Below are 59,345 nucleotides of genomic sequence, written 5' to 3' on the forward strand. Positions count from 1 at the left end.
AAATACAATTAAGATCTAAGTTTGGGGATATGGTTCTCCCAATTTCATATGTGAGAATATAGGTACAGCAAAGTACCACATACAAAGGGAGAGAGTTAGGTGAGCAGGATCCAACTAGTGTGTAACTCCAAAATATCTAGGCTTTTCTGCATATCTTAGCTATGGAGCCCCAATCTGAAAGGGGAAAAAAAAGGTTTTATATTTGCTTTTTTTCTTTTTTTTGTTGTTGTTGTGGGGCTTGAACTCAAGGCCTGGGTACTGTTCCTGAGCTCTTTTGCTCAAGGATAGCACTCTACCACTTTGAGCCATGGTGCCACTTACGTTTTTCTGGTGGTTACTGGCTTCAACCCAAAATCCTTAAGATCTCAGCCTGCTGAGTAGCTAGGATTATAGGTGTGAGCCACCAACATCCTACTCTTCCTTCTTCCTTGAGGGAGAATCCATTCCTTTACTGAGCAAGGAAGAGGTAACTGAGCAAGTGGGAATGAGGTACCTGGATAAAGGTCAGTGCAAGCTTTAGAGACTCTATGGGAATCTGAGCAGGTTAGTGAGAACAGGGAGATGGTGACCAGGGCAAATGAGGAAAGGAGAGACAGTCAGGAGAACTGTGGTTAAGAGGAATCCACGATGCTTCTTTACACCCAAAGAACAGAGAGCAGATTCCATGACAGCATGGAGGACTACGGCCTAAAAGCAACCAGATGGGAGCATTTCTCAAGGGAAGCATCCTTTCACCAACTGTACACAGGGTTTTCACATGTGTTCAGGCCATTACTCTGATTTTATGTGAAGAAAAAGGTGTAACTTTCTTCTGAATCCCCTCTCTGAAAACCCTGGAGTCTCACTGAAGAGGAAAAAGAAATCCCTGGTGAAATGCCTTCGTACATATGCAGCAAACCTTCTCTACTCATCCTTAGAACTATTAAGAGCCTCTAACACCCCGGAGCTTCTCAATCCTGCTTACTAAATGGCCAGTCTGGAAGACTCGTAACTGAAGTGCCCGCTCAGGGGTGGCCAGCTGTCTTCCATTTGGTGACTCTGGTTCTAGTCGAGCTGCCAGTTACAGCATTTCATATCACACTGGCTATAGGCACCTGTGACCTGAGTTTTGGTGTCCAGCCCTCAGGCTAATGCTAATTCCATGTAGGCTATGACTCAAGACAGACCTATCAGAAGCTTCTCTGGGATGGAGACACATATAATTCTTAAGAGGCTTCTTTCTCCTAGGACATTTAAATGTGCTGATATAAGTCCAGAACCATGTCTGGCCTTCCCTAGGGCATGTAGAAACACAAATGCAATAACATCTAATTGTATACATCAATAAGAGCCCTGTAGACATTTGAGTTTCTCCACTGTTTGACCCGTTTTGTCCCTAGCCATTAGGTACAAGAAGTTTCCCTCAGTTGCAATTCCTTTTTGAATTAAGCTGTTAGACTTGTCTTTTGCAACCTGCCATGAAATGTCAACACACTGACAGCAAGCCAACACTTGTTCTATTTCTCATCCCTGAAGACCTACCCCTCACCCTGGTTTTCCCTCTCCCCAGCTCATCTGATGAGGGCATCAACACTGGTAGTATCAAGTATTGGATCTTTGTGTCTACCCTTCATCTGTATACATTAACCTTCTGAGTTCCCCCCTTCACTGAGGACCTGCGATGAGTACAGCACCCAGAATAGCTAGCACTTCACAAATGATTAGCATCGGGACAATGGGTGAAAGCTGCTTACCGTACCCAGTGAATCTGAACTAGGGAAGACATCTTCCTACTATAGGGACAATGTAACCTCTCCTACTGTCTCTAAAGACACCAGTGAAAAGGAATTTTCAGCAGAGCTCTACCACTTCCCCACATCTAGAGTTAATAGTTGGCTAGCTGGTTCCAGACAGGTCACCAAATGAAAGCACCACACATCCAAACGTCCTCCAAGTCCACCTTAGAGTCGGTCTTCTTTTAAGCAGCCCCAACAGCCTTCTAGCACTGTATGAACTCTTTCAGTAGTTTCATGCAACTAAGCTGGCTGATTTTGAACTACACTGCCTCTACCACCTCAGATTCCACTCTTTTTGCCAAAACCTATTTTTCCATTTTCGATGTTTCCATACTAAATAACAGCAAGGATAGCCAGGGGCCAGTGGCTCATGCCTATAATCCTAGCTACTCAGGAGGCCAAGATCTGAGGATCACAGTTGAAAGGCAGCCCTGGCAAGAGAAAGCCCAGGAGATTCATCTTCAATTAACCTCAAAAAGCCAGAAATGGAGTTGCAGTTCGAGTGATAACGTGCAAACCTTGAGCAAAAAAAGCTCAGGGATAGCACCCAGATCATGAGTTCAGGCCCCCAGACCAACACACACCTACACACCAGCAAGGATAGAAGGGTAGCAACATAGACCAATGAAACCTTTGAAATTGTGTTAGGAAGGGGGAGTGGGATAAGGAAGTGTGATGGGGGATCGACTGGACTCCATCATCTATGTCACTATGAAATCCTTCCTTGTAGAACTAATATGTGCTGATAAAAACAACAGAAAAACCCATAGGTGACATGGTATTGTGATCTTTATTTCATTTACATGATGTTACAATTAGGACTGGTAGAGAAACATGCTTTTAATATACTAATAGCATAGTATCATCCTATTGCACTTTTAAAAAATCTATTAAATTTTAAAGCCATTCAAAGGCAAGAGTCTAGCAGAAAGTTATTTTAACAAATCATTTTTTAAGAAAAGAAAATGACAGATTTTACTCCTGTAAGGCTCCATCCATGACAGCCTTTAGTCACCTGTATTAGAAAGGTTTAGGAATTCACCCTTCTCTTACTCATAGAAGCACTAAATTTCAGCTTTACTTCTGTTACATGAAATCCTTTGAAAATAATTTTTCAAAACCCTTGTCTCTAGAGCTATCTTGAAAAGTTCCTGCTAGGAGATAATCCTATCCTTCCTTTTAAAAAATCATTACTGGTATTTATGATTTAAGGCTTTTTGTGTGTGAAAGACTTAGGGATTCAAGTCACAGTGCTAAATTTGCCTTTTCAAAAGAAAATTACCTATCAAAGTTGTTTTTTTTTAAAAAAATCTAATTATACACCTGTTATTAGGACACTTTTTATATTCTTTCTTTTAGAGAAGGCACTATAACAATTTGGAAAACCCTCTGGATTAAAGAGGCCCTTTCGACTCTGAATGTAGTAAAGTTGGTGACTGTACCTGGTAAAAGATCACCTACTCTGAACCTCAGGCAAAGCACTCCCTGTCTGCAGACAATGCTTACTGGTAGTCCCATTTCATAGGGTGGTCTCTCTCCCTCTCCTCTGAATCACCTACAACATGAATTACAAAAGTGATGATTCCACAGTCACTGTCCAGATCAACTGAGGCAATCCCTGGGAATCTGACCACTTTCTAAACAACCTCCTTAGGTTGTTTCATGTACTGAAAGGTAGCTAAGGCCACTGCCCCAATTATAGCAACAATACAATGGACAATAAGGCAAACTATTTCATTGCAAATGTTCACTATTATAAACTTAATATCATTTAAAAAATAAATCACAAATACTCTGTACACTCATAACTGATATTTTTGTTCATTTTGCCCCTTCTCCACTAACTAAAAATGTGTTGCATCCAAATGCAAACTAGTATAACGCAGCCCATATTGACTAGCTTTGATGAAAACATCAAATCTTCCTGAATTACATTCCAAAGTTCTACAGGGGAAAAAAAAGTTCTATGAATACTTTCATGTAAGTTACACACCATTTTTTTAAATGTTCAGAACAAAATAAAATTCTGTATTCTATTGCTTTCACCTGGACCAAAATCAACCTTTCTCAAGGACTCATCCATCCTTACACACTCATCCAAACTCATTCTATCCAAGGCACCATTTATATAAATAGAACACTGTATGGAACATGCTAACCAAACTGACAAGTACAAAGCAGTGTTTCCGTTCCTGTTTGTCCAAAGTGAGTAAATGGGGGGGAAAAAAGAGAATAAAGCATAAACAATATTTACAGGCAATTTTATAAAATATGTTTGTGTTAAAACACAAACTCTGGGCTGAGGGTGTAGCTCAGTGGAAGACCACACTGCCTAGCACATGCAGAGCCCCAGTTCTATTCCTACCACAAACAACAAGAAACCCCAAACTTCCATGGACAGATTTTTCTTTTGTATACTAAAAAAGAGGATGACTCTAAAGATGCCTTATCCACATACACCACAGATTACTCTCACGGTGTACCAACAATCTAGAAAGGTTTTTCAGGGGAAAAAACCTCAAAAGTTTGATTCCATTACTTTGACTGTAAGAAGCGAATTTGGAAGTATTTTCAAAGTTGGCATCATTTAACTTCTTGTAAAATGAGTTATTTAATAGAATGTTGTGGAAAGTATTCAACAGGAATGTGCTCAGCATAGCGTCTGGAATGTGCAAATTAGGAGGACGGGGAGGGGAGAGGCTGTGCAGAAAGTTAACTCCCACAAGTGTCCCTGATCCAGAGAAGGCTGGAGAAGGTAACAAGTAAAAGATATTCTTTGAAACCTGGTCACAAATCTCCCCAGGACTATTTATAGCCAGCACTAAAAGGCATCTTTTGTCGAAAAGAAAAGCTAACATAAAATCACCAGTTTACTGTTGAGAAAGGCCAGATAAAACTAAGAACCCTCCCCCACCAAAAAAAATTTGGGGGTTTCCTCAGAGTAATTAAACCAAAGTGATTCCTTTATAAAATATAATAGCAAATGCATTTAAATAGTAACCCTAACACTAAATCATAGAAGAGAGAGATAAGATAGACAGGCAGATACAGAGAAAGAAAGACAGATTCACCACAAGTCACTTTGGACAATGATACTGGAATCTATGTAACCACTTGTAGAATGCATTGAAAGCTAAGCATCTTTTTGTCAGTTAGGAATGATAAGGGATGAACCCATAAAGAGCAAAGAGGCCACCTGAAAATACACCAAAATTTTGGAAACCAGCCTCCAATTTATTAGTCAAAGCCTGGCATCAATCATAAGCAAGTGAATTGTTTATGAAGCAAGTTAGAATTTTTCTAAAATGTAACAAAAGGAAACAAAATAGCAAGGACTTACAAGACAAGATGGTGCAAAAATAGGTAAAATGCTTGGAATTAATTTGAGACTTAAGCAAAATACTTTAGTAAAGTAATTCTCTGATAAAGAGATTAAATGCAAGAAAATACTTCCTTTCTTTCCACCTTCCCTTCATACTTCTCATGTAAAAAATTAGACTTTGCCTAAACTCTACTTCCCTCCAAAATCAAATTATCTCAAATATTAAGGCTTATATACCTGAATGTATATACAAATACTTGTAGGCACATTTTAAGTCCAAAATTCATGGTAACTCACCATTATGAATCAAAGGAAAAAGCAACTATCAGATAAAACTTTCCATCATATAATCAAAGTAAAGTTAAAAAAAAATAAAAAGGATTCTTAGGTAATTCTAGATATAGTCTATATTTGGGTAAGCCCAAGTTATTTAAAGCAACCCAACTAGACAAAAGGAAAGTGAAATAAAGAGAAAATAAAATAAGCAATTTTAGCTTCAATATTATAAACGTTAAACAATGCATAGAATAAAAATAGTTGGCTTAAAGGCCCTAAATCAGCTACTTAATTATTCATTACTGATAGGCCATACAAAATACAAATGAATTAAAAACCACAATATTCAGCAATGTCATTAATCCTTTATGAAGTTGTACAAAGGCAAACTCGCGAAAACAGAACTTTTCAAAGAACAATCTACGAGAGGGTGAAAGCAGTGTTACATTAGTATATAAACCTACAGTAAATCTGACCATGACACAAATTCCAGTGACATCCCAAAGGTCACATGGTTCATTTAAACTCAGATTTTTCCTTAAAGTATCTAGTGCAAATCTTTTCCTGTGAGCCACCCTGGCTTTTCAAGGCATATCGCCTCTTTTCTAGAAAGAAGCTGTAAGAACTAAAAACAAAACAAAATAAAGCCAGGCACTGGTGGTTCATGCCTATAATCCTAGCTACTAGCTATTCTGAAGGCTGAGATCTGAGGACATGATTCAAAAGCTAGCCGGGGCAGAAAGTCAATGAGACTCTTATCTCCAATTAATCACCAGAAAACCTGAAGTGGCATTGTAGGTCAAGTGGTAGAGCACTAGCCTTGAGCAAGAACTCAGGGATAGCGCCCAGGCCCTGAGTTCAAACCCCACGACCAACCAAAGGGGGAAAAAAAGGAGGAAGAAGGGCTTCAACAAAACCACTGGCCTGTCAGGTAAAAACACCTTACATTCCAGAGTATGGTATATTAAATTACATAGTGCTGTACAGCAAACAATTCAAATAGTACAAAATTTCAATAGCATGATAGCATAATTTTCCATTGTTCTTTAGTTTTGAAGCTTCTCCAAATTTTGTAAACCTTAAAATGAGTATTTCTGAGGAGTATAGACTGAACATTGGTGGCTCACACCTGTAATCTAGCTACTCAAGAGGCTGAGATCTGAAGATCACAGTTTGAAGACAGCCTGTAAAGGAAAGTCCATGAAACTGTTACCTCCAAATAACTACCAAAAAGCCAGAAGTGGAGCTGTGGCTAAACTGATAACAGCACTAGCCCAGGCAAAAAGGCCCAGGGACAGCACTTAAGCCCTTCATTCAAGCCCCAGGGTCAGCTTTTTTTTTTTTTTTTTAAGTAAGATATACAGTTACCCCAGAAGAGCCTCTATCACACTTCTTCCCCTTTGTGTCTATGAAAGCATAGATTCAATTTTAAAAGGCACTAAGTGGCAAGTAGAAGCCTTACAAGCTACATTTCCACTTATTCCTGTAGCTTTTCCCCATAAAGTGCAACAAAGCAGAAAGTTGTAAGCAATAGACATAGATGTGGAAGTGCTTCCAAAAGGAATGGAAGTGTGCTTAAGAATTTGAAAACACAGGAGAGGTCACGTCATTTATTACAGCGCCCTGTTTCAGCTCCTCCCAGACAGCCCCAGAGCGGCCATTCCTCTGGATCTGGACGCATGGTGGCAGTGGCAGAAACCAAAGATCCAGGGGCCAGCTGGGCTCTTGAATCTTCTAGTTAAGATGCTATTGCGATTTTTTATCCACAGGTGGTCGCCCAACAACTGCATCCCTCACAGCAGCCTGGGTAGAATTACCAATATGAACAGAAGCCTGCAAAAGTCCATTTATTCAACATATCAGTTGATAATATAACAGAGTACCAAGAAAGCAAGTGCCTGGCAACAAACACTCTAATATCCTCTCCATCATCATCAGCCCACTGCAGTAGGAGGGAAGTGAGATGGAGAGCTGTAGGGGTGCTGTGGTTGCAGCTGACTTCTAGAAGTCAGTGGAACATCTGATCCATAACTGGGGGGGAGCTGGCTTTGCACACAGACCTGATTTTTTTCACAGGAAAAGAAATAAGTCGGTCTCAAAACTACAACAAGGGCTGGGAATGTGGCCTAGTGGCAAGAGTGCTTGCCTCATAAACATGAAGCCCTGGGTTCGATTCCTCAGCACCACATATACAGAAAAAGCCAAAAGTGGTGCTGTGACTTACAGGCTAGAGTGCTAGCCTTGAGCAAAAAGAAGCCAGGGACAGTGCTCAGGCCCTGAGTCCAAGGCCCAGGATTGGCAAAAAAAAAAAAAAAACCTGTAAAACAGAGGATAAAACAGAAAACTTCATTAAGTTTACCATTTTTCTTTCAAGCCCTTGTCGTTCAGGGAAGCAAATAATCAAGAGGATGGAGATGGGGAGACTCATATCAATATTAAATGTAACAGCATTTAATCAGAAATTTCTCATGAGGAAAATATCTAAGCTGGAACCTCTCTTGCATTAAAAGGGTCATTTTTAAGGATGTTAACAAGATATTAGGAACAAACATTAATAGTCCAAATAAAATGTAAAGCTCATCAGGATAAAAATAAACAATGTGGGGCTGGGAATATGGCCTAGTGGCAAGAGAGCTTGCCTCGTATACATGAAGCCCTGGGTTCGATTCTCCAGCACCACATATATAGAAAACAGCCAGAAGTGGCGCTGTGGCTCAAGTGGCAGAGTGCTAGCCTTGAGCAAAAAGAAGCCAGGGACAGTGCTCAGGCCCTGAGTCCAAGCTCCAGGACTGGCCAAATAAATAAACAAACAAACAAACAAACAAACAATGTGAGTTGCTCCTGTCTTCTTACTTTAAAATTCTTCCAAACTGATGGGTCTTTTAAAAAAAATTTTCTGCTGTTGCTCATGTTTATTTTCGAGTAAATTAAAAACAGGAAAAACAGGACTTCATGCAAGCTAAGCATGTGGTCTACCACTAAGCTACACTCCCTGCCCCCAATCTAAGATCTTTTACAATAGAAGCACAAATGTGTCCCAGCCTCCTCAACAAGCACCACTTACCTGCTCTAACACATACTCTGCACCAGAGTCAATAGCTCCGCCCAGCTCACGATATTGACCCGAATATCGGATGTACCCCCAGGTGAGGAGGGCAATTAACAGCAGTCCAACCATAAAGTTGAACAGCTGGGCCACAATCTCCAGACCAATGAAACCAGTGAGGCCTGAGGCTATATACAAAGCCACAATGCCAGTGAACAGCACTGCTGGGGTTCGGAAGGTACTGAAGACGTTCTTGCTACTGTTGTGCTTGCAGAAGTTCTCATAGAGCTCCTTGATTTCCTCCTCCAGCTCCTGCTGATAACGAAAGCTGAAATCCTTCCCGCCCATCTTTTTGGTCTTCTTGAATTGGTCCAAAGCAAGTTGCCTCAATTCACAGTGCTTCTGATCTAAAATGTCTGGAGACAAATAAGGTTTTTCTCCCCCACAAACCTAAAAATAACAAAGACAGGCTATGTTGAGCAATGCCTTCAAGTGTCAAATGAAATAAGTAAAAAGATACAGAAAGGGTTAGAATATTTTAAGATATTAGATGTTAACTAGAGGCAAGCCTGGACTATCACAGCAAGATGATTTCAGACACAGACACACGTGTGTGTGCGCACGCGCACACACACACACACAATTCAAAAATTGCCAAGTCCAATGAAGTCTGAGTTCACTTCCTCTGATAACCATACTTAAAAAACCAGGATAGCATTAATCAAAAAGTCAGGAACATTCTAAGAAAGCCTACTTAGAAATGGTAATCATTAGGAGACTGCAATCATAAGATAAGTTAAAGAGAAGTTCAGGCTTTTGATGCCAGCAGCAATGTTCACATCTACAGACAAATCAGAGAAAAGGCAGATGCCTCATACCTCTTCCATCTTGTTATAATAAATGTCCTTTGCAGAGGCTGCAGCTGCTAAATTGTTAGCTTCAGCCGTAGCCTTAAAAAAAAAAAAAAAGGAAAGTATCAACATTTTTCCACAAATACTCAAGTAAAAACCTTTCCTCAATCTACTTTCCATGCATCCTTTCTTATTAACTTTTTGACATTTATTTTAAAGTTTCAACTGATTACACACCATTTTTCTACCAAAATATTTGTTCTTAAACCTCAGAATCTTTAGCATAAATTAAGCTTCCACACTTAAGGAAAATATAATTTGCTTGCTTTAATTTTAAATGCAGGAAATATATGCAAAGTTTTGGCTGGGGATGTAGCTCAGTGGTAGAGTGCTTATCTAAGATGTGCCAAGCCTTGGGTTCAATACCAAGCATCACAAAAAACAAACAAACAAACAAAACATGACCACCAGTGGCTCATACCTGTAATCCTAGCTACTCAGGGGGCTGAGATCTGAGGATTTCATTTTGAAGTCAGCTTGGGCAGAAAAGCCTGTGGGACTCTTATCTCCAATAAACTACTCAAAAAAGTCAGAAGTGGCACTGTAGCTCAAGTGGTAGAGCACTAGCTTTGAGCACGCAAACATTCAGGGAAAGCAATCAGGCCCCAAGTTCACACCCCAGGACTGGCAAAAAAATTTTTTAATAAGTAAATAAAAGCAGGGACTGAGAATGTGGCTTAGTGGTAGAGTGCTTGCCTAGCATGCATGAGGCCCTGGGTTCAATTCCTCAGTATCACATAAATTAAATAAATTTTAAAAAATAAAAGCAGAGGTGGGAATTATCTCTATTATCTTAATTCCAGGCTCTACTACTTTTGTGAAAATGTTTTGCTACTAAAGAAATCAATATTTTGGCAATAGATACCCTCATGTTCACCAAGTCAGAAAGTATATTTTCATCCAATGAGAAAATAAACAGTTGAAATAAAAAAATAGTTGAGGCTGGGAATATGGCCTAGTGGTAGAGTGCTTGCTTCCCATGCAGGAAACCCTGCATGATTTGAGTCCTTACCACTACATATTCAGAAAAAGCCAGAAGTGGCGCTGTGGCTCAAGTGGTAGACTTGAGCAAAAAGAAGCCAGGGACAGTGCTCAGGCCCTGAGTCCAAGGCCCAGGACTGGCCAAAAAAAAAAAAGACTAGTGACATGTTCTACTAAAGTGAAGTACAGATGACTGGAAGCTACTTGGGTAAATTTCACCTAGGTATAATGAAAGTAGTGTTTTCGAAAGTGTAACTGGAGGGAAGAACAGGCCCAAGAAGAGGCTGCTCTTCTTAAACAGCCCCACTATGAAAGAGTGCTCCACTGCCACAAAATGTGCTAAAATGCAACAGATCTTTGCATAATGGGCAAGGAGAGCAATCTTACTGTCTTCTAAGAGTACTTGGCTTTATCATATCTGGGGTCAACTCAATTAAAAAGATATCAAAGAACTGATTACCTGAAGCATGGATTTAGGGTGAGGCAGATCTTCTCCTTGGTAAATTTTAATATATGCCTTAAAATATAAACATAAAAATCATCATGAGAAATGCCATTCTAAAATACCTTATTCGTACTTGAATTTTTGGAAACAGAGATCATACAACTACATTTTCCAAAGGACCTAGAACAATCGAGAATTAGCAGAAACACAACACACCTTTGAAAAGTGCATGTTAGCGTTTTTAGTTATCTAAAATATTCTCAAGCAGCACAAGTCCCCTAAGGCTAGGACACCCAGCAGATTCCCCATGCACACTGGCCTCACCAAGACCCGTGAGCAAAGGCTGTCCACCTGGGGGTAGGTGTGTCACATCTAGGTGCCATCTCTTACTCACAGCAACTTCCTAACCAACTCCTGTCCACACCATCTTCCTTGAGGACCAATCTTCCTTTAGCCACAGTAATCACTCCTCTAAGAGAGTGCAAAAAAAAACAAAACAGCCATTTGCTTCTTAGGCACATACTGCCACCCAGTGGTCCATGCTTGGAAAGACACTAAGATCTCAAAATGCCTCAAAATATCCCCCAGGAGACTTTGAATATTGACATTCATTTACCCCCTAAATTTTACCAAAAACCAAACAATTGAAAATTAAAACTTATATTTACCTTAAAATACTCCAGCAGTCCCCGGCAGGTGACTTTTGAGCCACTGATCTCCTTTTCCGTTAACTTAGATGGGTTTAATACGTATGGTATAAATACCTGTAACTGCTCTTTGAATTCACCAGCAATATCTGTTTACAGGATGAAGAAGGAAACAAGAAGCCAAACAGCCTTACTCAACCAAGCCAGCATAAAAATCAATCCTCACAGTCTACCCAATTATAACATTTGCTAGTTGAAAGTAGGTGCAGGGAAGATGGTAGTGCTAGACTATGTTTGGTGCTTTCTAGCTCTGACCAGGTTTGCTGACAGATCTCGGTACTGATGTGCCTTTGTCTCCTTCCCTCTTGTCATACAAAGTCATCTCTAGTTAAGAAAAGAATGTGTAGAATATCTTATTCTGGTTTTCATTCTGAAATATTCTATCTATTCCTTCGTCTTTAAAGAATTTTCAATTTTGTTAACTGGGCACTGGTGGCTCATCCCTGTAATTCTAATTATTCAGGAGGCTGAGATCTGGAGGTTGCTGTTAGCCTCAGCAGAAAAGTCTACTAGATTCCATCTCCAAAATAACCAGCAAAAAGTAGGGTTGGAGGTATGGCTCAAGTGGTAAGCAAGAAAAGTGAATGCAAAGCCCTAAGTTCAAACCTCAGGAGCACCACCAAGAAAAAAGAAATTTCAATATTGTGTTTTGAGGGATAGAGTTGGTTTTGTTGGGGAGGGGCTATAGTTTTGACTTGTTTCTTTGTTGTTTTGTGACCAAGTCTCACTATGTAGCCCAGACTGCCCTTGAACTTGTAAGTCTCCTGCCTGTGTACTTTTTAAAGAATGTCATAGGACTTGACAAGACCCTCATATCACAACTAGAAAACATCATTCATTTGCTGCTTTTGGGGGGGGGGAGGGGTGGCGATCCTAGGGCTTGAACTCAGGACATGATCTCTGTCCCCGGAGCCTCTCTGTGCTCAAGGCTAGCACTCTACCACTCAAGCCACAGTGTCACTTCCAGTTTTTTCTGAGTAGTTTATTGGGAATAAGATTCTCATGGACTTTCTTTCCTGGCTGGCTTTGAACTATGATCCTCAGATTTCAGCCTCCTGAGTAGCTAGGATAACAGGCTTGAGCCACTGGGAACTGGCTCACTTTATTTTTATTAATAGTTTAAAGCTAAAAGAAGTAGAGGAGCCTGTTCCCTCATGGTACTTATTTCTTGATGAAGATGAGAAGATGAAGACGATGATGGCGGGTTCCACAAAAGCTTGAGGGAAACACCGCGTAAGAGCTCTTTCCTCAAAGTAAGAAGAAATAGGTCCAACACAGGAGAATTAAAATACCTGGAAGCGGATTTCTGCATCATCTAACATCTTCCTGGAAAAGTTCTTACTCCTGTCCAAGTAAAACTTCATATACTCCCAACAAGCCTACGTGAATGTGAAAAAACTCATAAAATCTTTTTTTTTTTTTTGGGGGGGGGTGCATTTCCAGGACTTGAACTCTGGGCCTGGGCACTGTTCCTAAGCTTTTATGCTCAAGGCTAGTGCTCTACCACTTGAGCCACAGCTCCACTTCTGGCTTTGTTTTGTTTTTTTGTAGTGGAGATAAGAATCTCATGGGGGCTGGGAATGTGGCTTAATGTTAAAAGAGTGTTTGCTTAGCATGCATGAAGCCCTGGTACCACATAAGCTTCAAAAATACTTCATATAGAGAACTAGCAGGACGCAAATACTATATACAGACTGCTATATTAAAGACATTTAGCCTATCTTCTAAAAAAGCTCTATCACAATAATAGCTTTTAAATCTGAATAGACAAAGAAATATCTCATGAGAAGTTCAGTCTCTCATGATATCAAAGAAGACTGTACTCTACAAAACCTTCTGCTTAATTTCTAGCCAACATAAGTAGTCTTGGTCTCCCTGCTGCAGTAAATGGAAAGAGGACAGTAGTCTTTATGTTGATGACATAGTCCTCCTATGTCTTAATAAACTGCTGTCTCAGTTGATCTAAGTACAAGCAGCAGTAGCTCAGCTTCCATGTAACCGTAAAAGTGAGCTCATGGCTAGGAGGTGATTACTTCGGAATAAGTAGTTAGTCTACAAAAATGAAGTAAAATAACATCACAACAATGATTCCTAAAGTATCTGAGGGAACATATGCAAAAATTTCTTCAGGATGTAGTTTATATTAAATTTAAATGTTCTAGGGAAACTGTACTAACATTCATTTATGGATTACTCCAAACCATTCTTGGACTAATATGGTTTTCCAAGTTACATGGGACAAGACTACAGAATCTCAATTAAGCTGCATGTATAGGTAATACTTAAGAAAATATATCTAGAGCATTTTTAACTCTGAGAAATATTTATAGGTCTCTCAACTAAGTCTGGTTCTGAGGATAGTACTTGCCCAAAACAAATCTCATGCAGTTTGCAATTTAGTGCCTAGTCTTCACTCAAACTCCCAATATTATAGTCATATTACTCAGCAACAGGGATATTTTCTGAGAACCATGTCATTAGGCCATTTCCTCAATGTGCATCAGAGTGCACTTATACAAATCTCCTTCATATAACCTACTGCAATCTGCACTATAATCACTTTAAGGAACCAAAATGTCATATGACACATGGCTATATATAAAACCTTTACTGAGTTAGTAAGACTTCTTCACAAAAAATCAAATGTAGTCCTTAAACCAATACATAAGGCATACAGGCTATTAACAATTTATAAGTAAGACAAAAAAGAAAATTCCAGTTTTCTAATTTTTCCATTTAAGAGAGCATTTATATGCTCAGCATAGTGGTACATGCCTATAATCCCAGCACTCAAAACAATGAGGCAGGAGGACAGGGAGCTGGCGGCCAGCATGGACTACTTACTGAGCAAGGCTCTGTCTCAAAAAATAGAAAGAGGCCCAGACCCTGGTGGCTCACACCTGTAATCCTAGCTATTCAGGAGGCTGAAATCTGAGGACTGAAATGTGAAGGACTCTGAAGGACTCTGAAGGACTTCGATGCCAGCCTGGACAGGAAAGTCTGTGACACTCTTATCTCCAATTAACCTCCAAAATTCCAGAAGTGGCGCTGTGGCTCAAGTGGCAGAGCACTATCCTGTGCACAAAAGTTCAGAGACAGCTCCCAAGCCCAAAATAAATAAGTGCTTATAAATATAGGTGTGTATGCATATGTGTCTATCTATCTATAGATGTACACATCTATACATACACAAATATAAAATTTTGGGGTGCTACTGGAATTGTAACTCAGGGCCTCACTGTTGCTCTACTACTTGAGTCATACTCCCTGCCCTGTTAGTTATTTTTCCAATAGTGTTTCCTCACTTCAGCCTGAGACAGACTCAGATCTAGACTATCCTACTTGTGCCTCTCAGTAAAAATGGGTGTGCTACCATGCCTGGCTTATTTGTTGGGATGGAGGGTCTCACTTTTTTCCAGGGTTAATCTAGAACATCAATCCTCCCAAGCAGGTGGGATTACAGTCATAAGCCTATAGTACATAATTTGTTTACATTTATGAATTTATCATGGATATCTTTCTACATAAACACATAAATCCATCTGCCTCATTCCTTTCAATGGCTTTTTTTTAAAGATTGGGTCACAAAATGCTGGCTTTGAACTCAAGATCCTCTTGCTCTGGCCTTCTGGGTGCAGGGATTATAAGTACGCTCCAGCACACCTTGCTAATGACTCCATCTTATCCACTCAAGCAGGATAATTTAGCCAATTCTTCATAAACACACTTGGGCTACTTTCAATTATTCCATATTATAATAACAGTGCCATACCAAAGTACATATCCTTGGGCATATGTTATTATCCAGTTATTTAGACAGGTCCTGAGATAAACTCCTAAAAGCAAAATACTGGATCAAAGAATGTAAATATTTTAAATTCTGAAACTGCAACATTCTAGTGGAAAAAAAAAGACTTATACTAATATATTTATGCCTTTTTGGTTAGTGTAATGCTGCACATATTTTCACTAATATATGCTGACCTTTTTATTTGGTTTGATTGTTTTTTGTGGTATTAGAAACTGGCTCCAGGGCCATAAGAATTCTAGGCAAGCACTCTACCACAGAGCTTTACACCCTAGACCTGTATTTGTTTTTGGATTTGCCTCTTCATGTAAGAAAGGAAGAATTAAACCTTATAAATTTATTTTACAGTTCCATCTTGGATGAAGGAACCAAATAGTACATATATAGTGAAGAGACTAAAGAGTGCAGTCTTGAGATGTTATAGCAAGAAACAGCAAACTCTATATTTAGTAATTAAACCATTCACAATCTGTATATATGTATAGTCAGTTAAACAGTGCCTACCTCCCCAAATGTATATCCATCTGGAGGCTCAGACTGTGACCTTATTTGGAAATAGTCCCTGCAAATGTAATTAGCTGAAGTGAGGTCTTATTGGATTAGAGTGGCCCCACATCCAAAGACCAGGGAGCTAATATGAAGAAGGGAGAAGACAGAGAAGGCAACTACGTGACAATGAAGCAAGATTGAAGTGACAGCCACAGCCAAAAATGCAAAGGCTTGCTAGCAACTACCAGAGCCTAGGAGGAAGGCATGATACTCCCTGCTCAGAGAACCAACTATGGCTTTGGGCTTCTGCCTCGAACTGTGAGGGAATAAATTTCTGTTGTCTTGAGCCACCAATTGATGGTGACAGACCTGAAAAAAAAACTATTTCCTAAAAGGAAAAAAAAAAAAAAAGAACTAAATTTCAAAACAGAATACCCTGAAACCAATATTTAAAAATAAGGGAATTGCCATTTTTATAGATTTTTACCTGATAACCTGAGACCATGAGGCAAGAACATGAAAAAAATCACTCTAATCCATTCTCTCCTAAACAGCACCATTTAAAAATTCTACTGGACAAGTCAATTTAGGTTTGGTAAAGTATGGCTAACAATGGAGCACTGTTGACATCAAAGAATATATTACCTACTCATATCACATGCAAATCCATTCAACTTTCACTCTTAGGAAAAGCTGAAAATTCCCTCACAATTCCTGTTTAGGTAAGAGTAATTCTAGTTCTACCATTAGTCAAAGCAGGTTCTCTCCCAAAACCAGGCCTCAGTCTTGTATTTTTCAATCACCATATAACAAGCCGCAAGTATCCTCAAGAAAGCTGTCAAGCCCTTAAGGATATACAAACAGCATATAGAAGGTTAACTCACTCAAACTCAATTTGTTTGGCAATACTAAGTTCAGCAAGAATATAAATCTTAAATTGGATAAGCAATTTTCTTGAATCAACTGAATCAAAATGAAATGATGCACTTCATATTTAATGAGGCTATGGAAAGCTTTCACTTCAAACAGCAAGATCCCCAGGTAATAGAATAGTACACATCTTCTAAAAGACTTCCTCCGAACAACAAAGGAACACTTCAGCAGTGTGGCTTTAGGGCACCACAATCTCCTTACTTTTAACTGAGCACTTTTGAGTGGGTTACTTAACCTTCCTCATTTTCCTCAGTTTCCTCATCTATAAGATAAAGGAAATGATATCAACTTCAAGGAGATCACTACGAGTCTAGGTATGAAAGCAGCCTGCACAACACTGGGAACTCAGTTGGGCCTACCCAACTGGCAGCTATTTACTATCTCCATTCTACAGGGAACCTGAGAAACTCAGATAAGCTTATATACAAAGTGCTCAGCCTAACACACATACCCAGGACCAGCCATTTATGACAAGAATGAGGAACTAAAGTAAGACATGGAACCTAAGAGTCCCAGCTGATTGATCCCTCCAAATTAAACCAATGTCCTCAGCAACTTCCTGACATTAACACATTACCCAGTATCAGATTTGCTACAATCACAAGTAAGGCGGAAACAAGAGCTAGTCCACACCTCATGGTACCTTTCCTTACAAAGCTAATTTTATTTGATAAATAGTAGCTATCTTAGGTTTGCTCTTCCTGTATTTAGCAGTTTTATTCTCATAAACCAGTAATTATAGAATGCCTCTCAGAAAGATCACGGTGACTGTTACACATTTTTAGATGGAGAAATAGGTAAGCTAGTTGGTCACAGCAAGTCAAAGAAAAATCTAAACAAGAAACTAAATTATTATTCTAACAGAACACACAATTTCTCTTAAGCATTCATTTGATTCACAATTGATATTTACTGGTCATTATTTAATTTCAAAGATCAACCACATATAGGGTAACAACATATGTAACACACCTTTCAATTTCCCATTAAACTCAGGGCTTGTGGCCACCTGGAGTCCTGGATGTGGTAAGAGAAAACAAGTGACCTCGGAGAAACATGAGTGGATATGCTTTCGAACATTCTGAATTTCTTCGTGTTGCTGTTCCTTCACCTGCCAATAAAGACCAATAGTTTACCAACCAAACACTATTTGGTTTTCTTCACCAGAAGCCACTAGTATGAGGACAGAGGAATAATTTCCCAACTCTGATGGGTCACAATGACCAATAAGAAAACTCAAAACCTCAAGAAGCAATGAAAGCATGGTTTGACTATCCATGTTTGCCTTCCATAGCTAAAATGAACAGGTACTAAAGAATTTGTTCAAAATGAATATTGCACAATGTTTAAGAACAAGAGGAGGTTTGTGGGCCAGAAGAAAAATCTACCCAATGAAGAGTGACTAACAAAGGACTCTTGTGCTAGGCCACATAAACGGGCCTAGCCTGTTTATATTCATGCCAAAGAAAGCAAGTAAGAATACTGAATAGGAACAGGACTAAAGTTCTGAATGTAACTTTTATTTTTTTGGCCAGTCCTGGGGCTTGGACTCAGGGCCTGAGCACTGTCCCTGGCATTTTTTTTTCTTGCTCAAGGCTAGCACTCTGCCACTTGAGCCACAGCGCTACTTCTGGCCATTTTCTGTATATGTGGTGCTGGGGAATTGAACCCAGGGCTTCATGTATACGAGGCAAGCACTCTTGCCACTAAGCTATATCCCCAGCCCTGAATATAACTTTTCTAAAGGCACACATAGAACCTGGCTTAAAAATGTGAAATGAAATCCATAGCCAAAGGCAAATGAGGAACTTCCACTACTTTTAGAAAATTCCTCAGGGATTATTTTCCCACTTACCTGTAAACGTTTCTCCAAAAATGCCATTCCTCCTTGTAGTCCGTAGCTATATTCATAAGGGAAACTCCAGTCTCGAATGAGAAACATCAGTGTCTATTTCAGCAAAGGGTAGGACATGTTATAATACAGCATAAACACACTGAAAGGCTATCATTGAAATACTTCTTTGCATAATGCCAATTTCTTCTGCTGAAGGATTTGCCTATTCCAACGTATCTTGGAAACTTTGTAAAAACTTTATGGACATAAAAGTCAAACGTGAGATCAACAAGCCTACCTCCTACTTTCATTCCCACAAGTTAAAAGGAATAGAAGAGACTGTTGAGAAAACAAATTCAAGAGGATGGGTGAGGTTGGGAGAGGTGGGGCAGGACAATTGAAGGGGTGACACTGATGATGGTGCATCATACTCATAAACTGGCATGCTGAATTAGAAATCCCTATATATAACTAAAATTTAAAAGTATATTAAATACCGGGTTCTACCCTAAAAACAAGCAGGAGGAATGTAGACAAGGACACCAGAAAAAACATGACACTGCCAAACCCTAAGAAAGCAAAGGAGATAGTCAGGCTAGGAGCATGCCTCTGCGTCCCGGAGTAGGAAAATAAAAGCGAAGACAGGGGATAATGCTCATTGGCTGGGAGAATGGCTGAGCTGACAGAGTAATTGCCTAGCAAGCTCAAGGCTATGAGTTCAAACAACAGTATCATACACACCCACACACACATATCACCACCCCCACACGTGTGTATGTGCGTGTGCGTGCGTGTCTGTGTGGGTGTGTTATGGCACCTCTAGTTTTACTGAAATTGCTCTGCTTTTCATCTTCAAGAAATAAGCATGGGGGCTGGGAATATGGCTTAGTGGTAGAATGCTTGCCTAGCAGTAGCGCTGTGGCTCAAGTGGCAGAGTGCTAGCCTTGAGCAAAATGAAACCAGGGACAGTGCACACACAGGCCTTGAGTCCAAGCCCCAGGACTGGCAAAAAAAAAAAAAGAAGAAGAAGAAAGAAAAAGAAAAAGCCAGAAATACACTGTGGCTCAAGTGGTAGAGTGCTAGCCTTGAGCAAAAAGAAGCTCAGGGACAGTGCTCAGGCCCTGAGTTCAAGTCCCAGGACTGGCAAAAACAAACAAACAAACTGATGCTGTAGTCAAAAGGAAGCTATGGAGCTAGATAAACAGAAAAGAGTAGCTATATAGCTCAGACTTGCCTAGTATGTTTGAAGCCTAGGCTTGATTTCTAGTTCTGCATAAAGAAAAGAAGGGAGAAAAAACAGTAAGAGCTGGGAATGACAACACAAAGCTGTAATCCTCAAGGTCAGCAAGTTCCAGGCCACTTATTGTGGGTAATATAATAAGATCTTGTCTGTTTTGGTTGTTTTTTTTTTTAATTCTAAGTTATTATTCCTTTGAAGCACTCCATCATAGATACTATTTTGTTTGTTTGTTTGTGGTACTGAGGAATTGAACCCAGGGCCTCATGTAAGCTAGGCAAGCACTCTGCCACTAAACCACATTCCTAGCCCAAGATCCTGTCTTTAAAAAAAAAAAAATCACGGGTCACTGACTGGTGGCTCACACCTATAATCCCAGCTACTTGGGAAGCTAAGGCTAAGATCTGAGGATCAAGGTTTGAAGCCACCCCAGTAAAAAGTTCTGTAAGATTCTTCCCTCCAATTAACCACGAACAAACAAGAAAAAAAAAAACAAAAAAAAAACAGAAGCAGATCTTTGGTGGAAGTAAAATGGTGGGTCAAGTGGAAGTGGTAGAGTAGAGCACTAGTCTTGAGCCAAAAAAAAAAAGCTAAGGGACAGCACTCAGACTTGAGGTCAACCACTGTTACATACACACACACACACATACACACACACACACACACACACACACACACACACAATCCTAGACATGGTGGTACAAATACACACCCAGTAATCCCAATCAATTACTTAAGAGTTAAGGGTAAGAAGGTTGAGTTTGAAGCCACCCAGGTAAAGTTCACTGGAACTTAATGCAAATTCAAAACAGTCTGCTGGGCTGGTACCAGTGCCTCATACCTGTAATCATAGCTACTCAAGAAGCTGAGACCTGGAGGACTTCAGTTCAAAGCCATCCCAGGCAGAAAAACCCAGGAGATGCCACCTCCAGTTAACTAGCAATAAAAGCCAGGCTAGAGGTGTGGCTCAAGTGGTCGTGCCAGCCATGAGCAAGAAAGCCAAGCAACAATATGGACAGCATTAAGCATGGACTATGGCAAAGCCTCAGAAGAAGAACTAGGAGGTACATCTAGCTCAAATGGCCAAGCACTTGCCTAGCATATGTGAGGCTTCAGGTTCAACCTTTAACGTGATAAAATTATCAAACGATAAAAACACAGGCATAGAGCCTGGTGTCAGTGGTTACTTAGGAGGCTGAGATCTTTGTTGCTGTTTTTCAGTTTTCTTTTTGTCTTGTTTGTATGTCTTTGGGAGGGTAAGGACAGGCATAGAAATGGAGGGACACAGGGTGAACAAAAGCAGTAGTAGTGCTAACTAGACCCTGTGTTGAAAATGAACTATACAACTAGTAGATGGGGATGAAAGGGGAAAACTTTGAGTGAGGGAAGGGATGATACTGTCCAAAAAGAAATGTACTCTCTACCTTACTTATGTAACTGCAACCTCTCTGTACATCACCTTTATAATAACAGTAAAAAAAAAATTTTTTTAAGTGGTGATTCATACCTGTAATCCTAGTTTCTCAAAAGACTGAGACCTGAGAAGCATGGTTCAAATTCAGCCTGTGCAGGAAAGTCCATGAGACTCATCTTCAATTAGCCACCAAAACACCAGAAGTGGACCTTAAGTGATATAGTCCTAGCCTTGAGCTAGGAAGCTCAGGGACAGCACCCAGGACCCTGCAGGACCCAGGACAGACAGACAGACAGACAGACAGACAGACAGACACACACACACACACAGAGTATAAACACATATATATGTGTGTGTCTCTGAGTGTGTGTATATAAAATATATTACACACACATATAAATACAACATCTTGGCCAGACATAACGGTGCATGCCTGTAATTCCATTGCTCAGGGCAGGAGGAGTTTAAAGCCAACCTGGGCTCCACAGTGAGATTCTGTCTTAAAAAGAATAAAGAACACCTAACTTCTGGGTGCTGATGGCTCAACCCTATAATCCTACTCGGGAGGCTGAGATCTAAGGATCACAGTTTAAAGCCAAGCCTGGACAGGACAGTCCATGAGATTCATCTCCAATTAACCATCAAAAAGCTAGAAGTTCAGCTGTGGTTTTCACACACACACACACACACACACACACACACAAACACCTCAGGGACAGCACCCAAGCCCTGAGTCTAAGCCCCAGGAACAGCACAAGAAAATAAAAACATTTAACTATCAAGCCCATATAAAAACAGGCAGCAGAACCCAATTGGACCATATATAATGAAGTATACCAACATAATCTCCAAGCTATGGAAACAAAAGGTTCTTATTATGTACTGTACATAGTTTTTTAATTTAATTCTTTTTTAGTTTTAGGTTTTATTCTTTCAGCTCTCTTAATTTTCTGTTCCTTATGTCTTACATATAAGATTATCCAACCAGGGGAAGGGAATGGGAATCACAGAAACAGCAGGTCAAAGGATGAACTAATACAAAACTGATACTCACTAAACAATAGGCTGGATATCAACCTTACAATTTGCGGGGAGAGTAGTAGGGAGGGGTTAGCAGGAGAAAATGAAGGATGGGATAACACTGCTTAAAAACAAATGTAATCATGTATCTTACTTATGTTACTGTAACCCCTTGCTCGTCATCTTTTCAAAAAAATAAAATAAAAAAATAGGCAGCAGTCCAGATTTGTCCTGTGAGGTGTGGTCTGATGATCTGTGAACCAAAACCAAGACATGCATTACATTCATAGTTAACATATTACCTGGAAGGGTTTTTGGAAAATTTCATTCATTGCCAGACGACCATATTCTGTAAAGAGCTATAAAAAAACAAGAATTATGGTTTTAAGGTGAATTTACTCAATATAGTTTTGTGCTATTCTTAGCAAAATACTCATTTAGCAGACTGGAGATTGATACTGAAACCACAGTTCTATAGTTTAAAAAACCCATAGGAGCTTAAACTGTCTTGAACCTTAAAATGGTCCTGATTATTTCTCTATTTTCCTCATCTCAATACTCACAGCATCCTAAATGTCCTGACCTCAGCCCTTGCGCCCACCCCGCTCCGCCCCCCTGCTCAAGACAGCACAGTGGCTCTGTAACAAAAACACGGCCGCTGAAGCACGGCACTCTTCTGCTCACAACACTGCACCCTCATTCGGTCCCCAGCCACCATAGGCCGCAGTGCCTCAAACAAGGGGACATGTGGTTGCCTAAGGGCCTTTGTTCTGGCTTCTCCTTCTGCCTACAGTGTTCTTCCCACAAACAGCCTTGGAAACAGCTCTCTCGTTTTCTCACATCTTTATTCAAATGGTTCCTTCTCAATGAAGCCACCCATGACCATCTACCTAAAAGGATTACAATTTCCTAGACAGTATTTTTCTATTTTTTGTGCATATTTTGGCTGGCTGGTGTGTGTGTGTGTGTGTGTGTGGGTGGGTGGGTGGGTGTGTGTGTTTTGTGCCAGTCCTAGAGCTTGGACTCAGGGCCTGAGCACTGTCCCTGGCTTCTTTTTGCTCAAACCTAGCACTCTACTACTTGAGCCACAGTGCCACTGTTTATGTGGTACTGAGGAATCAAACCTAGGGCTTCGTGTATGCAAGGCAAGCACTCTTGCCACTAGGCCACATTCCTAGCCCCCCTTCATTATTTTAAAGTATTATTAGCATCAATTAATTGTACAAGGGGGATTCATTTTGATATGTCCATTTAAGCACACATGTAACCACCTCAACCCTGTCACCTGTCATCACCTCCTGATATACTCCCAACTTTACTTGTCTAAACTAGTGTCCATCTTCTCTATGAGCATCTAAGTTCCACAGGACAAGAATATTTATTTGCCTTTTTATTCACTCTGTTTTTCTAGAAACAAAACAAAACAAAAAAGAAACACTGGACCCACAATATTTACCCACAAAACAAAACAAAAAAGCACTGGGCCCACAATATTTATTTATTCAAATGCCTGAATGGATTCAGTAAGATTATAATGTACATGTATATTCACCTTTTTCTCACTAAAAGTGAAAAAAAAAAAAAGCTTAAATGTTACACATTCAAAGGGCCAGCGCTGGTGACTCCTAGTAGCTCCTAGCTACTCAGGAGACTGAGATCTGAGGATCACAGTTCAAGCCAGCCTGGGCAGAACAGTCCATGAGACTCTTATCTCCAATTAACTACCAGAATACCAGAAGTGGTCCTGTGGCTCAAAGTGGTAGAGCACTAGCCTTGAATGCTCGAGACACTTGCTCAAGGGAAGAGCTCAGGGACAGCATCCAGGCTAAGAGTTCAAGCCCCACGAAGGACAAAAGCAAACAAACCAACACACTCAATGACAAAGCAGAAAGAAGCCATAAATGCTATGAAAAGAAAATAAACAGGCAAAAAGTGTCAAGAAACAGGGTATGCTAATACTAGGTATGCTAATATATACCTGTAATCCCAGCATTCAGGAGGCTAGAGCAGTAAGGTGACAGAAGCCAGTCTAGACTAAAGTGATATACTGCCTCAAAGAGAGAGAGGAAGAGAGACAAGAGACAGAAAGACGGAGAAAGAGAGAAAGACAGAGGCAGAGGCAGAGAGAAGGGGGAATAGAACAGAACAGAACAGAACAAAACAGAACATTCTCTCAGCAGAATCCCTAAAAGAAGTCTGGGAAATAATAAATGTACAGTACTCTGCCTCACAGGTGTGAGAGTGGGGTTAACAACCAAAAGAAATGTTTGGGGGCTGGGGATATAGCCTAGTGGCAAGAGTGCCTGCCTCGGATACACGAGGCCCTAGGTTCGATTCCCCAGCACCACATATATAGAAAACGGCCAGAAGTGGCACTGTGGCTCAAGTGGCAGAGTGCTAGCCTTGAGCGGGAAGAAGCCAGGGACAGTGCTCAGGCCCTGAGTCCAAGGCCCAGGACTGGCAAAAAAAAAAAAAAAAAAAGAAGAAATGTTTGTGACTCTCTGGGAAGACAATCTACAACCCCAGATTCCTAACCTCTCAGCTCTATTCTCTTCCTGTACCCACAGAAATGTTAAGTGTAGTGTCTAGAAAGGATAAAGAAAAACAAAAATCTAAAGCTGGGTACCTAAAGCTGGGTACCAGTGGCTTGGATCTGCAGTGTGAGCTACTTGAGAGGCTGAGATAGGAAAAGATTGAGGTTGTAAGCCAATCCAGTCAGAAAAGCTTAAAAGATTCCATCTCCACAGAGGGAAGCTAGACACAATGACATACACCTGTCCTTTCATCTCAGCAATAAAAAGTAGACAAGTGAGACTCTAACTCAAACATCAACAGTAAGCTTGGCACTGGTGGTTCATGTCTACAATCCTAACTACTTGGGGCTGAGGATCTCAATTCTAACTAACAGTTCTAACAGTTCCATAACTAGCAAAAAAGCCAGAAGTGCTAGGCGCTGGTGGCTTACACCTGCAATCCTAGCTACTCAGAAGGCTGAGATCTGAGGAGTGTGGTTTGAAGCCAGCCCAAAAAGGGAGGCCCATGAGATTCTTATCTCCAATTAACCACTCAAAAAAACTAGAAGTAGAGCTGTGGCTCAAGTGGAGAGCTAATGAGCTAAATAGCTCAGGAACAGCACCCAAGCCCTGAGTTCAAGCTCTAGGCCCAGTGCATGTGCACGTGCACATGCACACACACGCACACACACACGCGCGCGCGCGCACACACACACACACACACACACACACACACATCAGAAGTAGAGGTGAGGCTCAAGTAGAAGAAAGACAGCCAAACAAGAAAGAGAAAAATCCAGGTAGAAAAGATCTCACTAAGTTGTTCAAGGTAACCTTGAACTGGGGATTCTCCTGACTCAGGCTCCAGAGTAGCTGGGATCACAGGCATAAATCATCACAGCTAGCTCTTACTCAGATTTTTAGGGGCTTTAAAAAAAATTTTTCGCAATACTGAGGTTTGAACTCAGGGTATCACATTTGCTGAGCTGGCATTCTACCACTGAGAAAATGTTCGTGTGTGTGTGTGTGTGTGTGTGTGTGTGTGTGTGTGTGTGTGTGTGTGTGTTATAAAATCCATTCAAGGATCCTGGAAGTCAGGAAGGAGCGATGGGAGAGTAAATGGCACAGACAGAAAAATAAAAGTATTCTGATCAGTCCAGGCACAGAGGCTGGCAAATGCTATAAAATAGCTGTGGTCCTTTCAGACTCATGCCATATTCTGATATCAAGAAGATCCTGTCTTGGGGCTGGGTATATGGCTTAGAGGTAGAGTGTTCGCCTTGCATTCACGAAGCTCTGGGTTTGATTCCTCAGCACTACATAAATAGAAAAGGCCGGAAGGGGAGCTGTGTCTCAAGTGGTAGAGTGCTAGCCCTGAGCAAAAAGCAGCCAGGGACAGTGCTCAGGCCCTGAGTCCAAGCCCCAGGACTGGCAAAAAAAAAAAAAAAAAGATCCTGCCTTATGTACACCAGAGACAAACATTCTAATCCCACAAACAGAAGAGACTATGCCAAGGGCCCTCGGCAGAATGTGTCCCAACTTCCCTGGCAGGGGAAGGAGAACAGAGAAAAGGGCTGCCTCATCTTTCATCCAATCCCACTTTTCCTCCTGATTGAACAGCAGCCAACCCTAGCCAGTAGCAACCTTAAGTCTGGGAGGAGATAGATGCAGTGAAGGAAACTTCTCTGCAGAAGTTGAGCTACCCAGGGCAGACTGCAGACAGACTATCTTGTGGAAGAGTCTGTTGCTTAGGAAGACCAAGGAGAAGAGGCACAACTGAAAAAGGTTCACTTTTCCAGGGGTCCTTGCTTCACTGGCACTGACAGTGAATAAAGAAGAGGATAGAGAAGAGGCAGCTATGAATAATGTATGAGAACTGCGCCATTTGTGAGGAAAGGTTAAGGGCAAACCAAATCTGAAGTAGCAAGACCAGTTTCTTTCTATGTGTGACAACTGCTGGTGCAATCCCTTTACTGAACCAACCATATTCAAGGCATACAGTGAACAGAAAAGGGACATATACAGCAGACCAAGCAGCTGACCAACAAGACAGATGGGAAAGAGACTCAAACATCCCCTTGGATACGGAAAAGCCATGACTTTTGCTGACATTAAGGAATGGATGGGACTTGTTCCTTGATAACTTCAAATGTCATCAGCTATATCTTGAAACCAAATGCCATTCACAACTTTGCTAAGCACAAACAGGAACTACACCCAAAAAAGTACCCAAGATTGATTTGACATAAGAATTCGAGACACAACCAAACATCTCCATATAGTGATGGATCACCAATAATTCAGGGTTACTAACTGACGAACTGAGAAAAACACTCAATAAAACAACAGGAGACTGAACCAGAATACTATGCCATTCCAAGCACAGCCCTGGAAAAGCCTACCAAGAGTGCATGGCTCACTCTCTCCCTCTGTACTACTCGGGACTCCCACCCCAGGGGCCAGGATACCACTTGTCTTTCTTTGCCACTGTTCCTCTCTCTCTTGCTAGATCTGAGCATCAGGCTTTGAGATGGTACAAATAGCCCAGATGAGTCTGATTCCCCTGCCAAAATCCTGGAGAAAGGTTTTGACACTGTCAGCCATCTCCTCAGCACTCACACTATCAACTACACAGCAGAAAAAGAAGTGCCACGCAGAACCCTACAGTCCCAACTATGGACTTGGCAGGCCCAGCACACACACAACCAGGGCCTACCCTACATCTCTGCCTAATGTTCCTCCTTGCCTGGCAGCCAGCTCCAATCCAGGACCAGGGCACTGCACCCACACTGGACATTCCAGTTTATATTTTAACTCTGCCCCTACTGAATCTTCCATTTTTCTGTTCAGAGTTTTCATATCCAGCTCTTCTTTTATTTTCTGTTTTTAAAAGAGTCTTATTGCTTAGTTGCAACATCTTATCTATGAGGAAAGGCTTTTTACACAGGATAAGGAAAGGCCAACGCTAAGTCATTAAAAATACATGCCAAGAATAAGATCTTTAAAGCTTCAGAAACAAAAAGGTCACATACAGAGGATGAGGAATCACAGTGAGAATTCAGCAGCAGTACTGGAAGCTGGGCAGCAATGAAGCAATGCCTTCAGAATTCTAAAATATTAATTCCATTCTGTAATCCTAGAATAAAATAAAAATATTCTCAGACCTGAAAACAGCCATCTCCTAGGCATCCTTTCATAGAAGGCTACTAGATAATGAGTAAAGGAATGACAGAGGAAAAAAGAAAAAAAAAACCAGCAGTCAATGGGACAATGAGTCAATGCAACAATCAATGAGACTAAGGTAGAAAATAAAAATAAATGGTCAGTATGATAGCAAAGGAAGGCTGCTGGATAACAGCTACACCTATGCCTTCAAAACCCAGTCCAGACAGGTACCAGTGGCTAGTGCCTGTAATACTAACTACTTAGGAGGCTGAGATCTGAGGAGCATGGCATGAAAGTCCGTGAAACTCTTATTTCCAATTAACCACCAAAAAGCTGCAAGTGGAGCTGTGGCTCAAGGGACAGTGGCCAGTCTCTAAGTTTAAACCCCAGGACTAGCGCGAGCGCGCGCGCGCGCGCACACACACACACACACACACACGTTGCAGTTGTAACATGTAGTAAATTATGAATATGACCTTATTTGGAAATAAGATTTTCACAGATGTAACCAAGTTAAAATGAGGTCATTAAAGTGGAAAACAGAAACACAAGAGTAAAATGCTATATAAAGACAGACACAGAGGGCAGATGGCATGAGAAGACAGGCAGTTTGAAATGTGCAACTGGAAGTCAAGGGATGCCAAGGATTGTCAACTAAATGCTATGAAGAAGCAAGAGATTCCCCCCACCAGGCTTCAAAGAGAGGTTGGCCTTCCAATGCCTTACTAAACAATTCTGTTACTTTAAGCCCCCTCACCTTGTGGTACCTATCACAACAGTCCTAGAGGATCTAATACATCACCCAGGCCTGTTGTTATGTACATCACTGCCAAAAATATGATAATGTGAACCATGACTATCTCAAGCACTTGATATCACCTATAGCACTTGACAAAGGAAGTATCTGAAAAATGTGAGAAAGAAAGAAGCTTAGAAAGGAATACATTTCAGATTTTTTTTTAAGCCAGGCACAGCTCACACCTGTAATAGCCTAGCTACTCAAGAGGGTGAGATCTGAGGATCATGGTTTGAAGCCAGTTAGGCAGAAAAGTTCCCACAGAACTCTTATCTGCAATTAACCACTCAAAAACTGGGAGTGGAACTGTGGCTCCAAGAGGTGGAGCACTAGCCACAAGCAAAAGAGCTCAGGGAGAACACCCAGGCCCTGAGCTCAAGCCTCATAACTATTAAAAAAACAAACAAGCACCAAACACCTGTGGCTCCCACCAGTAATCTTAACAACTCAGGAGGCTAAGACCTGAGAATCCTCATTAAAGCCATCCAGGTCAGGAAAGTTTATGAGACTCTTATCTCCAGCCAGCAAAAAGCCAGAACTGGAAGTGTGGCTCAGATAGTAAAATGTCAGCCTGGAGCAAAAGCTGAGTGAGAGTAAGGCTCAGAGTTGAAGTTCCAGTATGGGCACAAAAATAAACATGTGGGGCTGGGGATATAGCTTAGTGGCAAGAGTGCCTGCCTCGGATACACGAGGCCCTAGGTTCGATTCCCCAGCACCACATATACAGAAAACGGCCAGAAGCGGTGCTGTGGCTCAAGTGGCAGAGTGCTAGCCTTGAGCGGGAAGAAGCCAGGGACAGTGCTCAGGCCCTGAGTCCAAAGCCCAGGACTGGCCAAAAAAATAAACATGTGGAAGAACATGGGTCTGATCCCTAGAACCACCAACTCCCCCAAAATTGGTGGCATATCCAAGTTTCGATATGAGCTGGGCATAGTTACACATCCCAGTACCCAGGAGGCTGAGGCAGGAGGATCTCAAGGCCAGCCTGGGCTGCATAGTAAGTCTGTCTTTTTAAAAAAAAAGTCCTGTCAGGCACTAGTAGAAAAACATCAGTTATGAAGTACAAGCAAATTTGGTTAACAACATTAGGACTAATGGTATAGAATGATCCTTTTCTTTTTTAAAGATATATATGTATGTATATGTACATATAAAAATATAAATAAGCTGGGTGTCAGTGCTCACACCTGTAATCCTAGCTACTCAAGAGGCTGAGATCTGATGATCACGGTTCAAAGCCAGCCCAGACAGGAAAGTCCGTGAGACTCTTATCTTCAGTTAACCACCAGAAAACTGGAAGTGGCTCAAAGTGGTAGAGCACTAGCCTTGAGCTGAAGAACTCAAGGACAGCACCCAGGCCCAGAGTGTGAGTTCAAGCCCCATGACCAACAACAAAAAAAAAGGTAGACAGATAATATATATTATATATTTATATAAATATATAATATGTTCTATTATAATATAGTATATGTGTTATATATTAAATATATAATGTATATGTAAAATAAATATATATTATATATAAATCTTTATAACTCAAGGTAATTCCTATAATAATGACACCTTCATTCACTCAAATTCTAATGTATTGAAGAAAACAATCAAGGAGAGTTGGAATTAGAGAAACATGCTAGAAACTGTACCCATCCCTCAATACCCAATGAAGTGTTTAATGAGAGAAACAAACAAGAACTCTGCTATGGAGAACAGAAGTCACAGTTACAGCAGTAGTAGGACCAGAACAATAACAATCGTTGGCAACTGTTAAGCTTAACTCTTTCCCAGGCACATAGTTTCTTGACGTTAAGATTATCTAGTCTAGGGCTGGGGATATAGCCTAGTGGCAAGAGTGCCTGCCTCGGATACATGAGGCCCTAGGTTCGATTCCCCAGCACCACATATACAGAAAACGGCCAGAAGCGGCGCTGTGGCTCAAGTGGCAGAGTGCTAGCCTTGAGCGGGAAGAAGCCAGGGACAGTGCTCAGGCCCTGAGTCCAAGGCCCAGGACTGGCCAAAAAAAAAAAGATTATCTAGTCTTCCTGAATTACTGAAATTACTCCAAAACACATCTCACTGAATCGAAAAATGTATTCTGACCAGTCACCAGTGATTCTTTTGTGATGTATTAGATACCATTCCCCTGCTAAAACGTTATGGCTCCCATCTTCTCCAAAGGAAAAACCCAATCCCTGAAACAACCAAGACCTCATGCCTCTCTGACTTCATCATTTAGGCCTATCATCACACCTTCCAACTCTACCTGCTGGCTGCCATACTGTTCCCCTATTCTGCAAAGCACACTATTTTAGGGTCTCACTGTTCACTCTTCTGTAGTACTTATCCTCAGATATACGCAAAGAACTTTCTTCCATTCCCTACTCAAATAACAAAGACCATTTCTAGCCACTCCTGCTCTACCTCAGCAACAGATACAGAGTTTAGAGAATTACTATAAACAAAAAAGCCTTTTTCCATATTGTAATTATTTGCTGAAAACTACTCAACTCTAAAATATTCCTCTGTCTTAAAGCTTTTTTTAATAGTACCTAGGGTCTTGCATATGCTAGGCAAGTTCTCTACCCTTAAACTACATCCCCAACTCCTTAGCCTGAAAGCTTTAAGTGATGTATTATGAAATTAAAATTTTTGTGAAGAATATATACCTGCAGTTGTTGAAGATCATCTTCCTGAATGTTATGGGACAAATTATAAATCTAGAAAACAAAAATCCAAATTGATACCACTCTAGCTTTCATCAAACAAATCCCAAATAAACCTAAAAAACTGACCAGAAGTTTTATACTACTAAACTATTACATATAACATTATTGGAGCAATTTAAACAGTAACATTATCTGTCTTTTGGAACAATTATGTACATGAGGCTGAAATCACAAAACTCATTCTTTTATTATTTATTTATTTACTTATTTACTTTTACTTGGCCAGTCCTGGGCCTTGAACTCAGGGCCTGAGCACTGTCCCTGGTTTCTTTTTACTCAAGGCTAGCACTCTACCACTTGAGCCACAGCGCCACTTCTGGCCTTTTCTATATATGCGGTGCTGAGGAATCGAACCAGGGCTTCATGTATATGAGGTAAGCACTCTTGCCACTAGGCCTTATTCCCAGCCCCAGAATATTTTACATATATATAATTATTATAGTAGAAAAATACTAAGGCTGGGAATGTGGCCTAGTGGTAGAGTGCTCGCCTCCTATACATGAAGCCCTGGGTTCGATTCCCCAGCACCACATATACAGAAAATGGCCAGAAGTGGCGCTGTGGCTCAAGTAGCAGAGTGCTAGCCTTGAGCAAAAAGAAGCTAGGGACAGTGCTCAGGATCTGAGTCCAAGGCCCAGGACTGGCAAAAAAAATAAATAAATAAAATACTTCATCTCCTTCTCAGACTTTTAACAGCTTTATATCGACAGTCTGAAAGGAACAGTTATATACCACTACAAGAATTCTGCTAACAGAACAGTAACTGAAACTAGATGCCTTCCCTTTATCATATTTCCAAGTAAAGAGTTTTACCTGAACAGAACTAGTCATGGTACTTAGAGCAAAGATGGTAGCACAGTCTTTTACAGTTGACTGGCTATCAAATGCCCCTTGGGTATCCATCAAAATAACTGCAACCTAAAGAAAAAACAAGCAAAACAGGTTAAAGTGATGAAAGGGAAAATTTAAATCAGAAATTAAAAACTATAGGGAGCTGGGTGCCCATGGCTCAGGACTGTAATCCTAGCTACTCAGGAGGCTGAGATCTGAGGATCACAGTTCAAAGCCAGACCAGGCAGGAAAGTCCATGAGACTCTTATCTCCAATTAGCCACCAGAAAATTATAAGTGGCACTGTGGCTCAAGTGGTAGAGCACTAACTAGCCCAGTGCCCAGGCCCAGAGTTCCAGCCCCACAACCAAAAAAAAAACACCTACAGGAAGCATTTATATGACTTATACACTCATAGGTCCTACCAGCATTTTGCTGGGGAGGATTTGCTAAAGATGATATCTTCTCTGACCTGGTAAGACAATACAAAACACAGGTATACAAAGCAGCATAGAAAAACCTAATGTTCTTTCTTTTTTTTTTTTTTTTTTTTTTGGTACTGGGGATCGAACCCAGGACGTTGCATTTGCTAGGCAAGTGCTTTGCCACTGAGCTACATCCCAGCCCGAAAAACCTAATGTTGTAGCAGCCACTTAGCTCACTACCCAGCTAAGGAATAAAATCTTAGCACCAGGGGTAAAATAAGTAAAGAGGGAGGAATTGTGTAAGGAGAGAGCGCTTGCCTGGCATGTTCAAGGCTTGGGTTTGATCCCCTTTATACTCCAAAAATAAATGAATTTGGTTTGAATAGATATTCCTCCCAAGAAGATACAAGTGAGTTGTAAAAAAAAAAAAAGACTCAAAATCATTAGTCCCTCAGAGAATACATGTGTATTTTCTTTTTCTTTTTTTTTTGGCCAGTCCTGGGCCTTGGACTCAGGGCCTGAGCACCCTCCCTGGCTTCTTCCCGCTCAAGGCTAGCACTCTGCCACCTGAGCCACAGCACCCCTTCTGGCCGTTTTCCATATATGTGGTGTTGGGGAATGGAACTGAGAGCTTCATGTGTAGGAGGCAAGCACTCTTGCCACTAGGCCATATTCCCAGCCCATGTATTTTCAAATATATTTATTATTTGAATATTCAAACATGGAATACACTCAAATATATTCAAAATCACAATGAAATACTACTTCACGTCAGGCACTGGTGGCTTAGGCCTGTAATCCTATCTATTCAAGAGGCTGAGATCTGGGCTGGGAATAGTGGCAAGAATGCTTGCCTCATATACATGAGGCCGTAGGTTCAATTCCTCAGTACCACATATATAGAAAAGACCAGAAGTGGTGCTATGGCTCAAGTTGGCAGAGCGCTGGCCTTGAGCAAGAAGAAGCCAGGGACAGTGCTCAGGCCCTGAGTCTCAAGCCCCAGGACTGGCAAAAAAAAAAAAAGGGGATGAGATCTGAGGATCAAACCTCAAAGCAAGCCTGAACAGGAAAGTCTGTAAGACTCTCATCTACAATAAACTACTAAAAAAAAAGCCAAAGTAGCACTATGGCTGAAGTGGCACAGTGCTAGCCTTGAGCACAAAGAGGCTCAGGGACAGCGCCCAGGCCCTGAGTTCAAGCCCCAGGACCAAAAAAAAAAAAAGAAAAGAAAAAGAAATATTACTTCACATCTACTAGGTTGGCTACATTAAACAAATTAAAAAAAAAAAAAGCTGGCCACAATGATACACACCTATAATCCTAACACTCAAAAGGCTGAGCAGAAATATCAAGGCTTTGATGTGAGCCTAAACAACATAGTGAGACCCTGTCTCAAAAAAAGGTATGGTATTAGGTGTTTGCCAGAATATGGAAACTGGAACTTTATGCATTGCTGACAACAATGTAGGTTGGTTTAGCAATTTTTGTTGTTGGTTTTGTTTCTTGTTGCAGGTCACAGGGCTTTAATTCAGTGTCTAGGTGTTGTCCTTGATCTTCTTTGGCTCAAGGCTAACACTCTTTATCACTTGATCCCCAGCTTTCACTTTCAGCTTTTTGGTAGTTTATTAAAGATAAGAGTCTCACAGGCTTTCAACTGCAATCCTCACATCTCAGCCTCCTGAGTAGTTAGGACTTTAAGTGTAGGCCACTGTCACCCAACAGCAGGTGTGTGTGTGTGTGTGTGTGTGTGTGTGTGTGTGTTTGCACATGCACAGGCACATGCACTTGGTACTAGGGCTTGAACTCTGGGCCTCATGCTCTTGTTTGGCTTTTTTTGCTCAAGGTAGTATTATACCATTTGAGCCATACCTCCATTTCTGGCTTTAAATAATTAATTGACAGTAAGAGTTCTATGGACTTTTCTTTGAACCTCAAAACTCCTCCTGAGTAGGTAGGATTACAGGCATGAGCCACAAACATCTGGCTGATAGAGCTGTCTTTAGAAGTTATTTGAGGGGGAGGAGGTCTTTTTTTTTTTTTTGTGCCTGTCCTGGGGCTTAAACTCAGGGAGTGGGAGCTATCCCTGAGCTATTTTGCTCAAGGGTTGAACTCTACCACTTGAGCCCCAACTGCACTTCTGGCTTTTTTAGGGAGTTAAATGAATATAAGAGTGTTGTAGACTTTTCTGCCTGAGCTGGTTTTGAACCACGATCCTCAGATCTCAGCCTCCTAAGTAGCTAGAATTATACACATGAGCCACTAGCATCTGTTGAGAGGTTAGAGGGTTGCTGTGCGGCCAGAACTAGTCATCAATTATTAACAGTTCATGTCTGAAGTGTCCCCTAAAGGCTCATGTTAGCCTAGTGGCTGATACCTGTAATTCCCTAGCTACTCAAAAGGCAGACTGGAAGGACCATAGTGCAAGGCCAGCCTTGGGCAAAATGAGACTCAATCTAAAATATAACTAAAGCAAACCAAACTGGGGACATGGTTCAAATGGTAAGTGTCTGCCTACTAAGGGAGAGGCCCAAGGTTCAAACCTCATTACTATAAGGAGAAAAAAGGATACTGATACGAACTTCGTCAATGACTTAATCCATTGACTTTTTTATGCTGAATTTTGAGATGGGGCCTGACTAGATGAAGTCTTTCACTGGGGACCTGTCCTTGAAAGGTGTATTTGTCCTAAGAGCTGCCAATTTGTCTCCCTCTGCTTCCCGTCTGCCACACAACACAGTGAGCTACTTTGCTTCACCATAATGTTTATCCTCCTTTCAGGTTCATAGCAATGGAGCCAGCTGCCCATGGACTGAAACCTCTGAAACAGTGAGTCAAAATAAACCATTCTTGGGGCTGGGAATATGGCCTAGTGGTGGAGTGCTTGCCTCGCATACATGAAGCCCTGGGTTCAATTCTTCAGCACCACAAACACAGAAAAAGCCAGAAGTGGCGCTGTGGCTCAAGTAGTAGAGTACTAGCCTTGAGCAAAAAGAAGCCAGGGACAGTGCTCAGGCCCTGAGTTCAAGACCCAGGACTGGCAAAACAAAACAAAACAAAAAAAGCCAGACTGGAGGTGTGACTCAAGCAGTAGAGCTCCAGCTGAGAGCAAGCAAGCTAAGGGAACTAATTAGGCATGGCTGCAACCAGTACACACAGCTAGGGCTGTGGGAAGTGAATGGCTACCTTCCAAACAGTGAGATCCCTCAGTGCCTGGGACCACCTACCCAGAAGTAAATTAGTAAAGAATATGAACAACTGAGAGCCCAGACTCCAGGATGTGAAAACGGGGGTTGAGGGAAGAGAAGCTACATTCTGTTAAAATTCTAGCACTAAGTATCTGACCTTTTATACTATATTCACACATTACTATCACTACTACTACTGTTGTTGTTATTATTATATGATACCACGGTTTGGATTCAGGGGCTTTATACTTTGCTAGGCTTACTTGCTTACTTGGCTAGCACTCTACTACTTACACCATACCTCTAGTCTGACTGTTTGCTGCTGAACTGGAGATGGAGTCTCATGGACTTTTCTACCCAGGCCAGCTTCAAACCACCATCTTCCAAGTCTCAGCTAGGAGTGATTACAGTTATTAGCCACAAGGGCCCAGCTGCCAGTCTTTTTTTTTTTTCAGTCAGAGACTGGGACTCAAACTCAGTATCTAATGCTTTTGCTCATGGGCTAATGCTCTGAGCCACTCTGACCACCATCTGGACAACTCTTCCAACCCCAACACACATTTTTTTAAAAAACACACATTACTTTTAAACTGTGCACTTAGATCAGCTTGATAAAAATTGCTTTTATTAGATTAGCACAGTCCCCATGAAGATCCTTACAGTGTGTTTCTGCTATGATTTCTAAGTCTTTTTCATACTTACCTTCTTCCCACCTGGCTTCTCCATGGTGAAAACTTCACTCCATATCTGAATTCCAGTGGTTTCTGGCTCAGAGCCTCCTCGCCAGGAAAATCCTGTTAATGGTTCTTCTGGGTCACCCAACCAATTTGAATGGCCACCTTCCTTCTACAGAAGAAATAAGACACACCCACTAAACCTTGAGTACTTGATTTTTGTTTTTTGTTGAGGTACTAGGTATCAAGCCACAAAGTTAAGCTCTAAAACTAAGCTACATTCCCAGCTCCCACATTAATTTTTTTTTTTAATTTTTAAGCAGCTGCACAAAGGAGTTGTCATCCAACAAAGCCATTTTTTGTTGTTGTTGTTTGCCAGTCCTGGGGCTTGGACTCAGGGCCTGAGCACTTTCCCTGGCTTCTTTTTACTTAAGGCTAGCACTCGACCACTTGAGCCACAGCGCCACTTCCGCTTTTTCTGTTTATGTGGTGCTGAGGAATCAAACCCAGGGCTCCCTGTATGTTAGGTAAGCACTCTACCCCCAAGCCACATTCCCAGCCCCATCAACAAAACAGTTTATGAATACAATGCATCTGGTCAATGTCACCCCTTTAAATTTTCTTACCCCCTCTCAATCCCCCCACATTCAATCTTAAACAAGCAATTTTACACATCAAAGATAATTCATTGGCTTTTTCGCACTTTCCTTTTTTCTGCCAGTCCTGGGCCTTGAACTCTGGGCCTGGGCACTGTCTCTAAGCTCCTTTTGCTCAAGGCTAGCACTCTAAAATTTGAGCCACAGAGCCATTTCTGGCTTTTTTGTGTGATCAATTAGAGATAAGAGTCTCACGGACTGTTCCTGCCCTGGCTGGCTTTGAACCTAGATCCTCAGACCTCAAGCTCCTGAGTAGCTAGGATAGGGCATGAGCCACTGGCATCTGGCTGTTTTTTGCTCTTTTCTACCTTGTAATAAATTGATTCTTTCTTACCTGAGAATACAAATATCGCAGCATAAAGTCCAGAATAAAGGATTTGCCCTTTCGGAAGGCACCAGCCACGGACACCACCACCACATCAAGATCTCGAATGTGTTCCTGTAGAAGGATGCTAGCCAAAGCTTTCTCTTCTAGCTCAAAGTAATGTTGGTCTTTGTGAACCAAAACAACTTGCACGGGACCAGGCTTTCCATTCTCCATGGCATCACCTATGTCATGTGGAAAGAAAAAAAACAGTTTCAATTTCTCTTACTTTTGGTAGTATTGGAGTTTACTCTGGGCCTTGCACTTGCTAGGCAGGAGCTTTACCATTTGAGCCATATTTCCTCCTCTTTTTGCTTTAGTTGTTTTTCAGATAGGGCCTCAAGTCTTTTGCCCCAGCAGGTCTAGACCACAATTCTCTTAGTCATGCTTCCTGAAAAGCTGGGGTGACAAGAACATTTTACCATGCCCAACTATTGTGCTGACACCAGGTCTTGCTAACTTTTTGCTTGGGCTAGCCTCAAACCACTTTTCTGATCTGTCTCCTGAACACAGCTTGTTTCAAACATTTTATCCAGCTAGTTTTGAACATTTTATGTATTTAACATTTTATATATACTTAAGTGAGTCTATATCTATATATACACACACACATATTTTTTTGGTAGTGGTAGTACTAGTATTTGAACTCAAGCCTTCTGCTCACTCAGCTTGTTTGATCAGCTGGCACTCAACTATTTCTTCCAGCCATGCTTTTTTGTTTGTTTGTTTGTCGTGGGCCTTGAACTCTGGGCCTGGGAGCTGTCTCTAAGCTTTTCAGCTCAAGGCTAGCACTGTACCATTTGAACCACAGTGCCACTTCCCAGCCATGCTTTTTGCTAGTTATTGACACAGAGTCTCAAGGACTTTTCTGTCTAGACTGGAACAATCCTCTAGTTCTCAGCCTCCTGAATAATGAGGATTGCAGACCTGAGTCATCAGTACCTGAATTACATTTATTTTTGAACATGGAAAAAGCAAAAACCTTCTTTTTGTAAATTGTTATTATAAATGTGGTTTACAGAGAGGTTACAATTACATAAGAAAGGTAATGAGTACATTTCTTTTTGACAATATCACGCCTTCCCTAGCTCTCTCCCAGTTTTTCCCTTCATCTCCACCCACAGTTGTATAATTCATTTTCAACACAGTATCTAGTGAGTACCACTGCTGCATTTATTCACCTTTTGTCCCTCTACTTTTGTGCCTGCCCCTTACCTTCCCAAAGACAGATAAACAAACATGACAAAAAGAAAACAACAACAAAGAAAAAAATCTTGTTTCCATTTCCTGGAGTTCATTTTGATAAACAAAAACCTTTTTAAATGGAGCATAAATACACTATTATAGGGGGGAAAAAGACATATTGGACTTCATTAAAATTAAAACTACTTTTTCATAATAAGATGCCAATGATGGTCTGGAGGTTCCTCATAGATCTTCCCTACGACCCAGCCATACCACTCTTGGGCATCTACCCAGAACATCATAAGCCAGGATGCCATAAAGACACTTGCACATCCATGTTTACTGCAGCTGTTTACTGTTACTATTCACAATAGCCAAGTTGTGAATACAGCCCAGATGCCCTACAACAGATGAACAATAGATGAGTGGATCCAAAAAATGTGGCACTTATACACAATAGAATTTTACACAGCTATTTGCAAGGAAATGGATGGAACTAGGAAAAAATATGTAAAGTGACATCAGCCAAGCTCAGAGAGATGAACAGCACATGTTTTCTTTTATATAAGGGAGATAGATATAAAATACATAATAAATTATACAGGTCTCTGGGCATTTACACACAGTGAGACTAAAGGAAAATACTCTTAAGGGAGGAGAATATTTAAGATAATATTTATCAAGATGAATCCTAGGAAACGGAAACAAGGTTGCTTTTTCCTGTTTGTTTTTTTCTTCATTTTTTGTCTTGTTTTTTATCTGACTTTGGAGGGAGTAAGGAAGGGCACAGAAATGGAGGAACAAAGAGTGAACAAATACAAAAATGGTACTCACTAGACACTATGTTGCAAATGAAGTACACAACATATGGGTGAGAACCAGAGGGGGAAAGAGAAAGCAAAGGAAGGGGTGACATTGCCCAAAGAGAAATGTACCCATTACCTGAAACAGTAACCTCTCTGTACAACACCTGAAAAGAAACCATTAAAAAAAAAAGTTAAAGATGCCAATGAGTAAAAAGGCAAACTATAGATTCAGAGAAAATATTCACAATACCTACTTCCAAAGGATTCACATCCAGAATCAATATAAAAATCCCCAAGAAACAGACAAGCATTCCAAGTTTTAAAACAATGACAGCCAGGAGCCAGAGAACCAAGGTTCAAAGCCAGCCCAGACAGGAGTCTGTAAGACTTATCTCCAGGTAGCCACCAAAAAGCTAGAAGTAGAGCTGTGACTCAAGTGATAGAGCATTGTCCTTGAGCAAAAACACTAAGGGAAAGCACCCAGGACTTGAGATCAAGCCCCAGTACTGTCTCAAAAATAATAAATAACAATGAACAAAGACTATGGATGGGTACTTGGCCAATAAAGGAGATCTAATGGTCAAGAATTTTATGAAGGGCTGGGGATATGGCCTAGTGGCAAGAGAGCTTGCCTCGTATACTTGAAGCCCTGGGTTCGATTCCCCAGCACCACATATACAGAAAATGGCCAGAAGTGGCGCTGTGGCTCAAGTGGCAGAGTGCTAGCCTTGAGCAAAAAGAAGCCAGGGACAGTGCTCAGGCCCTGAGTCCAAGGCTCAGGACTGGCAAAAAAAAAAGAATTTTATGAAAAGCTTCTTTCAAATAATTAATTATAACAGCATAGCACAACAGTTAAAATTTAAAAGAGTGACAATACTAACTACAGGAGAGAAAACAGAGCAGACAGAATTCTCATGCATTCTTTTTTTTGCCCGTCCTGGGGCTTGAACTCAGAGCCTGAGCACTGTCCCTGGCTTCTTTTTGCTCAAGGCTAGCACTCTGCCACTTGAACCACAGCGCCACTTCCGGCTTTTTTTCTATATATGTGGTGCTGAGGAATTGAACCCAGGGCTTCATGCATACTAGGCAAGCACTCTACCACTAGGCCACATTCCCAGCCCTCTCATGCATTCTTATTGCAGAATAAAATCACATGGGCACCCAGAAAGAGGAAGGGGAGGAGGGGAATATGGAGGAGGGAGGGAAGGAGGAATTCAAGGCCTCAGTGTTGTCCCTTAGCTTTTTAGCTCAAGGCTGGCCCTCTACCTCTTGGGCCTCCATTTCAAGTTTTATGGTAGCTAATTGGAGATAAGAGCCTGAAGGACTTTCCTCTCTGGGCTGGCTTAGAACCAAGAACCTCAGACCTCAGCTTCCTAAAAAACTAGGGTTACAGGTATGAGCCTCCAGCACCAGGTTACACTCAGCTACTTCTTAGGGTTCTTATTGTCCAGACACAGGTAAAATTCAAAACTTAAAGTCCTTTAATTCTACATAAAGAAGAACTAATGAGAAAAAAATTGGGCTGGGATTTATATAGTTCACTGGCACTTGCCTACTATGCACAAGGCTGTGGCTTCCATCTCAAGCACCAAAAAAGATGATAATGATGATGTTGATGATGATGATGATGATGATGATGATCTGAAAAAATTTTGAGATTTTATAGTTATAAACCACAGGATTAGGGGGCTAGGAATAGGGCCTAGTGGCAGAGTGCTTGCCTCGCATACATGAAGCCCTGGGTTGATTCCTCAGCACTACATATATAGAAAAAGCCAGAAGAGGCGCTGTTGCTCAAGTGGTAGAGTGCTAGCTTTGAGCAAAGAGAAGCCAGGGACAGTGCTCAGGCTCTGAGTTCCAAGCCCCAGGGCTGGCAAAAAGAAACAAACAACAAAAAAAAAAAACAGGGCTGGGGATATAGCCTAGTGGCAAGAGTGCCTGCCTCGGATACACGAGGCCCTAGGTTCGATTCCCCAGCACCACATATACAGAAAACGGCCAGAAGCGGCGCTGTGGCTCAAGTGGCAGAGTGCTAGCCTTGAGCGGGAAGAAGCCAGGGACAGTGCTCAGGCCCTGAGTCCAAGGCCCAGGACTGGCCAAAAAAAAAACAACCCACAGGCTGGGGATATGGCCTAGTGGCAAGAGTGCTTGCCTTGTATACATGAGGCCCTGGGTTCAATTCCCCAACACCACATAAACAGAAAATGGCCAGAAGGGGTGCTGTGGCTCAAGTGGCAGAGTGCTAGCCTTGAGCAAAAAGAAACTAGGGATAGTGCTCAGGCCCTGAGTCCATGCCCCAGGACTGGCAAAAAAAAAAAAAAAAACCACAGGATTAAATACTGTGCAGTACTTAAAGAAATACAAATCAAACTTCTGTGAGATAGCTGACAATTCTCCAATATTCATTTCTCCCTATTATATAATAGGTTTCTGATTGGGCTTTTTGTTGTTGGTAATGGTGGTGGTCATGGGTCTTGAACTTAGGGCCTAGGATCTGTCACTGAACCTTTTTACTCAAGGTTAGTGCTCTACCACTTTGAGCTGTAGTACCGCTTCCAGCTTTCTAGTGGTTAGTTGGAAATAAGTCTCCTACTGCCCAGGCTGGCTTTGAACCATGATCTTCAGGTTTCAACCTGAGTAGCTAGGATTACATGAGCCACCAGGGCCCAGCTAGTTGGGCATACTAACCACCTAATCTTTTTTATTTTTTGGTGTCAACCCTAGAGCTTGAACTTGAAGCCTGGGTGCTGTCCCTGGGCTTGCTTGCTAAAGGCTCGTGCTCTACCACTTCAGCCACAGATTTGGGTGGTTAATTAAAGTTAAGAGTCTCACTGACTTTCCTACCTGGGCAGGCTTCAAACCTCAATTCTCAGATCTCAGCCACCTGCTTTGCTAGGATTATAGGCATGAGCCACCAGTGGCTGGCTTCCAACACAATCTTATAACTGGAGAATAATCATGTGACTAAGTTCTGACCAACATCAATGATTTGAAAAGACACAGGCAACTTTCAGAACAGGCATGTTTCCCTTTCCTGCTGGCTGCATGTAGAAGTGAGAGTGAGTCACTCTGCTTCAGGAACATGAGGGCCACACCCTAGAATCCTAAAGCCACAAAAAAGGCAGGGTGTGGAGTTTCCTGTAGCAGACCTGCCATACTAGTTCACTTTTATGTAAATGAAAAATGTCTGCCTATACCAGGTGCTGGTGGATCACGCCAGCAATCCTAGCCACTTAGGAGGCTGAAATCTGAGGATCACAGTTCAAAGCCAGCACAGGCAGGAAAGCTGGTGAAACTCTTATCTCTACTAAACTTCCAAAAAGCTGAAAGTGGAGCTGTGGCTCCAGTGGTAAACACTAGCCTGGGACAGCACCAACACCCTGAGTTCAAGCCCCCGGTTCCACACACACAAAGGAAAGGGAAAAAAAAAAGTAATGTCTGTTTGCTTAAATCACTTATGTGGAAGCTTTTTCAAATACAGCCAAACTGGGCTGGGAATATGGCCTAGTGGTAAAGTGCTTGCCTCATATACACGAAGCCCTGGGTTCAATTCCTCAGCACCACATATATAGAAAAAAAACCGGGGGCTGGGGATATGACCTAGTGGCAAGAGTGCCTGCCTCATATACATGAGGCCCTGGGTTCGATTCCCCAGCACCACATATATAGAAAATGGCCAGAGTGGGCGCTGTGGCTCAAGTGGCAGAGTGCTAGCCTTGAGCAAAAAGAAGCCAGGGACAGTGCTCAGGCCCTGAGTTCAAGGCCCAGGACTGGCCAAAAAAGAAAAAAAAACGGAAGTGGTGCTGTGGCTCAAGAGGTAGAGTGCTAGCCTTGAGCAAAAAGAAGCCAGGGACAGTGCTCACTCAGGCCCTGAGTCCACGCCCCAGGACTGGCAACAAAAACAAAACAAAAATAATCAAATACAGCCAAACTGGTAACCACACAAATCTCCCAAGTCTTTACTGTTAAGTTTATTATATATATATATATATATATATATACACATATATATATGTTATTTGGGGGGGGCTAGTCCTAGACGCTAGCATTTTTGAGTAGCTTGTTGGAGATAAGAGTCTTACAGTTTCCTGCTCTAGTTGGCTTCAAGCCATGATCCTCAGATCTCAGCCTCCCGAGTAGCTAGCATTACAGGTGTGAGCCACTGGCACCCAGCTTACACTAGAACTCTTAATCTTATGCATTTTGCTATTACAATTATAGTTTGCATTCAGAAATATAAATGTAATAAGATCCAGGAGGCACAAAATAAATGACCATAAAACAAGTGTATGGTTTGGACTTAAGGCATGGCTGAAGTGGTAGACTACTAGCTGTGAGCAAAAATGCCTACCTGAGTCCTGAGTTCAAACCCCAGTACTAACACCAATGAAGTTTAAAAAAAAAAAAAAAGAGGGACTGGGAATGTGGCCTAGCAGTAGAGTGCTTGCCTAGCATGCATGAAGCCCTGGGCTTCATGGCGCTGTGGCTCAAATAGAGTGCTGGCCTTGAGCAAAAAGGAAGGCAGGAACAGTGCTCAGGCCCTGAGCTCAAACACCAGGACTGGCCAAAAAAAAAGAAAAAAGAAAAGTGGTTGATGTGTACTATAATACAGTTGAAATCTGTAACCCTAAGGATGCAGGATAATAGGCCTAATAGGTCTGGAAGATAAGGTTAAGTGAACTACAGTAAAGATGAAATAAGTGATAACAATGTATGTAGTTATGCACAATGAACTTCAAGAAAAGTTGAAACCTACAGGGGGGAAAAAAGGAGTTAGAAGTAGAGCTGTGGCTCAAGTGATAGAGTGCCAGCCTTGAGCAAAAAAGCTCAAGGACAGCACCCACACCCTGAGTTCAAGCTCCAGGACTGACACCAAGAGAGAAAGAGAGAGGACAGATTGTGTTTAGCTGAGGGACTTGGGCCTAAAGCCTGTCTTTCTCCCCTCCAAATGTAAAGTTTAAAAGGTCAGGAATTGTTGTCATTTTTTATTCAATGATATATCCTCCATGTTTCCAGAACAAGGCCCTCATTAAGTAAAAAATAAAAAATTGTGGATTAATCAATTTTCAAATTAGTCACAATGGGACTCTAGAGAACTTTCATCTCTACTTACAAATTTAAGACCCATGTCAAAGCATAATATATGACATATTCTAGGAAGTCTCTCCTTCCACATGCTTTTTTCCACTGAGACCTTGTACATGCTATTAGCTGTCATCATAACTATCCTATTGTAATTAGGATTTACCAACCAGACTTCTCAGTCTGGAATCAGAGAATATGTCATCTTCAGCCACAGTATCTAACATATAAAAATGGTTCCTAGTATTGTGAACATAAGCCAATACAAAGCACCTCAATAAAAATCAGTTTCTTCCCTTCTTCCTCCCACTCATTCATTGCTAAACTCCTTGCAAGGTATGTCTTCGTCCATTTGTTACCTACCCATTCCCTTCACAGCTCAAAAGTTGGCTTTCCACTTAGTCTCTCTGTTGAAATTCTCTACTTACCACTGACCTCTTTTACCAAAGCTAGCGGCTATCTCAATTCTTATTTAACTCTGCCTCTGTGACAAAACTGCCTCTCTGTGACAAAACACAAATTGCCACCTACTTCTAAACCTGCATATATCTATAACTTTGAAATCCCAGCAGTGGGGGAAAGGCAGAAAACACAGTTCAAGGCCAACCTTGGCTACAGAATGAGCGATTATATAGATAGGAAGATATGTGAGTAGGACAGTAAGTAAGTAGATAGGCAGGCAGGTAGGTAGGTAGGTAGGTAGGTAGATCAACCAACCTATCTACCAGGTGCATGGTATAGGCCTTTAATCCCAGCTTCTTAGGAGTCAGAGATAGAGGACTGAGGTCTAAGGCCAGCCCAGGCAAAAGATTAGCAAGATACCCATCTCAAATAAATAATATGTCTGTAATCCTAGTTATTCAGGAGGCATAGGGGAAGTGGTTCATAGTTGAGGCTGGCCTGTATAAAAAGTATGAGATGCCCTAAGAAAAAATGAAGTAAAAAAAAAAGCCAAAGGGGGGGAGGGGAAGCTAAAGATTCTGGGTGCTGGTGGAGGCTGAGATCTGAGGATCCCAGTTTGAAGCCAACACAAGACAGTTAAGCCTGTGAGACTCTTAGCTTCAATTAACCACCAAAAAGCCAGAAATGAATGGAGCTGTGTCTCAAGTGGTAGAGTGCTAGCCTTGAGCAAAGGTGGTCAGGGACAGTGCTCAGGCTCTGAATTCAAGCTCCAGGATTCACACACACAAGACTTGGCTCCAGCAGTAAAGTAACTTGCCTAGCAAGCACAAGAGCCTGAGTTCAAATCCTAGTACTGCCCAGAAGCCAAAAAAAAAAAAAAAAACCAACAAACAAAAAACCCAGCAATCTAAAACCTGTGGATTTAAGAAAATCATACACATCCTAGCTCGCTCCCAGCCTCCTAGCCCTAGATTTTTCTTCTTCAGCCTCCAGTGGGTGGGAATACACTGTCGCTGTGCTCCAGTCTCTTCCAATTCTTATTCACACCCTTAATGAGCTCTTTTTTTTTTTTTTTTTTTTTTTTTGGCCAGTCCTGGGCCTTGGACTCAGGGCCTGAGCACTGTCCCTGGCTTCTTCCCGCTCAAGGATAGCACTCTGCCACTTGAGCCACAGCACCGCTTCTGGCCGTTTTCTGTATATGTGGTGCTGGGGAATCGAACCTAGGGCCTCGTGTATCCGAGGCAGGCGCTCTTGCCACTAGGCTATATCCCCAGCCCCTTAATGAGCTCTTAATTCTTATCACCGCAACTCTACCTTTTTTGTGTGTGTGATAGTCCTGGGGCTTGATTGATGAGCCTGAGCACTGTCCCCTAAGCTTTTTTACTCAAGGCTAGCACTCTATCACTTGAGCCACAGCTCCACTTTCAGTTTTTTGATGGTCAGAGATAAGAGTCTCATGGACTTTCCTACCTGGGCTGGCTTTGAACTGCAATCCTCAGACTTCAACATCATAAGTAGCTAGGATTACTGTATGGGCATAAATCAACAGCACTGGCTCATACTTCTATTTTGATGATACAACTTCATTAGTTCTTTAACCTGCATTCAGTTCAAATGTATAACTGACAAAAGAGAAGATTCACCCAGATGTTCCACCCACCTCACTCCCAAGGATATTTGGAAATATAAGAACCTGAAGTCAGGAGACAAGTTCCTATACCAGTTCTACCACTAACAGCCTATGTGATCCTGGGCATGTTCAGTCTTCAGTAAAATGAGTCAAGCATTTAACATTCACAAGTCTGTTTAGAATTATCAAAAGATATGCTGTCAGTTACTGCTCTCAAACCTTTCAATACTTCATTTTCCCAGTTCCTCTGCTTCTTCTATTTTTTTTTTTCTTGGTACTGATCCTGGGACTTGAATTCAGAGGCTGGTCACTGTCCTTGAAGCTTTTTTGCTCAAAACTAGTGCTCTACCATGTGAGCCATAGTGCCACCTTCGGCATTTTTGGTGTTTCATTGGAGATAAGTCTCATGGACTTTCCTGTCCATTTAAACTATGATCCTAGGATGTTAAACTCCTGAGTAAGATTATAGATGTGAGCCACTAGTGCCCAGCTCATTTCTATTTTCTTATATGCAATAATCTGCCCAGTCTTATCATTTCTTCCTTCCACAATATAAGTTCCTGTTTCTGGCAAAGCCACCAGTCCCCAGCTATCAGAAATCTTAACGTCTGAACGTTTTACCTAATCTCCAGGGATAGTACCTTTAAACAGCAACCTCACAAGACTTTTTCTTTAGGGATGTAATTATTTTCCCAGATCTGCAAATGCAGATTGAGAAAAGTTAGTGCTATATTACCTGCACTTACATGAATAACAGATGTGACATTTTTGCAAATATACAAAAATTTGGCAGCATCCATATGCACTAAAGTAAACCTTAAAATGTATGCTTTACTATAATCCTATTTGGGAGGTTAAGATCTGACAGACTATGGCTAGAAGTCTAAAATAACCAATAAAATGCCAGTCTGGAGGCATAGCTCAAGTGGTAGAGTGCCAGTAGTGAGCAAGAAAACTGAGTGAAACACAGAGGCCCAGAGTTCAAGCTTCTTTAGCAACACCAAAAAATAACCACTAAGTATATGGCTTACCAAAAAAAAAAAAAAGTGGAAGCCAGGCACTGGTGACTCACACCTATAATCCTAGCTACTTAGGAGGCTGAGATCTGAGGATCGAGGATCAAAGCCAGCCCAGGTAGGAAAGTCCACAAGATTCTTATCTCCAGTTAACCATCAGAAAAACCAGAAGTGGAGTTGTGACTCAAGAGGTAAAGTGCTAGCCTTGGGCAAAAGAGCTCAGGGACAGCACCTAGGCCACAACCATAGGGAATAAAAAAGGTAGAAATATGAGCTGGGAATATGGCCTAGTGGCAAGACTGCTTGCCTTGTATACATGAAGCACCACATATATAGAAAACAGCCAGAAGTGGCACTATGGCTCAAGTGGCAGAGTGCTAGCCTTGAGCAAAAAGAAGCCAGGGACAGTGCTCAGGCCCTGAGTCCAAGCTCTAGGACTGGCAAAAAAAAAAAAAGTAGAAATACTACATTGCTAATTCTAATCATTACTGTAAATAGTTCGTGCAATACTACGCCAACCGTCATTTCATGAATTTAGAAAATGTTACAATTGGGGCTAGGATTGAGACCTAGTGGTAGAGTGCTTGCCCAACATGCCTGAAGCCCTGGGTTCAATTCCTCAGTAACATATAAAAAGAAAAAGCTGGAAGTGGTTCAAGTGGTAGAGCACTAGCCTTGAGCAAAAGAAGCTCAGGGACAGTACCCAGGCCCTAAGTGCAAGTCCCAGGACTGGCAAAAAAAGAAAAGAAAATGTTAGAATCTTTGGATAATTACAAAGCAAGCTAACAGCTTATGTGGAAACTACGAACTTTCTCTTAATTACTTGATTCATCTTTTACTTTTGACATAATACATCTTAATCCAGACTAACCAACAGGTTTCATAGTAATTTCATTTCACAGACTAGCATGGCTGGGAATATGGCCTAGTGGTAAAGTGCTCGCCTTGTATACGTGAAGCCCTGGGTTCAATTCCTCAGCACCACATATATAGAAAAAAAAAAAAGCCAGAAGTGGCGCTGTGGCTCAAGTGGTAGAGTGCTAGCCTTGAGCAAAAAGAAGCCAGGGACAGTGTTCAGGCCCTGAGTCCACGCCCCAGGACTGGCAACAAAAACAAAACAAATAAATAAAATGGCAGCAACCCAAATTGAATGACTAACAGATAAAATTAATTACTGGGAAAAATTAGAGACCATGTGCATATTATAACACTGATTCTCACTAGAATTATAGTTCTTAAACAAACAAGCCAGCAGTAGAGCACACACTTAAGATGCATGAAGCCCTGGGGTCAATCTCCACAACAGAAAAAGGAGTTAAAGGGGCTGGGAATATGGCCTAGTGGCAAGAGTGCTTGTCTTATATAGATGAAGCCCTGGGTTTGATTCCCCAGCACCACATGCATAGAAAACGGCCAGAAGTGGCGCTATGGTTCAAGTGGTAGAGTGCTAACCTTGGGCAAAAAGAAGCCAGGACAGTGCTCAGGCCCTGAGTCCAAGGCCCAGGACTGGCCAAAAAAAAAAGAAAAAGGAGTTACCTACACTTGCTGAATAAAAGTGGATGGCACATCTAATTATGGTTGACCTTTCTGTCTTATAGAAGAACATAAACCCTAGTAAGTTCTACTATAAAATCATTATGGGATGGGCTGAAGGTGTAGCTCAGTAGTAAAGTACTTTCCTACATGCACAAGGCCCTGGACTCTACCCCAGCACAACATACACACACATACATACATACATACACACACACACACACACACACACACACGGAAATATTTAAATACCCCTCAAACAGTTGAAAAGATCATCTCATCTAAACAGTGATGAAAGTAGTTATTATTGTTCCTACAGAAATTCACAGCTGGAAATGTAGCTCAATGGTAGACCACTGGGCTCTATCCTCAGCACTGCAAACAAACAAAAAGAAAACCCAGAGTATTCATTCATTAATTCAACAGTGTGGATCAAGGTTTCAAAACACTGGCTGCCATTCTGACATTTAGGACCACAGAATTCCTTGCCAGGGGTGGGGAAGGGAGTAACTAGGATATTTTACTACCTCCCTGTAGGATATTTTACTGTCTCCCTGGCCTGTTCCCACTAGATACCAAGATACCTAAATAGTGTTCCCCACAGGTCATGACATCCCATGTTTCCAACCATTTCTAAAATCACATAGGTACAAAACAATAGGTACAAAGCAATGGGGTAAATCCCACCTCATGCTCATTATTGTCTACAGAAATCTCAAAAGCAAAACAACCAGTTACAGAAATATTTAGGAAGCAAATTGTATGACTTGTGGTGAAGTTATGACCTGAGTTTTCCACTCCTCTTTAGAAATACCACAGAACAAGAACAACATACCCAAAAACAGAGGCATGCCACTTTCATGTCTTTTCTGGAAGGCGTTAAAATTCCCGAGGCAAGCCAAAGAAAACTTACCACATTCCAGGATAAATATACCAAGCCCTCTCCCAACTCTGGCAACACTGGTCATGACTCATTTGGGGGAGGGGGAATAGGTATTAATATATTCCATTTGGGCTTTAGGCAGTAAAGATGCCAGTAGATAAGATATATATGGCTGTTCATTGAAAATACTAGTTAAATTCAACTAACCAAAGGAAAACCGTATATTCTAATTAATTAAAGGGATTACGAGGAAGATTTCTTTTTTTTTTTAGGTGTTGAAAGTTTAATGTTTATTTTTGTAATCCAACTACTTTATCCAAAAATGCAGAAAATTTTTCTGGCTGGCCAGGAGGATAATATCTCAGTGCTGATAAATCCATTGACTCTAACAGTCCTGGAAGCATGCTGCAGATAGAGAAGAGATGTTCCTCTTTGTATAGCTGTTTTGCCAATTCCAGTTAATGATTGTTCATCAACTTTTCATTTACAACTACCACAAGTGGCTTGCAGCCTTCTAGAGTCTCCAGACAGCTTCCTGCACCTCATGAAGACCAAGCAGTTTACAGCAGGAGGCCGAGGGGTAGGAGCTCCAGACCTTCTGATTCTATAACTAGAAGCAGAGGAGGAATATGGTCTGCCCCCACCTTCTGTTTCCAGCTCCTCCTCCTTTTACAAGGAAGATTTCTTTCCAATTTATCTCTCATAGAAAATCTTGTGGGGCTGGGGATGTGGCTTAGTGTTAGAGTGCTTGTCTGTCTAACATGCATGAAGCCCTGGGTTCAATTCCTCAGTATCACATAACACAGAAAATGCCAGAAGTGGTGCTGTGGCTCAAGTGGTAGAGCGCTAGCCTTGAGCAAAAGAAGCTCAGTGGCAGTGCCCAGGCTCTGGGTTCAAGCCCCAGGACTAGCAAAAAAAAAAAGGAAAGAAAATCTTGTGCCTTAGCACAAAATGCTGATGAACAAAACCACATTTTTTCTGTTGACTGAGAATTTTGTAGTGCTTCACAGATTTATGAAGATCAACTATGACCAAACAGTATTCAATATTCAGAATAATGTAGGGATGGACTCAAGCTTAAAGATCATTCCAGAAAGTAGCATATGCTCCTGAAGTCCCAGCTACTCAAGATGCTGAGAAGGCTCATCTGAATCCAGAAGTTCAAGGTCAGCTTGGACAATATAGCATGACCCATACAAACACACTTCAAATAAATTTTTTCATACATATAAATGATGTCAAATAATACAAAAGGTATAAGGGGGAAAATAAGCTTCTTTTCAGGAACCAGGGTTTCAACTCAGGGTCTCATGCTTTCTTGGCTTTCTTACTCAGGGCTGGCACTGAAGTTACATCTTCAGCCTGCTTTTTGCTGGTTACGGATGTAGTCCTGAGAACTTTTCTGCCCAGTCTAACTTCAAACCAGGACCCTCAAGATCTCAGCTTCCTGGGTAGCTAGGACTACAGGCACCAGCCACCTGCTGCCTAGCTGAGAAAAAAAAAAGTTTTAATAAGGGAAGGGGGATCCACAGACAAATGGATCCAAAAAATATGGTACTTATACACAATGGAATACTACATAGCGATTAGGAATGGTGAAATATTGTTATTCACAGGGAAATGGTCAGAACTCGAACAAATAATGTTGAGTGAGACAAGCCTAGAACACAGAAAACAAAGGGGCATGATCTCCCTGATATATGACTGTTAACAAAGGGAGATGGAGAGACAGTAGAGACCAAGTCTGTGAACACTGTATATGTGCTTGATACATTGTATATTGCATATGTGTCTACCTGACCTAGACAAGGGATGGAAAAACAGGGTGTAAGATATCACAAGAAATGTACACACTGCCCTACTATGTAACTGCACCCTCTTTGCACAACACCTTGTAAAAAAATTTATGTTCAATTAATAAAAATAAATAAATAAATAAAAATAAGGGAAGGGGGAGGGGGGAATGAGGGACAAGGTAACAAACAGTACAAGAACTGTATCCAATGCCTAATGTATGAAACTGTAACCTCTCTGTAATTCAGTTTGATAATAAAAAATATATATTAAAAAATAAATGAAAAAAGGCAAAAACTTATAAGCAGTCCACCCTAAATTTTAAAAAAAAGTTTTAATAAAATGAACTCAAAAGTAATTTTACTTGTCCCTTTCTTAAACATGGAAAATCTGTTGTTACCTTAAGTTTTAGTCAGCTATGTTCAGTTAAACAGGGTTTTCTTAATTGGAATACTAGATTTACCATTTCAAGGCATGAATACACTTAATCCACTCCTTTGCTTATTTGCCCACTATACTAGTAAAGCTTACCTCCTCCTAATTTATAACACTTTAGCCGTGGAATATAGCTAGCATGTTCTCACACTCAACATACATGAGAATTAAAAGCATTTTAGAAATCTGCTCAAAAGAGCAATAACCTTTAGGAGGGATGAGAAGCACAGAAATGGAGGGAGCAAGGGTAAACATATATAACAGTGGTACTCACTAGACACTATGTTGAAAATGTACTATACAGCTTGTGAGTGGGGACAGGAGGGGAAAACTGGGAGACAGCAAGGGAAGGGGTGACGCTGTCCAAAAAGAAATGTACTCATTACCTGATTTATGTAACTACACCCCCCTGTATATCACTTTTATAATAACAATTTTAGAAATTTTAGTAAAGAGCAACATCATCTCAACCTAGTTAGCAAATTATATTTCTCATAACAAGTCAATCCAAATGTAAGTAACCACCTACAGGGAAATTTGATTATAGGTAGTAGCAAAGCAGAATTACTGGAAATTTTTTTTCATACTGTTTCCTGGTCTCTGAATGGAATTAAAGCAGACTTGATGACCCCAGCACAGGCAGGTTTTTAAAAGTTCCTGGGAGGCTGGGGATATGGCCTAGTGGCAAAAGTGCTCACCTCATATACATGAGGTCCTGGGTTCAATTCCCCAGCACCACATACAGAAAATGGCCAGAAATGGCGTTATGGCTCAAGTGGCAGAGTGCTAGCCTTGAGCAAAAAGAAGCCAGGGACAGTGCTCAGGCCCTGAGTCCAAGGCCCAGGACTGGACAAAAGGAAAAAAAAAAAAGTTCCTGGGAACCAGGCTGGTGGTTCACACTACTAATGCCAGTACCTGGGAGGATGAGGCAAGAAGATCATCTGATATAAGCCAGCCTGGCTATACAGCAGTACCAGCTCAAAAATAAATAAATGAAGCAAAAAGAAAAGAAAAACATAAAAGCCTCTGGGCACTTCTAATGTGTCACAGCTCTCAGGCAACTGATTGCTTTTGTTTTCTTTATGATTTCTCCCCAAATTCTCCCTCTCTATTTCTTAGTATGCCCCTAACAATCTCAAAGACAACTAGGAAAGTGTTTTAAAACTCAGACAAACTTCTGAGATACTTGAATACCTTCTCTATGTGAAACAAAGGCCATAAATAAGTTTAATGGGCATGCAAGTTATTACAGGTAAATTCTTATACACTTCACAAAGTTCACACACATCTAGCATTCCTTAAGGTATTTCATGAAAATATTAAAAAGAATGTGTGATCAATCTGCTTATGACTACTTTAAGGAGACTGGGGAGGTGGAGAACTTGTATTTCTTGTTCTTACAACTCTTATTATTTCATTTGTTTCTTTTTTGTTGTTTGATTTGGGAGGGTTGGGAGAAGGGGTAGGATAAAACATTCTATGTAGTCCAGACTGGCCTCTAACTCTTTTTTTTTTTTTTTTTTTTGGCCAGTCCTGCGGCTTGGACTCAGGGCCTGAGCACTGTCCCTGGCTTCTTTTTGCTCAAGGCTAGCATTCTGCCACTTGAGCCTCAGCGCCACTTCTGGCCATTTTCTGTATATGTGGTGCAGGGGAATCGAACCCAGGGCTCATGTATATGAGGCAGGCACTCTTGCCACTAGGCCATATCCCCAGCCCTGGCCTCTAACTCTTGATCCTCCCTGAGTCTCTCCAGGGCTGGGTGCTGGGATTACAGCCATGCAATAATTACCACACTGAGCACTATCATTTCCTTTTTAAGTAGTGTTAATATAACCTATTCAATAAATGTTACTTCCCCTGAAGAAAAATGTGCATGTTAAACTAAAAATTATTTTTTTGTGCCGTTTCTGGAGCTTGAACTCATGGTCTGGGCTAGGTCCCTGAGCTATTTTGCCCCAGGCTAACACTCTACCACTTGAGCAACAGCTCCTCTAACCAGCTTTCTCGTTAATTAGAGATAAGAGTCTCGGGAACTTTCCTAATTGGCTTTGAAACATGATCCTCAGATCTCAGCCTCCTGAATAGCTAGGATTGCAGGTGTGAACCACCCACACAGGTTAAAACTATTTTGTGTGTGTGTGCCTGTCCTGGGGCTTGAACTCAGGGCTTCTTTTTGCTCAAGGCTAGCACTCTATCACTTGAGCCACAGCACCACTTCTGGATGGACATATATATATATATATATATATATATATATATACATATACATATACATATATATATATGGTGCTGAGGAATCGAACCCAGAGCTTCATGTATCCGAGACCAGCACTACTAGGCCATATTCCCAGCCCTGAAAACTAATTTTTAAAAGGGGTTTGTGCTTGATGATAGAGCTCATGAGTGCAGGACACTGGTTCAAGCTCCAGCACCCCAAAAGAAAATAAACAGGCCTTCCTGAAAAGTAAAAATAGTAATAATAATAATAATAAATGCGGGTACCCATAAATCTAAGCTATTCTCTACTTTTTTTTTCACTTTATGATTTCAGGAGATAACAAGCCTAGAGATTTTTAAAACTTTTCCAATCAAGTGTTTCCTTTACAGGTGTGAAGAGAGCAACAGGAATATCTGGAGTCCGAGCTAGTGTCTATGAAAAATTGGGGGGGGAGGGTAGTTTCAATATTCAGTGCAATTTGCAATGTCAAATACTTGACACAAGGTTAGAAACCCGTAGGTTTTGCTTAAGTCTGCTTCTCCAAACATCAGCCCGTTAGTTTTCCACCAAGCGATTCCATGGCAGATTCTGGAGCCGGGATTCGCCGTGTGGCGTCTGGATTTCCCAACAGGGAGTCCTGGCGCTGCCCTCGTTCGTTAGGCGTGAACCGGACGAGGAGGGCACGAAGGCGGGAGCGGTCCGGCCCTGCCGGATCCTCGCCGAGCATTCCCGCCACGGCTGGGCTCTCAGAAGCCACACGGACCGCGGTGCCGTGCCGAGCTACGCGGAGCACTTGCTCTTAGCTCGGCCACGGCCGGCGCTTTCCCCCTCCGACCGTGGTCGGAACACGAACTTTCCAAGATAAAAACAAAACTTCAGCCCTCACGCGGCCCCCGCACCCCGGCACCCCGGCACCCCGGCACCCCGGCACAGGCCGCCCCGGCATCCTTCCCCGCCAGTCGAGCCCCTCCGGCCCGGCTTCGCGGCGAGGACTCGGCCGGCCCCGCGCGGGGCGCAGCCCGGCGGGCCGGAACCTCGGCGACACCGGGCTCCCCACCGAGACCGCCGGGCCCGCGGGGCGCGGGCGGCCTCCCCCGGCGTGAGGGCCCCGCCAGGAGCCCCCCAGCCTCGGCTCGCGAGCGAGGGACCCCAGCGAGCTCGCATCGCGGTCCCGACTCCAGGACCAGCAAGAGCAGCGAGCGGCGGGGGAACCGAAGCAGGGAAGCGGTCGGGGGCGACCACGGAGCGGGTCGGGGGGGAGGGGGGGGAGCGGACGCCTCACCTGCTCCTCTCGAGGCCGCCACTACAGGTCGCTGAGGGGACAACATGGAGCCTCGGCCTTCAGCAAAAGGGGCGCAGAGAGGGGCGGGCTGAGGCGGGCGGGAGCCAGGCCCTGGAGGCGGGACACGGGCGGGGCCTGGGCTGTGGAAGAAACTTAGGGAGAAGGAGGAGCTTGGTGGAGCTGCCACCGCCGGAGAAAGGGGACGTGTGTACGCGACCAGACAGGCGGCTCGGGGCGGGAAAACGCACGCGGCCCTATCCCGCCACCGCACCGGCGCGAGTACGCATGCGCAAGATACCTGTAGCGGTGTCCTGGAGGCTCCAGTCCTCTGGGAATTGTAGTCCGGCGCTTTCAGGGCGCGGCCCGCTGCCCATTCTGCTCACTCATCTGGGGCGGGGAGGGGGCGGAGCTGGATGGGATGGGCCGGGAGGTCAGACTACTGAACTACAACTCCCAGAAGGCCGTGCGGGGAAGGGAGCGGGAAAGGCGGAGCCCTCTGCAGAGGACTCCGCCCGGCGCCTAGCGTAAAAACCAGGCCCGGGCGGAGACCTGGGGGCTCTCTCCGTGAGCCCCCAAACCACCACGCTTGCGAGGGCCTGTTCCTCAACGCTGGCTAAAATCACAGATGGGCGACAGGAGGGAGGCTTCAATCCTGTATGACGTGAACGTTTTTGATGATTTTGACTTCACAAGGACAGGCAGCCCTGACTTCATTAGCACCATTATCATCGTTGTGTCCTTTTCCTAACTCCTGTCAAGCCTGATAATAGCTAAGAACTTCCATAGCGGGACTGGGAATATGGCCTAGCGTAAAGTGCTCTGGGTTCCATTCCTCAGCACCACATATGTAGAAAAAAGCTGGAAGTGGTACTGTGGCTCAAGAGGTAGAGTGCTAGCCTTGAGCAAAAAGAAGCCAGGGACAGTGCTCAGGCCGAGTCCAAGCCCCAGCACTGGCAACAAAAACATAACAAATAACTTCCAGGGCTGGGGATATGGCCTAGTGGCAAGAGTGCTTGCCTTGTATACACAAGGCCCTGGGTTCAATTCCCCAGCACCACATATACAGAAAATGGCCAGAAGTGGCGCTGTGGCTCAAGTGGCAGAGTGCTAGCCTTGAGCAAAAAGAAGCCAGGGACAGTGCTCAGGCCCTGAGTCCAAGCCCCAGGACTGGCCAAAAAAAAAAAAAGAACTTCCATAGCAGAGAGTTCAAGGCCAGCCCGAATTATACAGCCAACTACACCACACACACGTATACACACACCTACATAGCAAGTTCAAAGCCAGCCTGAATTATATAGCCAGCTACACACACACACACACACACACACACATCTTTTGTAAACCTCAAGCTTATCTAGAACCATGCTTAGAAGTACAAAATGAAGTTCTCTGAAAATGCTTTTACTGACACTTCATACGTGATAAGGAAACTATCACCACTATAGAAAAATATTGATTTTGATTTGTTGGGATGGGGATACCTGGTGGAAATTAATGTAACTAAAACATCCCAGGGCCAACACTGTATCACTAAGACCTCATTCACTCAACAAATGATTCTACTTTCTTCCTTCTGCCTCTACCTGAACTATTATAGCCTAACCAGAATTTCATTCCTGCCAAGCCCTTTTACTTACTGAGTGATTGGTCAGAGGTAGAAAGATAAAAGTAATTCTGCCTTATCCTATCTAAAGACAACCTGTTTTGGGGGCTGGGGATATGGCCTAGTGGCAAGAGAGCTTGCCTCGTATACATGAGGCCCTGGGTTCGATTCCCCAGCACCACATATACAGAAAACGGCCAGAAGTAGTGCTGTGGCTCAAGTGGCAGAGTGCTAGCCTTGAGCAAAAGGAAGCCAGGGACAGTGCTCAGGCCCTGAGTCCAAGGCCCAGGACTGGCCAAAAAAAAAAAAAAGACAACTTGTTTTGGTTTTCCCCCCACCCTACCTCCTTTCTGGTTATCCTCAGACTCTTCAAGGGAACCCTCTTCCCTTTAAATGTTTGCCGGGCATTGGTGGCTCATGCCTGCAATCCTAGTTATTCAGGAGGCTGAGATCTGAGGATAATAGCTTGAAGCCAGCACAGGCAGGAAAGTCCATGATGCTCTTACCTTTAATTAACCAACAACAACAAAAGCCAGAAGTGGAATTCAAGCCCTATGATCGGCATGTTTCTTTCTTTTTTCTTTCTTTCTTTCTTTTTTTTTTTTTTTTTTTTTTGGTTGGTGGTGATGGTGGTAGTGGTGGTGGTTGTGGGCTTGAACTTGGGGCCTGGGCACTGTCCCCAAGCCTCTTTGTGCTCAAAGCTAGCACTCTACCACTTGAGCCACAGCACCACTTCTGGGTTCAGATAGTTTATTGGAGACAAAAGATTCACACAAGGACCACTATCATCAAGTCTCAGCCTACTGAGTAGCTAGGATTACAGATGTGAGCCACTGGCACCCAGCAGCAAATACATTTTGTGTGTGTGTGTGTGTGTGTGTGTGTGTGTGTGTGTGTGTGTGCCAGTCCTGGGCTTGGACTCAGGGCCTGAGCATTGTCCCTGGCTTCTTTTTGCTCAAGGCTAGCACTGTGCCACTTGAGCCACAGCACCACTTCTGGCCATTTTCTATATATGTGGTACTGGGGAATTGAACCCAGGGCTTCATGTATATGAGGCAAGCACTCTTGTCACTAGGCCATATTCCCAGCCCTAGCAAATACATTTTTAAAAATTAAATGTAAGCCTGGCACCAGTGGCTCATGCCTATAATCCTAGCTACTTAGGAGGCTGAGATCTGAGGATTGAGGTTCAAAGCCAGCCCAGGCAGGAAAGTCCATGAGACTTTTATTCCCAATTAACCACCAGAAAACCAGAAGTGGCACTGTGGCTCAAGTGGTACAGTGCTAACCTTGAGCTGAAGAGCTGAGGGACAACACCCAGGCTCACAGTACAAGTACCCACGACCAACAACAACAAAAAAAATTAAATCTAGGCCAACTTGAGTCAACAAGAAACTATAAGTGAATGAACATCAGGGCAAGTGGTTATTACCGTGTAGAAGGCATTGGGAAATTGCACAAATCCAAGGCACGCTCTAAAAGAAAGGCCAAATGCCAATGACTTGACACAATTACAATTTGCTGTATAAGAACTTGAAATTGCTTACACAGCCCAGCATTCTCCATTCTCCTTCCTTGCACTACAGTTCTCTATGAGGGGTGTGTGTGTGTGTTTGGGTGTGTGTGTGTCCTGGAGCTTGAACTCAGGGCCTGGACACTATCCCCGAGCTTTTCCACTCCACACTAGCACTCTACCACTTGAGCCACAGCTCCATTACTGCCTTTTTTTGATAGTTAATTAGAAATAAGAGTCCCACAGACTTCCCTGTCTGTGCTGGCTTAGAACCTCAATCCTCAGATCTCAGCCTCCTAAGTAGCTAGGATTATAGGCATGAGCCACTCGTGCCAGGCTTACATTTACACTTTCTGGCTCTTTAGAATTAAATACTTAGGGCTGGGAATGTGGCTTAGCAGTAGACCGCTTGCCTTGCATGCATGAAGCCCTGG

The 59,345-nt window shown here is 42.2% G+C and overlaps 1 protein-coding gene and 2 pseudogenes across 1 annotated transcript; all 3 read right to left on the bottom strand.

Moving 5' to 3' along the window:
• Positions 1-6,952: 6,952 nt before the first annotated feature.
• Positions 6,953-55,960, bottom strand: Atl3 (atlastin GTPase 3). The gene is made up of 13 exons (XM_048360789.1): positions 55,796-55,960; positions 37,500-37,714; positions 36,538-36,681; positions 32,209-32,313; positions 31,336-31,386; positions 22,501-22,557; positions 18,549-18,641; positions 17,666-17,804; positions 11,425-11,552; positions 10,772-10,828; positions 9,298-9,369; positions 8,438-8,869; positions 6,953-7,206 (listed from the first exon to the last, which is right to left on the bottom strand). The coding sequence occupies exons 1-13, from the start codon at positions 55,839-55,841 to the stop codon at positions 7,120-7,122; spliced, it is 1,626 nt and encodes a 541-aa protein (XP_048216746.1). The 5' UTR covers positions 55,842-55,960; the 3' UTR covers positions 6,953-7,119.
• LOC125362125 lies at positions 26,130-28,164 on the bottom strand (annotated as a pseudogene).
• LOC125361883 lies at positions 50,338-55,240 on the bottom strand (annotated as a pseudogene).
• Positions 55,961-59,345: the final 3,385 nt, after the last annotated feature.

The sequence above is a fragment of the Perognathus longimembris genome, chromosome 13 (genome assembly GCF_023159225.1).
Source record: "Perognathus longimembris pacificus isolate PPM17 chromosome 13, ASM2315922v1, whole genome shotgun sequence".
Classification (NCBI taxonomy): Eukaryota; Metazoa; Chordata; class Mammalia; order Rodentia; family Heteromyidae; genus Perognathus; species Perognathus longimembris.

What these genes read in the sequence shown, in the direction of transcription:
- Atl3 (XM_048360789.1), bottom strand. Translation starts at nt 55,841, where the DNA reads ATGTTGTCCCCTCAGCGACCTGTAGTGGCGGCCTCGAGAGGAGCAG. An exon ending in TGCGATATTTGTATTCTCAG is followed by an intron (nt 36,682 to 37,499) that starts GTAAGAAAGAAT and finishes TTTCTTCTGTAG; the next exon opens with AAGGAAGGTGGCCATTCAAA. An exon ending in TTTTCCAAAAACCCTTCCAG is followed by an intron (nt 18,642 to 22,500) that starts GTAATATGTTAA and finishes TTGCTGAAATAG; the next exon opens with ACACTGATGTTTCTCATTCG.